At 35.8% G+C, this 72,089-nt stretch overlaps 4 protein-coding genes and 2 pseudogenes across 7 annotated transcripts; 2 read left to right on the top strand and 4 right to left on the bottom strand.

The window, feature by feature from the left end:
• Window positions 1–1,925: 1,925 nt before the first annotated feature.
• LOC122300254 lies at window positions 1,926–4,631 on the bottom strand. Of its 4 annotated transcripts, none has more exons than XM_043110766.1 (4): window positions 4,373–4,631; window positions 3,348–4,124; window positions 2,517–2,678; window positions 1,926–2,298 (listed from the first exon to the last, which is right to left on the bottom strand). In XM_043110766.1, exons 2-4 carry the CDS (start codon window positions 4,108–4,110, stop codon window positions 2,279–2,281), a joined length of 945 nt encoding a protein of 314 aa, XP_042966700.1. In that variant the 5' UTR covers window positions 4,111–4,124; window positions 4,373–4,631; the 3' UTR covers window positions 1,926–2,278. The 4 variants fall into 4 exon arrangements, with proteins under 4 accessions (XP_042966700.1, XP_042966699.1, XP_042966697.1 ...); XM_043110765.1 differs by having other exon boundaries at window positions 1,926–2,392; window positions 3,348–4,019; window positions 4,373–4,628; XM_043110763.1 differs by having other exon boundaries at window positions 1,926–2,392; window positions 4,373–4,627.
• Window positions 4,632–39,768: 35,137 nt separating this feature from the next.
• LOC122300253 lies at window positions 39,769–41,904 on the top strand (annotated as a pseudogene).
• A 6,725-nt stretch (window positions 41,905–48,629) lies between these two features.
• Window positions 48,630–50,794, bottom strand: LOC122301769. Its single transcript, XM_043113151.1, has 4 exons — window positions 50,669–50,794; window positions 49,538–49,654; window positions 48,929–49,132; window positions 48,630–48,728 (listed from the first exon to the last, which is right to left on the bottom strand). The coding sequence occupies exons 1-4, from the start codon at window positions 50,792–50,794 to the stop codon at window positions 48,630–48,632; spliced, it is 546 nt and encodes a 181-aa protein (XP_042969085.1).
• A 429-nt stretch (window positions 50,795–51,223) lies between these two features.
• Window positions 51,224–51,334, bottom strand: LOC122302098 (annotated as a pseudogene).
• A 4,577-nt stretch (window positions 51,335–55,911) lies between these two features.
• LOC122301768 (zinc finger BED domain-containing protein RICESLEEPER 1-like) lies at window positions 55,912–56,919 on the top strand. Its single transcript, XM_043113150.1, has 3 exons — window positions 55,912–56,164; window positions 56,258–56,393; window positions 56,478–56,919. The coding sequence occupies exons 1-3, from the start codon at window positions 55,912–55,914 to the stop codon at window positions 56,917–56,919; spliced, it is 831 nt and encodes a 276-aa protein (XP_042969084.1).
• Window positions 56,920–59,141: 2,222 nt separating this feature from the next.
• LOC122301766 lies at window positions 59,142–62,505 on the bottom strand. The gene is made up of 3 exons (XM_043113149.1): window positions 61,472–62,505; window positions 59,647–61,251; window positions 59,142–59,530 (listed from the first exon to the last, which is right to left on the bottom strand). Exons 2-3 carry the CDS (start codon window positions 61,235–61,237, stop codon window positions 59,142–59,144), a joined length of 1,980 nt encoding a protein of 659 aa, XP_042969083.1. The 5' UTR covers window positions 61,238–61,251; window positions 61,472–62,505.
• Window positions 62,506–72,089: the final 9,584 nt, after the last annotated feature.

Here is a 72,089-nt window from a genome sequence, read left to right as displayed (position 1 = left end):
ATCATGCTTGTTTTCATTCCAATATCATTCCTTTGCATGGCTACAACGGAGATGATAACCCATGTTCCAAACACGAGTTACCGTCATGTCATTGGATCCATTATTTACGTTTCCAGTGTACTAACTTGTGCTTTATTACTATTGATCCTCTTTCCAACCTTCTGGTTGATCATTTTTCTTCCATGTTGTGCATTCCTATTCATAATATCCATATGGGTATTATAGCGCTCATGTCAACAGATTTTTGAGTTCCTTCGTGATGGAATAGACGTTCAATTACACAACACATTTCAACGGATATTCAATCTATTTCATAGCGGTGAAGTAAACCCCAGAGCATTTAATGGAAACACAAAGAGTAGTGCTCCATCAGTGGCAATATGAAACGTCTTATCAACATAAAGAATTTCCATAAATTGTTATATGTGAAAGTGAATCACCTCTCCATGACAAGCATTCTGAGTTCGTACCAAAGTTTTGAAATCCGTTCCGGAGACCATTCCGGTTGAGGCACTGGAACGGAATATTTCGGTACCGGTACGTTTCGGTGTACCGTTTCGGGATTAATTATATATTATATATAAATATTTATATGTATATATAAACTAACAATTAATAAAATAAATACATATATATGTAAGTGTGTGATATGTATATGTGTATATATATAGAAGAATTAAAGATTTATAAAATGAATATATATTGAAAAAAATCACAAACTTGAGTTAAGACACAAAAATAAAAGAAAAAAAATTAAAGAATAGACAAATTATTAAAAATAACAATACTTCTAGTGCACGAAAATGGGTATTTGAATTCTAAAAGTATAATTTTATTCATTATTTTTTAACTTATTTACAAGAGTTTTTTTTTTTTTTTTTTTCCGGACCGGAATTACTATTCCGGCCGGAATACCGGAATTCCGGCCGGAATTGACCGGAACGGCCGGAATTTGACCGGAACGGCCGGAATTTGACCCGGAACGGAATAGGTACCTATCCCGTTCCGGTCACTGTTCCGGCACGAAAAATTCCGGCCATTCCGGCCGGAACGGAACGGTTTTTAAAACCTTGGTTCGTACCCATCCATTTCCATTGCCTAAGTGAGAAAGAAATCACCTCTGCTTGGACATAGAAATGTTGTATTTCTCTTTTTAAATTGCTCAAATGAATAAATTGTCTTTCTTATCACTTGCTTGTAGCGCCACAGGATACATGCACAAAATAAAATGGATTTCACAAAAAAAACCAAGTATTTCTTATTACAACAAAGGTGTAGAAGAATAATAAATGATATTTACAAAAATAGAATGCGTAAGCGCTATGCAATTCTTTTGATAGTGATCTCTACTCTTTTTCGAAACAATTGCACGACACTTACGCACTTTACAATTGTATGTAGTATTACTCTAAAATAATAGAAAGTTGAGCATTATAATAGGAGAAATTTTTTGTATAATAAATCTCGCGTACTCCCTTAAAAATAAGAGCAAATATGAAATCTACATGAAAAATTTCATTTTTAAATAGTGAATTCCATTTTTTAAAAATAATGCATAAAACTTGCACAGTAAGCCTATCATTATCCATCCTAAAACTATGCCTAATATTACTTTTATTATAAAAGTAGCTTCATTAGATGCACTCATTGGCAGTATATTATTGAAAATTAAGAAGAAAGAAGGAACAGGATCACGTATAAGAAGAAAGAAAAAAAATGCATAATAAAAGATGTTATCAATACCACTGAAAAAATATGGCCGTTAATATATAACGGTTGAGAACTATTTCAATTTCAGAAAAAATGTGCTAAAAAATGTGAATGTTTGGGAAAAGGCTCATATAAAAGCTCGAATAACCGTCGACAACATGAGCATTGAAAAAACAATTATTGGAAAAAAATAACAAAGTAGTAGGAAACAATACTAAGAAATTTTGATGACTATGCAGATAAATAAATAAAGAGTCAATTTGAAATTTGAATATACAAATAGCCAATAATTAAACGAAACAATCTAATAACAAATGCTTGATGTTGTTAACGTTATCCCAAAATGAAGGACTCGGATCATTTATCACGCAATCGACTAAAGCATCGTCAGTCAATTTTGATAAAAAATGGAAGTAGTAATATTCTTCATCCAGCTCCATCACATCCTTAAAAGCATCGTGGTCTTCAATAAGTTTATCAAGAATGATTGGCTCTAACTCTAGTAATTTAGAATTTCCGTTTATGATCATTGTATTCACCTTTGTTGTCCAATCTTCACTCAAATCACCTAGCAGCACTTCATAACGCCTACAAAATAAAGTACTACAAGGTTGACTCAATATTCGAATTGCATATTTTCTTAATACCGGTGTATGCTTTCCACAAAAGTCCCACCATGTTCCTACACAATCCAAAAATAATAAACCAAAATATCTTAAGAATTTACTGAAATTATCATATTATATATATATATATATATATATATATATATATATATAAAAGAAAAACATAAACTATTGACTTACGAGGATGGCATGTTTTTAGCATTGTGATCATGGCTTGAGCGGTGAATAACTTTGGCAATTCCTCGCGGTATTGGTCTAGTTCCTTCTCGAAGGCTTCCTTTTCATTTGAATCAATCATATTTTCCAACATATAGTTTGTACCATCTATCATTTCATCATTTTCTGCAAAATTCTTAGTACACATATAAGCTGGATCTAAAAAAGCTGCGGTTGCATGTATTGGATGAATAATCTTCCTTCGCATATGAATGAATTTTTCCCATATACGATCATAAACGAAGTGATCATATTCACGACTTTTTTCAATTCCATCTTTTAGCCTTTCTATCATCTGATATAAGTATCCTATACTTGAGCCCTTGCAATTAACCAGGCATTGAGTTTGAACTACTAAAAACCAAACTTGTTCAACTGCTTTCATTCGACTCCAAAACTGTTTACGGCCAATAATGTAATCAATAAGTTTTGCATATCTAAAATATTTTGCGTTCTCCTTCTCATCAAGAACCTTCACTAGATCACTTGACCTATTATACTAGAAAATGAAACGTCTTGCAGTTCATCTTCAATTTCTAAAACTGATTTGAGCATATATAACAAAAATGAATGCATATCTTTTTTTGGGTCTTTTCGTCCCTCTTTTAGATGACACATTATAATGATGATCAGTGGTAAATATGAATCTCACAAGTGAGATTACATAATGCAGGTCCAATTCCATTTCAAAAAGGAAGTCATCAATCTCTTGAGCAGCACAATTACTTACGCAAATCCGAGTATGGTAATTCTTAATTTTCAAGAATTCACGGTCTATATCATTATGAAATGTACCTTGGGATGGAAGTAGCTGTACAACATGCAGGTTGAGGCGAAGTAATTGATCAATTGTAGAAGATATGACTTCTTGAATACCTCCTAATGTTTGCTCATATTTAAATGATTTAAAGCATGCCGCACCTTTTTTCGAATAAGCAAAGATATCCACACGGTCGACTCGTCCAGAATCATCATAACGCTGCCAATTGTTGACCATCAAGGTACAACCTGCTTGAACTGGATCGTTTATGAAATTTTCAATATATTCATCAGCTTCCTCATCGACTTCTGACGCAAATCCCTTCTCATCAGTAAAAGTACTTGCCAGTTGATAAGTACTGGGCCCATATTCAACAATACTCTTCACAAAGTCCTCAAAGATGGGAGAGACAATGACCTTAGGATGAATGCCAAATGAGAAGAACAACTTGCCCAATTTTTTACCCATCAAAACGTTATCCATACATAGATTCGGGCCACCAGACGATGAAGGAACTGAGCAATTTTCATTTTCAACTTGTCTATCTTTCCTCTTTTTTTTTGATACATTAACTTGTCTTTCTTTCTTATGGGGAGTGTCGAGTACTTGTAACACTGCTAATTGAATATCTCGTGGTACCTTTTTACAGACTTTAACATCGTTGCCCTCAAGGCCAGACAAATGCCATTTAACCCTAGAAATACCTCCTGCAAATTGACCATCACAAAATTTACAGAGAAAACGACTATTTTTCAAATCCTTTGCATGCTCCCAAAACGGATCTTTTGGTCGAACCATGTTAAGTTGTTATCCTATATTAAATAATCACATAAAACTAATAAGAAGTGATCAAGATATATTCAATTAATTCGAACAAGAAAAACAGAAAAGGAAATATTCAATTATCATTAAGAAGATAGAGAACAAATAATCTCTGATACACCTTCGTGACCTCAAATGCTCAAAACGGTCGAGAAAAGAAAACATAAAATTTAAAATCATGAAAATATAGATAGATTCTTGGAGAGAGAGAGGGAGAGAGAGAGAGAGAGAGAGGTACCGAGCTATGGAAAATCTACGTTGCCTTGTGAAGTTCTCTGGCGACAGGAATGGAAGCCGGTGAAGTGGTGGAAGCTAGTAGATCTAATATCTTCTTTCCTCTGATGGAATTGCAAATCTGCCTAAAAAATTAACATTTGTTAGATTTCGTAAGGCGCTGGACAGCTAATCTGCAGGGGTCCTTATAATGACCCTAAAGTCAACACCTGCCCACTTTTCTAAAGGAAAGAAATACCGTCCGTTCTCACAAACGAATGAATGGGAGTAGCCGTTTAATCGCTGTCTCAATGGAATTTCTATCCCATTGCAAATATCGTGAGAAAATGGGTGATTGCTGTCTCTTCTTTGGGTTGATCTGTCTTTTTCTTTATCCCTTCCCACTTGAGTGGAAAAGCCATTTGTCCTTTTTTTTGAAGGATGGCAAGGCCGTCTGGTTATTCAAACATTCGGGAGGAAGCCGTTTAATACGCCCGTCTCTTTGAATATATAGGTTTGTTACGAAAGGAAAAGGCCTTATTATAATATGCAAACTTCAAAGAAAGTGTCTAAAGCATAATACTCCACGCTTCAAATCGAGAAAGTTAACGGTTTAGATATTGATGGGAGATGAACTGATTTTAAATAAAAGTTTAATAAAATATTATTAAAATATTATTTGTTAATATTATAATTATTTTAAAATTTAAAACAGTTAGAAAGTTTATTATATTTTGTATGAAAATTTAAAAAAATTATAATAATAATATGAGTTGGGATCAAATATTTTCACTATCAAAACATGGCCTAAATAGCCAAATAGGAAATAGAATCTCCATATCCCTTTAATTGAATTTGAGACACAACAGAGAGAGTAAATCTAAAAGCAAATGGATAGTAGCAGCATTGCCAAAAATATGAGGTTAGAGTACTAGCATCAGTTTTTCCATCCCATTAGTTAAAATTTGCTTATAAGAATTATCAACAAGCTGTTAGTTGAGGTGCTTCTTAAGCTTCTACAAGTGATGTACTCATCCAATTTTTGGTTGGACATGGATGTTATAATCGTGATTGTTTTCATTCCAATATCATTCCTTTACATGGTTGTAGCGGAAGTGATAACCCATTTTCCAAACACGAGCTACCGTCATGTCATTGGACCCATTATTTAAGTTTCCAATGTCCTAACTTGTGCCTTACTAATATGGATCCTCTTTCCAACATTTTGGTTGATCATTTTTCTTCCATGTTGTGCATTCACATTCATAATATCCAAATAGGTATTAACGTCAACAGATTTTTTGAGTTCCTTCATGATGGAATATACGTCCGATTACATAACACATTTCAACAGATCTTCAATCTATTTCATAGCGGAGAAGCAAACCCCCAAGCATTTAATGGAAACACAATGAGTAGTGCTCCAACAGTAGCAATATGAAAGGTATGATCAACACAAAGCAATTTTCATAAATTGTTGTATGTGAAAGTGAATTACCTCTCCTTGACTAGCATCCTGAGTTCGTACCCATCCATTTCCATTGCCCAAATGAAAAAAAAAATCACCTTTGCTTGGACGTAGAAAGGTTTTATTTCTCTTTTTAAATTCCTCAAATGAATAAATTGTCTTTTGTCTCGCCGCAGCATACATGCACAAAATAAAATGGATTAGAAAAATAAAAAACAAGTATTTCTTATTATAACAAAGGTATAGAAGAATAGGAAGTTGAGCATTATAATAAGGGAAATGTTTTATATAATAAGTCTCGCGTACTCCCATAAAAAGTTGGCAAATTTGGAATCAATGTAAAAAATTCACTTTTAATTAATAGCGAATTACATTTTTAAAAAATAATGCGTAAAATTTGCATATTCTAAAACTATACCTAACATTACTTTTATGATAAAAACAGCTTCATTAATTGCACTCATTCGTGGTATATTATTGAAAATTAAGGATAAAGAAGGAACAAGATCACGTGGATAGTGGAAGATAATCTTCACCTTTGGCCCATATATACATCAGAAAAAATACATAATAAAAGATGTGATCATGAGTACCACTGCAAAAATATAGCCGTTTATAAAGGTTAAGAAAGTATTTCACCATCAGAAAAAATGTGATAAAAAATGTGAATATTTGGGAAAAGGCTCATATAAAAGCTCGAATAACTGTCGACAACATGAGCATTAAAAAAATAATTATTGGAAAAAAATAACAAAATAGTAGGGATGACAAAAATTAAAATAAAGAATGTGACTGTGTAAGATTTAATCAAAATTAAATTAGTACAAAAAAATGAGTATTTGTGATCGATGAATTATTTGCGATGAGAATAAACTCATTTTGACGGAAAAGAATTTTCAGCAAATAAATAGTTTTCTTCTAGTGAATTCAACAAGTCGGTGGAGATTCTATTTAATTAGTAACGAAAGAATATTATAAGCTAGTCAAAGGAAAAACAAAAACTTTATATGTAATTACTCTTATGTATTTATTGCGCACTCTATTAATGTGATTGTGATTGACTGCATCACTTATTTTTAATATAAAATAACTATTTTGACCAGTCACATCAGTATAGTACATAAAGAGATGCAAAAGTAGCTGTATTTAAAAGAATTCAAAGAAAAAATACTTGTCAAAGTGATCCAACCATGAAATACTAAGATCATTTATCACGCAATCAACTAAAGTATTGTTAGTCAATCGTGATATAAAATAGATGTAGCATTCTTTATCTAGCTCTATCATATCCGTAAAAGCATCGTGGTCTTCACTAAGCTTATTAAGAATAAACCAAAATATCATAAGAATTTATTGAAAATATCATATTATATATAAAAAAGAAAAACATAAATTATTGACTTACGAGGATGGCATGTGTTTAGCATTGTTATGGCTTGAGCGATGAATAACTTTGGCATTTTCATGCGGTATCTGTCTAGTTCCTTCTCGAAGGCTTTCTTTTCATCTAAATTAACCATGTTTTTGAAAATATATTAAGTTTATATCATCTGTCATTTCAATACTTTCCTTAAAATTATCAGTACACATAAAAGCTAGATCTAAAAAGGCTGCAGTTGCATGTATTGTAATTTGTAATTTATAACATAAAACTTTAGTCTTATATATGAACATTTGTAATTTTTTGATCATATGTTATTAATATAAAAAAATATATATTAATTACATTTTATGGCATAAGAAATTCTCAACACACTATAACATAAACAACTTTTTATGTCCAATTCTTTTTCTTCATTAGATAAATTGTCGCAATAAATGAGTATTTACGTCTTCATCAGAAATGGTCAGATTAGCCACACGCACAGTGTGAATTTTATCTGCATCGACCTACATTTAGTTGCGTCATATTTTGTTAGTTGCAAAAGAAATTAAACCCATCAAACCGTTAAGCGTCAATTTTTGATAGTCACAATAATCAAGCCAGTCTATTCCTACGTATCTTTAACTTTTAGTGTCCAAATTATTGATGCAAAAGAAAATCTATATATGCAACATGTACACCCTTCTATTTTTTCCCAAATGTTGGTCGCACACTGCCTATTGTCATTGCAGGCGGTTGAGTGAAACTCCAAGAAGGGGATTTCAACTTACCAAGCTGAGAGGAAGCCGTTTTTGTATATTCAAGTTAAGAACACATGAAAATTTCTCTTATTCTGAGCCTCTATTAAATCCCACTTTCACTTACAACTCCATTCAAGGTACGTATTACCAACTTCAATATAACCCACATCAATGCTCACCTACATTACTTGAGTATTTGCATCATCTGTTTTACAATAGTTGGCCTCCTTGAATTGTGTTATTTCTAGTAAAGAGTTAAGATTGCAATTGTACTTAGGCATCTACATAATTTAGTGATTTGGAAAATTGAACTTTCCACTTGCATGCCATTTGTTTGATTAAAGTCCCATATAGACATGAATGGACCATTTGTATATTTTTGAGTTTTTGTTGGTTTTCTGGATGCATCCAAAATGGAACTTAACTCAAGAGGATGTGCTTTGAGATGGGATCAGCCTTTACTTATAGTGGATAAATGTTCATTCACCAAAGTGTGGTCAATTGTCACAAGGTTAGGGTCAAACATTTGCTTAATTAGTTATTTTTCACCAACGTCTTTGTTGGGTGTTATACTAGTTGAAGAACATTTATTGGGTTTTTTATACAATCACTATTTCATTTTTTGGATGATGATAATTCCATTTTGCCGTGCATTGCTAAATTTAGACGGGATATGCTATTTGTCGAGAAGATGGTTTTGCTTTTCCTTTTTTATGTTTGAAGGCCAACGAGATGCCTCACTGATTGAAGCCATTTTTTCCAGTGCCCCAATCCAAACCTTTCATGGAATTTGAGTGTATATAGAGGGCTTTTGTTGAATTTAAAATTTACTTAACATGTTGTTACATAACCACTGCTAAGATTTTCTAGTCTATATTCAACAATTACTATCTTTGTTGTTACTTTGGAATTAAAAACTTCAATTCACATGCTATTATGGTAGTAGAGCTTGTATATGGCCATCGATAGAATTATGCACCAATGATAGATTTCCTTATCTATATTTCATTTTAGAACGGGGCAGGCCCAACAAATAGTTACTCTATCATTGGGGTTGCATATATACTTGACGTTTACTGAAAAGTCTAAATTCGCAATTTCTAATCATTAATATTGCGTATCATGTAGATGGACAAAAGTTGGATGAATGTTAGAGATAGGTTTAGGTCAACAGAATATGCCGAAGGGATTAGACATTTTCTCACAATGGTTGGAGCTCACACTAATAGAAACAACTGAGTGAGGTGTTCGTGTCGAAGATGCCGTAATTTCTTGTTCCTTTCTATCAATGAGGTTGAAGGAGATTTATTCTTTACAGGGATGAATCCAGCTTACACAGAATAGATATTTCATGGGGAGCAAGAATCAATGAATTTTAATGAAAAAAACTCCAGAGGTAGGGAAAAATCTTCACAATGGTGATGATGGTTACATTCATGACATTCATGAGATGTTGGGTGATATTCATGCCGCTACCACCGTGTTGATAAAGACATGGATACACATACTGATTTTCCTAACCAAGGCGCCCAGAACCAACCACTTTGGAAAAACTATCGAAAGATGCTCAGTGTCCATTTTATCCCAGTTGTACAACCTTTTCAAAACTGTCATTAATTGTGAAGTTGTTACACATCAAAACAATAGGTGGCTAGAGTGTAAAGTCATTTGACATGCTTATTAAACTTTTGAAGACTGCTTTTCCTGATGCACTCTTGCCTAACTCATTTAATGAGGCACGGTCCTTAGAGCAGGGCTTGGGGTTTAAATACATCAAAATACATACATATCCAAATGATTGCATACTGTATTGGAAGAAAAATGCCAACAAGCAAGCGTCACCAAAGTGTGGTTCATCCAGGTGGGTGTCTACGTCACGTAGGAACCAACCAGTACCTCAGAAGGTATTGCGGTTTTTCTCACCGAAATCGAGATTGCAGAGATTATTCATGTTCAAGAAAACAACAAAAAGCATGAGGTGGCATCAAACAGAAAGGTCAGGAGATGATAACACTTTGCATTTAGCCGACTTTGAGGTGTGGCAGAAATTTGATAGAGATCATCCTTGGTTTGCTAGGGATCCTCGCAACGTTCTGCTCAGTCTTGCTAGTGATGGCTTCAATCCATTCGACAATTTGGCTAAACCATATAGTATATGGCCTGTGATTCTAGTCCCATATAACTTGCCACCATGGTTATGCATGAAAGATCCGTTCTTCATGTTGTCATTACTCATACCTGGTCCTAAGTCGCCTAGTAATTAAATAGATGTTTATCTCCGCTTGTTGCTTGATGAACTAGAGGATCTATGGAAAAATGGCATTGAGATGTACAATGCAATGGTAGGCCAAGCTTTTCGCTTGCAAGCTGCTTTGTTGTAGACAATTAATTATTTTCCTGCGTACGGGAACCTTTCGGGTTGGAGCACTAAAGGCAAGTTGGCATGTCCAGTCTACAATATGCACACTGAGTCCATGTGGCTTCCCTATGGTAGGAAATATTGTTACATGGGTCATCGCCACTTCCTACCATCAGGTCACATTTGGAGAACAAAAAAGACTATTTTTAATGGGCAAGAAGATCATCGGATTTCACCCCGACAGCTTTTAGGAGAAGATGTTTTGCAGCAACTAGATAACATTGATGTTGTGCATTTTGGAAAATGTGCAAAAAGGCAAAAACATGGCCCTTATGAGTTAAACTAGACCAAAAAAAGTATCTTCTTCAACCTTCCATATTGGTCTTCCCAGGAACTTAGGCATAACCTTGATGTGATGCACATCGAGAAGAATATCTGTGAAAGTGTATTGGGTACATTGATGAATATTCAAGATAAAACAAAAGATAATATCAACACTCAACAGGATTTGGCTGAACTTGGTATCAAGAAAGAGTTGCACTTGAAACAAGATGGAGATTGAGTTACTATCCCTCATGCCTACTTCATGCTATATGGAGATGAAAGGAAAGAGTTCTGTCATTGGTTGAGTAGTGTTAAGTTTCCAGATGGCTTTGCTTCTAATATTTCTAGATGTATTAATGTGAGTGATTGTAAAATCTTTGGAATGAAAAGCCATGATGCCCACATCTTTTTTACAATGGTTACTACCAGTGGCGATCAATAGGAACTTAAGGAGTGATATACATTTGGCATTGATGGAGCTTAGCACGTTTTTCAGAGAATTGTGTGGACGAATGTGTGAGAACTTGGTTATGCATCTTGAGTCCAAGATTGTCCTCATTCATTGCAAGCTTGAGATGATATTTCTACTAAGCTTATTTGACGGAATGGTCCACCTAGCCGTCCATTTGCCTCGGGAATTGTTGGTAGGTGGACCTGTTCAGTCAAGAAGATTGAAACTTTGATATTGGTGTTCAAACGGCCAATGAGATGCGTAACTTTTCAGTTTTCTCGCAGAAGCTACGGCCAATCGGGTCTTCAACACATGTCTAGTTAGAAAAGAAACTATTTAAGACCACAAGATGGTACATCCTTAATAATTGCATAGAGGCCATGCAGTACTTAGAGTAAGATCCTGATAATAGCATTTCTTATGGACAAACTAGCAATAGCAACAAATATCAAATTTTTTGCTGCCATTTCATTATTCATTGTTTCTGCCTTTATTTTTATGCTATAATTTTGTGTTTGTTGTTTGTAGTGAGCATTATAGCATTTTACGTGAATAGAGTATCCCTAACATCGAGAGACTGCATCAAGCTGAATTTCCACAGTGGTTCAAAAGACATGTAAGCCATTTCTAATTAATAACAACATAAATAGACCTAAACCATCAAAGCTTGTCATTTAATCTTTATGTATTGCAAACTTGGGCTTTTTGTAGGTTCAAGCGTTGCTTGCCAGTGATCCTGACCAAGTTTCCGATGATTTTTATGCACTAGCTTGTAGTCCTGACCCTTGGGTCACATCCTATCAAGATTGTATAATGAATGGTATAAGGTTTCATACAAAGTCTCATGAAGAAAACCGTCAAACCCAAAATAGTGGAGTAGTAGTTATGGTCGAATACGAAGCCAACATGGTGGCTTTCTATAGCATACTGAATGACATCTTGGAGTTCCACTACATGGGTTGGCGTGTGGGTATTTAAATGCGATTGATTTGATGTGGGTGATCACGGAGGGATACGTGTGATTGACCATACTAGAAGTGTGAATTTCAGTCGAAAATAGTATAAGGATGAACCATTCTCGTTGGCATGTCAAGCTTCACAAGTTTTTTATCTCAAAGACACAAACTTAGGTGGTTCGTGGCATGTTGTGCAGAAGATAACGTATAGGAATGTGTATGACGTTCCACAAATGCCGCTAGTTAGTGATTAAGATGATTGTAGAGATAGCGAGGCATATCAGAACGAGGAATCAGTTGAACCCTTCTGTGACATTCACTTTGAACATGATGGGCTTCATTCCCCATTGATAAGGCAAGACGTTGAACCAATGATGGTCCCCATGTCTGCATTGAATGTGAGACCTAGTGACAATCATATGATCAATAGATGTTTACCAATGACAGGTCAGATGATTGTGCATCGAATGATCTCTTTGATAGTAATTTTGATTCGACTGATGAAGCCAATGTCCGAGACTCTGCTGAAGACAGTGTCCAATAGATTGATGAAGAGAGTGTCGAGTAGACTAAAACAACCATTATAAAACTGATGTCTAGTAGTTCATTCTAAGGTATCATGCCTATTTTGAGACATTTATTAAATTGCATGTACAGTTTCTATTTTATGATTGTAAATAAATGCTTTTTAAATACTGCAAGTTAGGTGTCATGCCTATTTGGGACATGCTGATTAGACATTCAAACTTGATAATACCATCCAATAATGAGACATGGACATGACACATAGTTCTTATTATTAACCAAGAATTGAGTCTATGGCATTGAACGACGTTAATTTCTAGTATTGAGAATTGTAACTACTAATTTTTTGTTTTTTGGTAATCATTGTTAACTTGGACTTGGATAGATTGTGTAAGTTATTTACATTAGAAATGACCAAGCAGATGTCAAGCATTTGAATGAAATGTTTGCTTAATTTAATAGTGATGTTGTTAAAATAGCAATTGCATAAAATTAAGCCAGGTGGAGACCAAATGGAACCTTCTGTAACCAACTTGGTCCCACTACCCCATCAATGTGAAATGCACATTCTAAGTGAAAAAGCGTGGAAATCATTGAGTCTTTATGACTTACAGTGATAGAGGAGGATGAAAGCAGTGAATGCAAGTGACGAGCCCACGGAATATTGAAGGGATGAAGAGAAATTTGATTGGGATATGGGTGTCTGGGATTGAAACAGCATGAAATGGCCACATTGGGTGCTGGGTTTCTTTTATTTAAGATCGATGCTACGTCCACCTATCCCAGCTCTCGTTAGGATCCACCATTAGTTATGTTAATGTTTTTTTTCCTCTAATTTTTTTACATGTATTTTTTTCACACTTTTAAATATAATTTTTTAAGAAACAAATTCACAACATAATTAAAAAATATGTCCTTAATCAAGCCGTCAAAAAAAAAAAATTAGTGAATTTGTGCCAGCAGGAGTTGGGATCGGTGGGATCGGCTATCATTTTCCTTTCTCTAAGTTTTGAAGAAATACTATTCACTCTTCAAATATTATATTACTCTTTCTTCTCTCTGCTACCCATTAAAATCAACTTTGTATAATTTTCATTTATTTAGTTTTGATACATAATATTTGTATTAAGTTGATAATACAAAGGGGGTGCTAATTGTAACATATATATTAAAAAATTATATTTTACAAAAAATAAAAAAGTAGAAAATAATAATAATATCATGTGTCACTTTGTTCAAATATGCATAATTTAATGTGGGAGTTTTTTTAATATGTAAAATCAATCTACAAACAATATGATTTTAAAGATGCATATAGAACAACTACTACTAGTGCAACGTAGTAGTTATAATAGGCGGGTGGGCTAATTTTGGCGCAACAGCTTATGTGTTGTGACTAAATAGAGACTATCTATCCCATCTCCATCATGTCATAAGTATAGAGGATCACAGAGGTCTAATTAAATTACGAGTCCCCTCTCTCCCGCATCTATTTTCTTTCTCTTCTTCTTCCCTCTCTCTCCAGCGTCTCTTCTGGGTTTCTCTGGTTCTGGTTTGATTTTTATCTTGCTTCTCTTCTTCTTCTAGACCGTGATCTCTTCCTTCCTTCACACCTTCTAGTTTTTTTTTCCTTTCTCTTCTTCTTCCCTCTTTCTCTCGTCACCTCTCTTTCATTCTCTTCTCATTTCCTCTGTTTCTCCCGATTCTCTTCTCTGCATTGCACACCGTGGGTTTTTTTCTCTTCTCTTTCTCTCTCCCACGTCTCTTCCTTCTTTCACATCTTCTAGTTTTTTTCTTTTATTTCTCTTCCATTTCCTCTGTTTCTCCCGTGTCTCTTCTCTACATCGCACACCGTGGATTTTTTCCTCTTCTCCATGTGGCACACCGTGGGTTTTTTCCTCTTCTTTCTCTTCTCCTTCTGTCTCCAGCGTCTCTTCCTTCTGGGTTTCTTCGGGTTTGTTTTCGATTCAAACATCTTATTCTTCCCTCTATTTTTCCCGTGGCTCGATCTTCTTCCCTTTTCACTTTATTTTCTCCAGCACGGCACCGCTTAGGTTATAGCTTCAGCACCGAGTTTGTTGAACACAGTAAAATCTGAAAGTTTTCACTTGATTTTAGTAAGTGAATTTGTTGTTTGGGTTTGATTTTGGTTGGTGTTGTTTAGATTTGTTTGGTTACATTATTCTAGCGATGAGATATTGTTTATTACCACTTCACAAAGCTTAGGAGAAAAGAGAAATTTCATACTCTTGGTTGTTGAGTCTTTGCATGATCGAAAAAGCCATAGGGAGGGATTTTACTAAGGAATGTCTTATTTCTTTTGGGTGTATGTTATACAAATTTCCTTTTTTTTTTCCTTCCCACCTTTTGTAACTGTGGAGAAGAAAAGGGTGTTGAATCTGTGATTTGCATGCTTGATGTTGTCTGTGTTTGCAAAATATTAAAGTTCTTACCATCATAATGAAGTACTCATTACCTGCACTAGTTCAATGAGGGCATTGTGTTCCTTCCTTCATAAATTTAGGAAAATAAAGTTCATTTTCATTTCTTCTGCCAATTCCCCCCCCCCCCCCAGTAACTCAACAGAGTTCTAGTTTCTCCTATTTCCTGTTGAGAGGTGCATGCCATTGATTTATTTTATTCCTTGTTACTTTAATATTGTTAAGTAGTATGTATCAAGATATTGGAATAAGTACAATTAATGTGATTAAAGGAGTTGTAGGATTTGGAGATAGTTACTTTATGATGGATGCACATATAATACCCATATTGAAATGACCCATTACAGACTCAAATTGTCTCCCATGATCAACAAGATCAAAAGCAACGCAAGGAATGTTGTTGAAGTACTTGGTTGGTAGAAAACATAAGTTGGTATGGTAGAGAAGAATTTGGAAATTTCAGGGGGTGTTCTTTCCATGAAATTTTGCTAATTATAATAAGGATTAATGCCAGCCCTAGCCAGTTTGAGTTTGTCAAATATTATGACTAAGCTAGCTAGCTAGCAAGGTAAAAGCTTTGCACTAAAACAACACTTGCTAAGGCATTTCAGTCTGGAATATTTAACAACTAACTACTTCCAAGATTTTTAAAAAAGCATTCACTTTTCTTAATTTTAACAACAACAAATAAGATCATTTTTTTTTTCAGTACAAAGCAAGACCATGGAGATTCTGGCCTGCATGGTTTCTACCCAACCAGCCTTTGGGTTAATGTGGTCCAATGGATCGGTGAAAGGTTGGGCCAAGATGACTATTATGGTTATGGCCAATATATAGGACCATTTTTTTCATTATTTTTTAGAGTAAGAACCTTTTTTTATGGTACTAGTCTTCTAGTTCTAAGTGCTCTACTGGTGATCTTTTCTATTGGTGCCAATGGGTTTCCTTATGTGGATTCAATAGCCCTGAGTATTGTACTCTCTAAGTTTCATTACTGTTCCAAAATTGTAGATTCACACTTTTTTTTTTTTAAACTTCTACTCATAAATTTTCTGCTATACTCTTTGTTGTTCGAAGGTGTTTTTCCAATGGTTTCTCACAAAATGTTAGGATTAGGGCCTATTTTGCATTGGAGATACCCTAAGGCAGATATTTAAATGTTGTTTCCATTCTTAACGGAAGGGACTAAACGCGTTGTTGTTTTTTCCCCAGCTTTATCAAGTATAGATAGACTTGGTATAAGTATGTCATGTGTCAAGTTCCATATTGTGCTAAGATCATAGTTTTGATGCAGTTCAGCCATGATCCAACCAAAGGAAGAGTTTAGTGATGGCAAGAACAATAAGAGGAAGACCAAGTGGAAGGGGCACCTTCATCAGAAGGCAGGTTGGACGGCCATTAACAGGAATAGAAGAATCACAACCAGAACCAGAAGCACAACCGGCCACAACCATAATCACAGTCTATTTTCTAATCACCTCCACCAATTCCACAAGCACTGATCGACAATAGTACCTCTTCATCAAATGACTCAACACAACCACCAGATGTGGTTTACGAGACTGAATTTCCAAATGTTGATGAAGAGACAGGTATAACGATTCTATTAGTAATTGAGTGTGCTCTGGTTGTTTATAAGTAGTATTGACGTACTTGTTGTGGGGTGGAATTTCTTATAACATCCGTACCTCTGAAGCATGGTTGAGGCCGGAAAAGAGCACGAAGTTTGAGAATCTGCAAAAGATTGGCCCAATTCCTTTACTAATCAAGGATGGTGATTGTAAGGTGTCATGCTCACACACGCCAATATTTGCTAGAAGGGTAACATATATAGTCAAGCATCATGCCAACATGAGTTACTTTCATTGGAATGATGTGCTCGAGGAGGAGAAGGAAGAGCTATGTAATCGTGTTCGTGTAAGGAAAAGTCATTACATGATATTAACACAAATTATGGGGTAAATTAGAGCCACTATTCATTCTATTTATCTCTTCTTGTTTTTCATTACAGGCTGATTTTATATTACAATGGAGAAGCCTAATCATCATAGGGCAATCACTCTACAACTACGGAAGCAATTCAATTCATTCCATTATGAGCTCCATAGAATATACAGTAGTTATGAATCTCATAAAGTAGCACTAGCAGGAGGTACTAACAAGGTGGATGAAGATGTTTGGCTGAAGTAATATATAAGATGGGGTAGTAAGGAATTCAAGGTAATGGTGATATGTTGTCGAACTTTTTAATTCCTGGCTAAGCTATTTTGTGCTACTATATAGCTTAGCCATGGTTATGATAGAAGGCCAAATAGTAGGTGGTTAGCATGATTGAATTGTGCTCTAATATAAAGGGTTTTTGTGTTTTGGTATAATTTCCACCAGGCATTGTCATTGTAAAATAAGGCCAACGGGGAGCTATTGCGAACTAACCATATAGTTGTTAGGAAATCTTTTGCAAGACTATTAGAAGAAAAGGTAACAAATGTAATGTTGGTTTTCAAGTTCCGAAAGTTCATTGTGAAAACATGTTTAAGAGTGTACTATCTTTGTGCAAGCTGCATTTCGAAGTGTGCATGTTGAATTATTTGCTTTGCATGCTGTAGCGTGAGAGTGTGCACCACTTGGTTGACTTCTTTAAGGAGTCACGTTGGAGCAAAAAGAAGAACAAGTTTGTAACGAACATGACTGAAGATATGTATGCAAGTAAAGTAATATTAATCCTAACAGCATATTGGTTTGAACAATTGGGTACCTTATGTAGGATAGCTTACTTATTGTTATATTGCTTGACTTCTTAATTCTTTTAAAAATATATTTGTGCATTTTATTGTTGAAGAATAAAATGGTGGAAAGGCTAAATGGAATGGACCTTGTGGATCGAACTTGAAAGGCAGCAGCAGTCATTTTTAAGGAGGTTGTTGGGCATAGGCCAAAATATGCCAGAGGTTTGGGAGAGATGGAGATGCCCGAGTTGAGTAAGAGGTCGCATTGTTGTGCATGTGGTGCTGTTGTTGGGGGGCCTCACAAGATGGTTGTCGTTACAAAGCAGAACTTGAGGAACTAAAGAAACATGCGCGGGACCTATTAGAGAAACAGGCTGAATTTGATAAGTTCATGACCTATAGCACCATGTCACAATAGCAATATACACAGAGAGAGTTTCCAATAAAGACATGGTGTTGAGTAATCCAACAAGCAAGTGATGTTTTTTGTATAAAGCCAACCTTTTGGAGAGGCCATGGTGGGAAATATTTTTTAAACTGATTGGAGATAACATTGGAGATGTATAGTTTAAAGCGATGCATAGATGGTTGGGTGTGGGTCAACCTCAGGATTGGCTGGCGGGTAAGTACATATTTTGGAACTAAGTGTTTGCGCCATTTTGGTGGTGGTTGGATCATTAGGTTCAAACCAAGATTGAGGTCATTTTTGTGTTGCTTAAAAGGTAAACTATTTGTAGATGTGTTTGATGTGTGTGTGGTTGTTGTTGTTGTGTTGGCTCATGCCTATTTTCCAAGTATGTGTATATACTAGTGGTTGTCTGTTCATGTAGTGTTTTAAATGATCTTTTCCATTTAAACTTGGAAAGTAACATTGAATTATTTGTGTTGTATAGCATATGTTTTTTTATGGGAATGCAACTTAGTCATCTGAGGTGAGGCAGATATATTAATTATGTTAATTAAATTGGTAAAGTACTGGGTGTTGATGAGGATAGGCATGAATCACATGTTTTGTATATCAGTTTTACAGCCATTCTTTTAGCAATTTGGGCTTTTGTTCCTTGGATGGGCCATGTTTCTAGTACTTCATGACTTATAGTGGTTTGGGTTACATACTGTTTCACTCTTCAAATGAATGCAGGAAAGATGGAACTTAACATAAATATTCGATCAACAAGAAGATATTGAAGCTGCATGTACAAATGGAGTGAAGGAGCACATGATTTCCATTGCCCAAAGTGTGGTACATGGCTTATGCGCTCTTCACTATGAGTATAAAGGTTGTCTCCCACATATGTATAAGTTTAGAGCTTACATTGATGTAGTTGTCTTAAGAACACTTAGCATTATATGTTGGGTATTTTGTGCTACATGGCTTATGCGCTCTCTCCCCTGTGATTATAAAGGTTGTCTCCTACTATGAGTGAAGGAGCACATGATTTCCATTGCCCAAAGTGTGGTACATGGCTTATGCGCTCTTCACTACATTCCACAGGGACAATGGGTTATCAAAGCGTATAAGAGATTTGTGAGTAACAAATGAATCAAGTATGAGAGATGAAAATAAAATTCAAATGCAATGCAAAAAGATAATCGAAGTTGAAATTAGAGTTTCTAAAAAAAAAAACAAATTAACGAACACTTGGATTGGGTATGAGACTCTCTTTATTTCGGATTCTAGATAATTTTCTCGATTAACAATCCAGTCAAGACATTGATAAACGGAAGATAAAAAGTTATGCTCAAATTTTGCAATATTTTTTTCTAAGGGATTCTCTACTTTACTAGCCAAACACACATTAACAAACAATCGAGAGAAGCCTTGATAATTTTCAAGCTTTTGTTGTGCCTTACATCAACAACAAAACAAAAGCAAGAGCCGCAATCTATTTTCAATTTAAATCCGACTAGTAATATAGTGAAATCAACAATCAATCACAAAATACTGCATTAAACTAGGATCTCAAAATAAATCAAATCTCATTCCACAACCCAAGCTAAAGAAATTAGCTACACATGATAATTTTAACAACAAAGATTAATCTAAGTAGAGTCATATTAAAAATTACAGAAAATACCAGCATAGAATAAATCTTAGAATGCAAAATAGATCGTCTATAAAATATCCAGTAGTTCAAACGGTCAAAGCTCAAAGACATAAAACAAATCAAAACTAAATAAATAAATAAAACTAAAAACTGTCAAATGAAGGAACGCTGCTTCTGCTGCCGAATGAAAGAGATAAAGTGAAAAGAAAATAAACTCAAAGCTCACTCTACGGCTGATCTAAACGGAAAAGTAAGGTAAAAGGAAAACCAAAAGCTTCCGCCCAGCGTCTTCAACAAAAGAAAGAAAAAAAACTACCAGCTTCCGTCCCTAACATTCATAATACAAAACAGAGAAACAACTGTCCGTAAAAGCAAGAATGAACAACTGGTCTGCACTAAGAACAAGTCAAATGAATCCGATTCAACTAAACGAAAAACGTAAAAAAAAAGGAAGAAGAACTCTTGTTCTGCAAACGCCGAACGAAAAAAAAAAAGTAAGCAGAAAAATGAAAGAAAGTCTGTCTTGTGTCTAAAAACTAACAACTCCAAAACTAAGCTACTGAACTCCTATCTTAAACGAAAAAAAAAAAAAAAAAAAAAAAAAACAAGGTATAAGAGAAAAGCCAAAACCAGCCGCCTGCTGTCTTGCCCCCTGCTGCATCCAAACGAAGACAACTCCTCTTCTACTCTGCAGCAAACAAGATGTAAAGAAAAGCCATAAAATCCCAAAACAGCCCCTGACCTAAGTTATGCGTCTCAGACCCCCTCCTCAAACGTAAAACAAAGACCCAATAATAATAAAAAAAAAGAATCCAGCTCCTCCTTTGCTGCATCCGTGCGTGATGCTCTGCTGTGCGTGTGTGATTGGCTGGATTTTTTTATCTTTTGTTGTGCATTTGCCCAAATTATTTCCTGTTATAATAGGAATAAAATTAGAATATTTATTTCATATGAAATAATTGCATTATAAATCTTCAAAAGCACTAAGAATATCAAAATTATCAATTGACTCAAGTATTGTGATCTATTGCATAATTAAGTACTTAAATCATTTTTTTATTAAACAATTTATTCACTTAAGTAACTTAATCATGCAGTTTTAGCGCTTCATCACATGTACAAATGGAGTGAAGGAGCACATGATTTCCATTGCCCAAAGTGTGGTACATGGCTTATGCGCTCTTCACTATGAGTATAAAGGTTGTCTCCCACATATGTATAAGTTTAGAGCTTACATTGATGTAGTTGTCTTAAAAACACTTAGCATTATATGTTGGGTATATTGTGCTACATGGCTTATGCGCTCTCTCCCTTGTGATTATAAAGGTTGTCTCCTACACCTGTATAGGTTTAGAGCTTACGCCATGGTTGTCATAAAATTCACTTAGCGTTCTGGATGTATATTTTGCGACATGGCTTTATGGTTGTACCTGAACTTGGTATGATGTCTACTATTATGGGCATCTCACAATCAATATATGGATGAATATATATGTTTGGCTTATAGATGATATATGATTAAAAGAGCTTCTTTAAATAGTGTTTACTAGCATTAGAAATTTTTGTAAGTGGCTACCTAAGTGTACCCATAAGAATTGAAAATCATTTATCGTCGAGCAAATCAGTTGCGTGATCATGTAAAAATGGAGTTTTGAGTCCATTACACGTCAATTGTGACGCAATTGATGCAAAAATGACTACAAATGTATCGTGTATGGACAAATTCGGCAAGATCGCAATTTTGGAGTATTTGCGACCATACCACTAAGACGCAATTAACTAGATTTTCCAGGATATGACCATATATTTGCAACTATACCATTAAGACGCAAATATAATTAATCTTTTGCTACAATAAACTACCATTTGCGGCAATTGTATAAATTTTCTAAAAAGGGTCAATAATCGGCATTTTTCTCTTATTTATGAGAGTTTGTTATGTGTCCGATAAAACTTGTTCCTGCTAAAAACCAAGATATTTGCGACAAAAATGAGTAAGTCACAAATATAATTAAACATTTGGTTAGACAGAAATAGCTATTGTGAAACACTTAATAAACATTTGTGACAGTGGTAATCGACGCAAGCCATAAATTATTGCGACACGTTTTTTTAACCATAAAATAAGCTCAGAAGTAATATTTTTTCCGACATTTATCTAGGTATTTGCGTCAAGTATAGAATGCCGTAAATGTATTTTTTTTTAACATTAGCAGCTGCTTTTACATCAATGGAAACCAACAATTGCATCATGAATATTTAGACGCAAATTAACATTCGTTTTTTGTGACATTAAAATGTTTCGATACTATAAACCTTTAGAGAGTCATTAATAGCGTCCACTTTGCATCGATTGAGTTTGGATGGGAATTAATATTGGCAACATTTAGTAGATTTTTTGCATTTATTTTTTTTATATGCAAAAACCCATTTCTTTTATTGTGACATATTCCTTTTGATACATACATAATATATTAGTAATTACATTTTAGTAATATTAATATACATTAGTGGTCTGTATATATTAGCTAGGAAAAAGAAAATCGAGCTTTTAGAAGCCAAACAAATAGAAGAAAAATAGATTGCTTGTGTGTTATATTTATCTTTTCAGTTCTTGTTTTTCAAAATGATAATATTACAGCATATATTAACTCAGTACTTGTGGACCTTTTTATTCAAGACTTGACATTTTGATAACTTTGTCAAAAGTTTAAACTCGGTTACATTTTTTTCTTATTAATTTACACTTGATAAAAACTGAAAAACCAGACCAAACCAGACCAGGACTGGTAAAACCAAAAGTATCAGTTTTGGAGAGTAACGGGTGTGAAATCGATTCTTCAAAATGCAAAACCGGTATGTAACCAATTCAATTCCAAAACTTTTATAAAACCGGACCAAACTTGATCGGTTACACCCTTACCTGGCATGAGTGGCCACATTAAATGCCAAATTTGCCGTCTTGGCAAGGAGATTGACGGCCATGATGGGCAAATTTCACAAGGAACGGGGCATAGATAAATGGCAGGTCCATGGCACGAATAGGTAAAACTCATTCTCTCCGTCTTTGGAAATTAAGCTCCCACAACAACTAATTTGGGCATAAGAGGCCACATGATCCCAACCACCCTTTCCTTCCTCCTTATGCATGCATTAAACAATGATCACGATGACGGCTACAAAACATGCCTCAATAGCTGGATAGGATTCAGTTGCTACCAAGGGACCTACTATCTTCATTGCGTCATGTTTACCAAGAGGTTGTTAACCAAGTGGCTAATGCACTCACAAAAAAGGGTGCCACAGGTGACCATGAAGAGTTTGTTAAGTCACGAAAGGAATGTAGGGGTACTTTCCATATTGATAAACTAGGATTCACAGTTTTACTTTGTAAATGATATGGTTTATGATTGATTTTTATTTTTGGTTTGTAAGTAGGTTGATTGTTTTTACTCCTTGGTTTTGGATTTCTATAATGTAACTCCAAGGTGTTGGAATGTAGTTATAGTCTCTCTACTTAAGCATTTCTTTATTAAAATTGGAGTACCGCCCTCTAGAAAAGAGAGAGAGACTACCTACGTAGAAGGCAAACCGATTGAAAGGGACTGATGGATCATAAAGGGAAGAAAAGTCCTAAAGGATGAGGGAATTACTTTATGCTGCCTTAGATTTCTTTTCCTTTATTACTATTAGTCACATAGCCTTGTAACAGTGGGTGGGGAGGATTAATAAAGATTTCACTTTGGCATTCTTTCAAAACATCCAAACAAGATAGATTCCCTTTATTATACTCTCCATTTCATTAATTTCATTTCCAGTCTTTTATGTTACATCCCGGTCTATTCTTCTATAAACTTTCAAATAGAAAGTAAAAAGAATCCTAATTTTGTAAAAAGAATCCTAATTTTGTCAGAGCTTGAATAATTATTTGATTCCCACTTTCATTTCTAAACATCGACCTAACCCATCCAAAAGCATTACTATACCAAAATATCATGTAAAAAATGGCACATGAAAGGTAAACAAATGCTACAATATCCTCATAGGGTTGGTGAAGTGCGGCTTCCACTAGAGCTTTTTGTAAAAAGTCTGTCTCTCTCTAAAGTGCTTAAAAATAGGAAGAGTACGTAGTAATCAAACCACATTTGAAATGGAAACAATGTCTATCTCTGGCATGAAGTCTCTCAAATTTTGCTGCCTTCTTGCCTGGGCCTCCTCCATCTCATCGACGTTGTAGCTTCACAGGCGAGCAGCTATGCTTACACGCCATGCAACGGTTCAATTGCAAAGTGCAACGAAGAAGAAGATCATGAGTTGTTGATGGAGTTAGAGACAACTCGAAGGTTTCTTGCAGAACAGAAAAGGATATCATATGGGGTTCTGAACCCAAACCATCTAGTCTGTAATGGCGGAGGTAGAGGTCAAGCGTATAGTAAAAGTGGAGGCTGTCTACCTCCCCCATCTAATCCTCGTAGTAGAGGTTGCTCTAAATATTATCGTTGTAGGCCTAGCTCCTTATGGAAACCTCATTGATTGTTGGCTCTATGGCATGACCATCGTACGTCAATAATTGTTGGAACTAACTTTTAAATATATGTGATTTGTAAATAAATTATTTATTGTGAAACCCTTTATTGTTTATCCAAAAAAGTTTCAACACAAATAATTTTTTTTATCCTATCCGATATTGTTAGTAGTGTTTTAGTCTTTTTCATGTGTCAATGAACGAAATTATAAATATATTTTTTCTTTAATTTAAGACTATGCAGTTGGCAACCCCTGTATGGCTATACAAGAAGCCGTAAAACCAATCGGGATTGACTCAGACAGGCCGTCGGAGCACAGAACCATCTGAAACCGGCATAGAACTAGTCAGTCGGTAGTAGAATTAAGTCAAAACAAATGTCGGCCGATTCGGTCCGACTTTGATCTTGGATCGGACAGCTGAAATGGCCAAATATATATATTATATTTTTTTAATATATTTTATATAAAACGACTCTATTTCACTCTATTGAAACAGCGTCATCTTAAACTTATTGAGGAGAAGAAAAAAGTTTAAGGCTGAAATGGCGCCGGCATCATTTCAATTTAGGTTTAATCTCCCCCATTCTTCTTCCTCTCGATTCTCTCTCTCCTCTCTCACGCATTCACACTTCACATCACCACAGCTCTCTCTCTCTCTCTCTCTCTCTCTCTCTCTCTCATCGCGATTCACATATCTGATTCTCCATTTCTTAATTCTAGCCACTCGTGACGCCGATGGGACATCGAAGACCAACCAATATCATAAAACCGACGTCACCGATTTCCTCTCCCTTCACCTGCCAATTTCGGCCGGTTGTATCCTTATTTCTTGAATGTCGGTTGAGTTTTGGTTTTTCCCAAAAACTTAATCGAATGAATCAGTTTTCACCCCTAAACCGTTGCTTCTGGCTTTGTAAAACTAAATGTTGATGGAGCTATGTTTTCAAATCAACAATGGGTAGGGGTGGGAGCAAGGTACTACTTGCTGTTAGTAAAAAAGAACAAGATGTTGCAGATCCTAAGGTAGTAGAGCTTCTTGCAATGCTCAGAGGACTACAATTCTACTTGCAACGTGGTGTTACTCAACTTATTTTAGAGAGTGACTGTTTGATTATGATCAAGGCTATTATGAAACAGCAGCATATTTTTCAATTTTATTTCATCTACTGCAGGAAACTAAGAGTTTAATGAGAAGGTTTAATTCATGCATTGTCCAACATGCCCATAGATTAAGTAATGAGACTGCTCATGGGTTGGCTTGTTATGCTTGGCATGTAGATGATGTAGTCATGTGGGAGGATGTTACTCCTATACCTATCTCCCAAGTTGTTTGGGTGGATAAAAATTCTTTGTAATTCTTAGTTTTATAATGAATTTTTCCTACCAAAAAAAAAAAAAAGACTGCAGTATTTTTTCCACTTCTTGGTTTCAAACACCAAACTATATAAACTATTGCTGGAAGTTACTCTTATTTTATTTTTTAGGTTAGATCTTAAGAAGGGATACATTGCAACTTCAATTCCAAAAACATAGGACTACATAACAACTTTGATACTTTGTTGGTTATATTGCAAAAGAAGGGATAGTTTGAGGGAATAAATTGTTGTTTTCACCTTAAATTTGCAATCCATTTATAACAGTGAAGTGATGTATTCTAACGGTGACATAATGTTAACAGACGTAACCATGGATTGGCATGTATTTCAAAAAGAATAATGCTTCATAGTATTAAATAATTGGAGACTACATGTTATGTCTAACTTGTGAGCCAATCATTTGATGCCACGTTGTAGAATATACTAAGAAGATGGTAAAATGGATGATAATTAGAATTGTCCGAGTCTTCATGCTCTTGGGCTGTATAGGTTTCTTGTCCAAGAGATCATTTTTTAATAAAGTAATTGAAAGTGTACAAGACTTATCACTAAGGCAAAGGCTGGTCATGCATTACAGTGGCATGCTGTAAATGTTTTTGCTTCCCTTACCATCGACACGTAGGAGCCTAAGGGAAGGGAGAGAAATGCATGTGAAAATTTTATGTCATATTTCCTTCGGAATATTCTGTGAAAAAACTTTAAGCAGATCTGACTCACCATCTTTCCCCACCAGAGACAGGAACCGCCGTGTTCCCCCACCCACACCAAAATAATACTTCTTTGCCGCCATATAAACAACTCCATGAAGACAGCTTGTGCACTGTGAATTACAACCTTTTAGAGCTCAAGCAACTACTTAATTTCAAAATGCCAAAAATAGGTAGTCTATGACTCCATCAAACGATACCTTCTTTATAAGTTCATAAAGGCTTTGGAGAGTGGAGTTTGAGTAAACTGTCTCTGCCATTAAGATAATATCATAACCAGCAATTTGACCATGCCCTGAGCTATGGTTGAGCTCCTTCTCGTTATCTTGTACATGGGGAAGAAGTTTATGGATTTCACTCCAGTCACCAGCAAAGAATCGAAGCTCACCACCAGAATTGCTCACGTTTGCTACTGAGGGTTGATTCTTTTCCAAAAGATTTGCATTTACATTGGGAATGGTTAGAAAACGTATGACCTCAGCATTGAAGTCCTGAAAATGTACAGCAGCTGCACCCTGATACGGAAAGCAGAGAAGCTTAAGAGACCTGTGTGTGGGTATTTTATAATATCTTATATCACAATTGATGAAGCAAAAAATCACCTCAAGGCATGCAAAGACCCCTGGAACTGAAAATGTTAGAGGAAGCTCAGTGAAAGTGTAGCAAGGAAGGAGAGGGAAGAGATAACAGACATCCGTCTCAATATTCACCATATTCTCAAAACAGGTTAACAGAGCAGATTTCTGGACATGATTTTAGTGATGTACATAAACTACTGCAAATAAACTATCCCTAAGGGTTAAACAAAGTTTACAAAAATTCAAATATTGAATCATGGCACGCCTAAATCTGACATTCAAATTTAAGCTTCATCAAACTACTAAATCCACTATATTGTGAGATGATCAAAAGCAAGTTATTATCATTGGAAAATTTAGAACAACTTAAGAATAATCTACATAAAGGATATCATGTAAACAATATGAGCAGATATATAAAGTACTGAGGGGGTGTATTGTGGGAGATTTGAAAAGCTAGTAAGAACCATGCTTAGCTATGCCTAAAGTGCAAAGCAATGGAGGAAAAGCACTTACGCTGAAGCAAAGCCATACTAATAGAACATAACTAAAGCATGAAGAGTGCACTTTTGGAAAAGTACCAGGTGCTAAAAAGCAGGCTTTTTCATGGTATATTAAAATTATATATAGTTGCACCTCTCTCAAAAGTATTCTAGAGATGAACCTCTGCCATGATCTTTAAATCTCCCCCATTGGAGAGTGTTAATCGGCTTAAGAGAGTGAATATTGCTCTCTTTCATGGTTCTAATCTGAGAAGCTTCCTCAGGATGGAGGCACATCAATTGATTTTCCTCTCCCTCATACTTTTCTCCTTCCTCAACTGTGAGTGGAGGAAAAGGTGGGACTCTTCAAACCAAGGTCGAGTACAATAGATAGCTCTCCTATGGAGTCTCTCTGTAGAAAGGAGCACAGTTTTGTACAAAATAGATCCAGTTCAACAATTTCAGCGGCGGAATCTCTCTTTCCTTTCTCATTGGATCCATGGATTTCATTGCTTTGAAAAGCATATCCCTTTTGTGCGGATTCATGTGTCATTTGTTAGACCTTATGCATGATTCTGATTACCGTACTAAGGAGTTTGGAGGAAAGGCAGGTGAGCGCTCCTCTTTCGATGGAGGACTCTTGCAGGAAATTAGCCATCACTTTGGACCTGGAGAAGATGCTTCTAATGAAGGAAATTTCGTGGAGGCAAAAGTCACGAGCCCTTTGGCTAAAGGAAGGGGACAAATGTACTATCGAGGTGCTTCAGGTTGAGGGACAGGTTTACTTGGATTATGATGCTGTTAAGAACCACATTGTCAATATTTACAAAAAACCTTGCTGAAAAATCTCCTTGGAGACCCCAATGGTATGCCTTTCGAGACTATTCATCAGTTAAGCTCTACGTGGTTGGATAGACCTTTCGAAGCGGAGGAGGTTCTTCGGGTGATTCGTGGGATGGCCAAGGATAGGGTTCAGATGGGTTTTCGACGGCTTTTTTATCACGATTGCTGGGATGTAGTAGGGGAGCGATATTTTTTTTATATAATTAATAAGACTTTTATTATCATAAATAGGCATAGCCCAAGTATACAAGAGTAAATACCTACATACAGCAACTAAAAAGATAGAAAAAACTAGAAAAATTCCAACACGTCATCACCATTCATTACATTAGCCTTAGCCCAAAGACATAAGAGTTTTAAAGAAAAATTCCCTAATTTCATCCAACAATTGTTCTGTCTTCAGAACATCTCCCGTTCCTTTCTAGCCATAGACACCACATCAAGCACGAATGAATCATTTTCCAAATGGCTACAAAGGTAGACTCCACCCAGCATACCTCTAACAAGCTAGTAAATTCACCAGATGCTTTGGCATCACCCAAGAAATACCCATCCTTCCTAAAATGGCACTACACAAATTTTTAGCCACCTCACAATGGAGAAACAAGTGATTAACTGATTCGCCATCTTTCTTGCACATAAAACACCAATCAACAATACAAAGACCATGCTTTCTAAGATTTGCAATGGTCAGAATTTTATCTTGAGCCACCAGCCAACAGAAGAAAGCTACCTTATTCGGGACTTTAACTTTCCAGATACTTTTCCAGGGGTAATTACATACACCTTGGCAGGTTAAAGCATTATAAAAGGAGTGAACTGAGAAGCTGAAATTTCGTTCATGAATCCACAACAATCTTTCTACACTTTCCTTGGACAATTTTTAACTCATATAATCTGCTGAAAAAATCTAAAATTACATTAACTTCCCAATAATTTACATTTCTCACGAAAACAGTCCATTGAATGCTATTATTCAAAACAGAGAATGAATCAAGCAGAGTTGCATCTTGCTGCCTTGCAAACTGAAAAAGTGAAGGAAATTCATCCTTGAGAGTTAACTCTCCACACCAATTATCATGCCAAAAGTAAATTCTTGATCCATCCCCCACCTTAAATTTGACATGTTTAACAAACTCCCCCCAACCCATTAGAATTGACTTCCATAATCCCGTCCCATAAACCCCTTTTACTTCATTTGAACACCAACTACCCCACATATCTCCATATTTAACATCTATCACATTTTTCCATAATGCATCTCTTTCTAAATGATATCTCCATAACCATTTCCCACAACGAGCTTTATTGCAAAGCCTCAAGTTATGCACACCCAAACCACCATTTGAAATCGGTTGACATACCTTATCCCAACTCATCATATGGAATTTATTTTCCTCCCCTTTACCTCCCCACAAGAAATTCCTATAGATCTTTTCAATTTTCATAGAAACCATAACCGGTAGAGGAAAGAGAGAAAGGAAATATGTTGGAAGATTGGACAGCGTAGTCTTGATTAAAGTGATTCTACCCCCTTTACACAAATATAATTTTTTCCAGCTGGCTAACCTCCCCTCAGTCTTCTCAATCACTCCTTCCCAAATCAAAACAGATTTATGCGAGGCACCTAAGAGAAGACCAAGATACATCATAGGCAGCAAAGATATTTTACACCCCAAAATATTAGCCAGATCTGAAATATTTGACACTGAGCCCACCGGAACTATTTCAGACTTGGTTAAGTTAATTCTCAATCCCAACACAGCTTCAAAGCATAGCAAAAGAGCTCTTAAGGACCAAAGTTGTTCTTGATTGGCTACACTGAAAATTAATGTGGCATCAGCGAAAAGTAGATGAGAAACAATCACACTACTCCGAGAATCACAGCCCACTTCAAAACCCGACAAAAAACTACCTCCCATCGCTGCTTCAATCATTCTACTCAATGGATCCATGACAAGAATAAAGAGGAAAGGAGATATCAAATCTCCTAGTCTCAAACCACGTGAACTATTGAAGAACCCACCTAGGTTACCATCCACCAAAATGGAGAATCTCGATGTAGAAATACAATGCTTAATCCATGTACACCACCTCTCACCAAAACCGTATCAACCAAGCAAATACAAAAGAAACTCCCAGCAAACATGATCAAACGCCTTTTCCATATCCAATTTAACCAAAACTCCAGATTCGCCCAATTTAATTCTGTGATCCAAACATTCATTAGTTGTTAAAACTTAATCTAATATTTGTCTTCCTCTCAGAAAAGCATTTTGTGACTAATAGAATTCTTCCCATTACTGCACTCATCCGATTGGCCAGTACCTTAGAAATTATCTTATAAACCCGGTTAACAAAACTAATTGGCCTAAAATCCCGCATAGTTGCTGCCCCCACATTTTTAGGAATCAAAGCTATAAGAGTAACATTGATACTTTTCTCAAATTTCATAAAAGCATGAAATTCCAGAAATACTTTCATAATGTCTTCCTTCACAATGTCCCAACATGCTTGGAAAAAAGCCATAGAAAACCCGTCCGGACCGGAGCCTTGTCTTTAGCCATTCCTTGACAACATCAAGCACTCCTCCTTCAAAAGCTCTCTCTATCCATGCTGCACTGTCTTGATCAATTGCATCAAAAGACAAACCATCTAGCTTTGGTCTCCACGAAAATATTCTTCCTTGAACAGCTTTTCATAAAAATTAACAGCATGTTCCTTGATGGCCTCTTGATCAGAAAGCATGTTTTCACCATCTTGAATAACTTTTATAGCATTGTTCCTCCTATGAGAGTTCGCCATTTGCTGAAAAAATGTTGTGCACTTATTACCTTCTTTCAACCATTGAACCCTAGATTTTTGCCTCCATGAATGTGATCTTTTCCAATTCAGCAACTACCCCTTTTTTCCTATCCAAACCCTCACTTGTTGCATCACCCGACATCTCCCTTACCTCCAAACATTGCACAGTTGTTGAAGCAGAAACTTTGTTTTCTTTTCAACATTCCCAAACTCCTCAGCATTCCATTTTTTCAGATCTTGTTGAAGAGCTTTAAATTTGCTAGCCAATACAAAACTTGGGGTACCAAAGAATGAATACGAAGACCACCATTGCCTCACCCTTTTCACAAAACTCTCATCCTCTAGCCACATGTTTTCAAATTTAAAGTATCTACAGCCTACACTAGTTTGGGGGGGCGGAGGTGGGGGGATATATTTTTTTTGATAAGTAAATAAATTATATTATCAAAGAATAGGCAAAAGCCCAGTACAAAGTATAGTTTCCATAGCTAGGTATGAGCGATGGACATCAGAAAATCATGTAGCTCTAAGCCATTAAAATCAACTGCTATGGTCCAATTACAAAGAGTTCTAAAAAAGAAAACTTTAAGTTCCTCCATTGATCTCTCTTTGTCTTCGAAGGTCCTTGCATTGCGTTCTTACCACAAACATCACATGATACATATGGGTATCATCTTCCACACCTCTTTTATCTGTTGGTTGCCTCTCAAATTTTTCCAACTAGCCACTACCGCTACCACATTCTCAGGCATAACCTAAGCCAAGTCAATTCTACCGAGAACCTCATTCCATAACCCTCTCGCTATCTCGTAATGTATTAAGAGGTGGTCCACCGATTCGCCCCCCTTCCTGCACATATAACACCAATCTGTGATGATCACCCTACGCTTTCTCAAATTATCAGTAGTAAGAATCTTGCCTAGGGATTCTGTTCACACAAAGAACGCAGCTTTGGGAGGCGCCTTATGTCTCCATAACTTTCTCCAAGGGAACTAGATAGGTGTCTCTTGAGTAAGAGACTTATAAAAAGAGCGCACCGAGAAAGTACCTTTAGCTGCAAGTATCCACCATAGACTATCCTGTGAATTACCCGCTTTACAAGAATACAGGAGGCTATAAAAGGCTTCAAAACTGCTCATCTCCCAATCTTGTGCCGCCCTACTGAAGTTGATGTTCCATTGGATTTGCTCCCCTAATCTTACCCTTACATTTGCTACTGAGGCATCAATATCTCTTGCTACTCTAAACAAAGAAGGAAAAGATTCCTTTAGAGCAACATGGTCACACCAAGTGTCATACCAGAACTTAATACGGTTTCCTTCTCCTAGACAGAATCGAGTGTGGCATGAGAACACCTCCCACCCTCTTCTTATATGTTTCCACAAACCCACTCCGTTCGCTCCTCTCACTTCTTTTGTGCACCAACCCCCCCATAGTTCCCCATATTTGCTCTCTATTACCGTCTTCCAAAGGGCTTCAGGTTCCTTATGATACCTCCACAACCATTTACCTAACAACGCCCGATTGAAGGTTTTCATATTTCTAATGCCCAACCCCCCGTTCGAGATAGGTCTGCATACCTTTTCCCACTTAACCAGGTGAAATTTGTGTTCCTCTCCCAGTCCACCCCACAAGAAATCCCTTTGAAGTTTCTCCAATCGGTTTGCCGCTTTTGCTAGAATAGGGAACAATGACAAAAAATATGTAGGTAGATTAGATAAAGTACTTTTGATCAGTGTAATTCTTCCGCCTTTTGACAAGTACAATCTCTTCCAACTGGCTAGACGACTTTCCACTTTCTCAATAACCAAATCCCATATTGGAGTCGCTCTCGATGCCGCCCCCAACGGGAGCCCCAGATATATCATAGGTAACATTGCGGTCGAACATCCCAAAATATTAGCCAACTGTCTGATACGCCGAACTCCTCCGATGGGCACCATCTCTGATTTTTGCAAGTTAACCTTCAGTCCAGAAGCTACTTCAAAGCAAAGGAGAAGGGCCTTCAGAACTCGAATCTGGTAAGGATCTGGTTCACAAAAGAAAAGAGTATCATCTGCAAATAGTAAATGAGATATATTAACAGGTCCCCTATTTGGAGAGCCAATCTTGAAACCAACCACCAAACCATTCGCTACCAAGGCCAAGGACATTCTACTCAACGCCTCCATCACAATAACAAAAAGTAATGGGGATAGTGGATCTCCTTGTCTTAAACCTTGTGTGCTACGAAAAAATCCAGTTGGGCTTCCGTTTATCAAGACAGAAAATTTTACCATTGTTATGCACCACCTAATCCATGAGCACCATCTCTCCCCAAAACCACATTTCCCCAACAGATCAAGAAGGAAGTCCCAATTTACATGATCATACGCCTTCTCCGTATCTAGCTTACACATGATCCCTGCCTCACCAGTTTTCAGACGACTATCAATGCATTCATTAGCAATAAGAACCGCATTTAGGATTTGTCTATCCTTTACAAAAGCATTTTGAGGTTTCGAAATTAGTTTTCCCACTACCTTGCTCAAACGATTCACTAATACCTTAGATAATATCTTGTATACCCCATTTACTAGGCTAATAGGCCAGAACTCCTTAATCTCCTCAACCCCCACCTTCTTTGGTATTAGTGCCAGAAAAGTAGCATTAAGGCTTTTTTCAAACCTCCCCTCTGAGTAGAATTCCTAGAACACTTTCATAAGATCTTCTTTCAATACAGCCCAGCAAGTTTGAGTGGGGGGGATATTACGCAGGTTTTTCAGGAGCTATACACCTTTGGTAAATTCAAAAAAAAGCATTAATACATCTTTTATTGCTCTTATCCCTAAGAAAGTTGGGGCTATGGAAGTGAAAGACTTTCGGCCTATTAGGCTCATAAATGGGGTATATAAGATTATCTCAAAGGTGCTTGCCAATCGCATGAGTATAGTTATGAGTAGTATTATTTCAAAATCTCAAAATGTGTTTGTGAAGGGGAGACAAATTTTGGATTCGGTATTGATAGCCAATGAATGCTTAGATTGTAGAATCAAGGAGGGCATACCCGAGCTCACAAACTAGACATGGAAAAGGCTTATGAACATGTTAATCGGGAGTTTTTGTGCTATTTAATTGGGAGGTGTGGTTTTGGGGATCAATGGATTTCATGGATTAGGCATTGTATAACTACGGTTAACTATTCGGTTTTGGTGAATGGAGCAGCAGAAGGATTCTTTAACAGCTTTACAGGACTAAGACAAGGGGACCCTCTCTCCCCTTCGTTATTTGTCGTTGTTATGGAAGCATTGAGTATTATGTTGAGAGCGGTGATGAATGGAGGCTTTCTTGCTGGATTTTCAGTGGGATGTGTTACTATATCTCACCTTCTCTTTGTTGATGATACACTACTGTTTTATGAGCCGCACAACGATTATATGCAGTACTTGAGTGCTGTATTTCTTTGCTTTGAAGCGGTTTCAGGCTTGAAGTTAAATCTCTCAAAGTCTGAAATGGTTCCCGTGGGTGGAATGCACAACATTCAGGACTTGGCAAATATCTTAGGCTGTAAGGTTGCTTTGCTGCCTTTGAAATACCTCGGTCTTCTAATCGGGGATGCTTTTAAGACAAAATCTATTTGGGCTGGTGTGTTAGAAAGAATTGAAAGAAGATTGGCTGGGTGGAAACGGATATACTTGTACAAGGGTGGTCGATTTTCTTTGGGTAGGCATTGGGGAGGAAACTAAGGCATCGTTTGTTTTCAAAGATGAAATAAGATGAGTTGAGATTAAAGTTAAAAGTTGAATAAAATATTATTAGAATATATTGTTTTAATATTATTTTTGTGTGGGGATTTGAAAAAATTGAATTGTTTATTTTATTTTGTGTAGGAATTTGAAAAAATTGTAATGATTAGATGAGATGAAAAGTTTCGTGAAAGTGAACGAAGCAAATTCCATCTTGCTAGTTCGGATAAAGTTTGCTCACCAATTCCATGTGGTGGGTTGGGGGCGCATAATGTGAGGGTTTTCAATAAAGCACTTTTGGGGAAATGGTTGTGGAGATACCATAGGGAAGGGGAGGGTTTATGAAGAGAAGTCATAGGTGCTAAGTATGGGAGTATGCTGGGGGCTTGGTGTTCAAAGGAAGTTAGAGGGACACATGGCGTGGGATTGTGGAAAAACATTAGAGCGGGATAGGGAGGATTCTCCAAGTTTTTCAGATTTGCAATTGGAAGAGGTAATAGAGTTAATTTTTGGCATGATGTCTGGTGTGGTGAAAGGGCTCTAAAGCAAGTGTTTCCCATGCTCTACCAAATTTCTTGTGACAAAAAGGCTGCCGTGGCTGACTTAGTGGTACTATCTAACGGTGCTGTCCATTGGAATGTAAGTTTCTCAAAAGCGGCTCAAGATTGGGAGTTGGATATGCTTGCTGATTTCTTTGACTCGTTATATGCAAATATCGATTGGCAATGAGATGGAGGATAGGATGATTTGGTATTTGAGTGGAAAAAACAAACTCTCGGTGCACTCCTTCTATAAGGCTCTCTTGGGTGTATCTAATGATCATAGTTTTCCTTATTTGGCAATGCAAAGTACCTTCCAAGATTTCTTTCTTTGTATGGACTGCATCTCTTGGACGGATTCTGATGTCAAATAATCTAAGAAAGTGTGGTCTCATCATAATAGATTGGTGTTTTATGTGCAAGAGAGACGGGGAATTAGTGGATCGTCTATTGTTACACTGTGAGGTGACCAGGTGTTTATGGAATGAGATCCTTAATTGGACAGGGGAGGCTTGGATCATGCCTAGAAGAGCTAGGGATATTCTGGGGTGCTGGACAGGAATTACGGGGAATGCCCAGATAGTTGCTATGTGGAAAATGATCCCTCACTGTATTATGTGGTGCTTGTGGCTAGAGAGAAACAAGAGGTGCTTTGAAGACATGGAGCGTTCTTTGAATAAGTTGAAGCAATTTTTCTACAATACTTTACTTTCGTGCGCTTCGGCCATTATTTGTAATACGGACAATCTTCATGACTAGCTTGTCTCTCTCACTAGTACCTAGATGTAATTAGGCATGCTCAATGTATACTACCGGTGTACTTAAGCAATGCCTTTTATATCAATAAAATTTTACTTTTACCTGAAAAAAAAAACAAAAGTTATGGCCAAAATTTTGCCAAATTCATGATGATTCCCCAATTCAAGGAAGCTTCTACACTTCTTGCAGGTTTACTTTAATCTTCCTTTTCAAGGTATTCTAACACCATTCATGTTGGATCATCAGAAACGTCTGCATCAGCCTTCATAACTATACCAAAAGAAAGACGAGTTAAAGGATTCCCTTGACATAGACCTCACGGACTACCACAAAAGCCTCTAGTGGTGCTGTTAAGAAAAGGGTAAAGCTCCCCGAAACCACATCTTATCATTTTATACAATAGAACACCTACCGACTAAAAGAAAGCTTGCATAGAACACCTGTAACAACTCAGACAAAACAATAGCTATTTCTATGCTGCAACCCCAAAAAGACTAGTTAATTTGAAGCTTTCCTATAGCATCTCATAAAACCCAGTTTGAGAGCCAATGAGGGACTTAGCACCCATGAATGCTTTTATAAGCTACCCACCCTATGTCAGATTTCCAATGTGGGATTGGTGTGTTACAAACCCCCGTCTTAATTCCTGACAACCTTGTCAGGCCATGTCATGAAATGCTCTAGTTTCTAATGGCTGGTCTTACGATCTAAGCTGAATACCGTAAATAATGATCCAAAGATACCACTAGGTACAGCGGGACAATAACCCCAAAAGGACTAGTTAGTTTGAAGCTTCCATAAAATCACTTATAACGCCCAAATTCACCTCGTAAGTAGCCAATATGGGACTTAGCTCCTATAACTACCTTTATAACCTATCCACTCAATGTGAGTTATTCATGTTCCCAATGTAGGACTGGGGTGTTACTTCACTTGACCCACATGAAAGCTTTCTTGAATCAAGACCCTCATTTGCAATGAGGAGTGAATCCAATTTTTTTTGTTCCCCAGTGAAAGTTCTTTGGGGCCTGAATGTTATCTTATCCAACAGCATTTGTAACTCTATATTAGCAAGCATTTTACAACAAAATCTCATATCCATAGCCCCTAGTTTTTCTTCTTTTTTGAATAAAAGCGAGAAAGGTTGACTTGAGGATTCTAATCTATTTACCATTAGCATGGAAAACTTGAAATAGCTTCATAACATCTTTTACAACTTCCCAACAAGTTTGGGAAAAAAAAAAAAAAAACCAAAAGAGAATCCATCAGGCCATGGGGCCTTATCACAATTTAGGGCTTGCACCACAACCTAAGTCACCTCAAATTCTCTTTCCAACCAACTTATCTTGACATCTGGATCATCAAAAGAGAGGTTTTATAACTTTGGCCTACCGCCTACATCTAAACTATTCAGTACACAAGCTCATAAAAATTCAAAATATGATCACTTCGTTGAGTATTATTAGAGAAGAGTATATCATATAGAAACAATAGACTTCTTCCTTCAATAACAACCATCCATACCACTGGAATCATTTAGATGAACAAAATCAACATGAATTTCCTTCCTATGTAACATGAGCACGGGCATTTAGAAGGGAAAATGTAAGTTGTAAATAACAGCAATCAATGATGCAATTGAGCTGCTGCATCAAAAAGTAGTCGTAAAGGCCAATGGGATTGCAGTTCCATTTTCAGTTAAAGATGAAAAGCAATGAGATCTATCATCCCAAGTATCAGCATGTGTAAGCATTTTTGAACAGTACAGAATCAACTGTAAATTAGGAGCCCACCTCTAAAACTCGCTTTCCACAAAATGACAAATTGCCATTTTTGACCTCCGAGCGAAGGGCTTTAACTAGATCTAGTGAACCTTCCCATAACTTCAGTCCACCTGTATCCCAAAAGTGAGCACATGTATCCACAATTACGGCAATATGTGCATCACAATGATGTCAAAATAGTTCAGATATGAATAGGAAAACTACATTTAAATAACAGTTACTACAAAAAATACAAGTTAAAAAGAAGCAAAGAAGGAAGAATTCTTACAAATCTTCATTTATATCCCTGGGACTAAATCAGAGTTGGATAGACAAAAAACCTCTTGCGTATTTACACGGCCCTGAAAGAGAAGCAATACATGTGATGGAATTGAACTTTGAGGGTATTTTACTTGAACAAATCGCTTGTTTTATAAATTGTTGGGAATGATTAGGCTTAATATTATGACTCAAATCCATCCATGAATTATGAATAGAAAAATTGGCACCTTTCATTCTATACCCAATCCATATTGATTCCAAACCCTGGAAACTCTCAAGTTTTAAGAAAGTTCATTATATTCGGCTTTCCATAGTATGTGAAGAATTATAAATGAAATTAAAATTTTAAATTTTTTTAGAAGCTTCCATTATCCAAGACAGGACAGCTAACTCCTCTCTTCCATTATCCAGGCCGTGTTCTGATTAATTTCAGAAATTAAATCTTCAAAAAAGATAAGATTAAAATTGTCCTTCCTCTTACATTGTTGTCCATTCTATTTTCTTAAATCTTAATTTCCTCAATTTTCTTGGCAATCAATAGGCGGAAAACAAGACTTCCCATTACCTGGGACATCAAGCGCAACCTAATAAAGCAATTCAACTTTGCTAGGTGCTGCTTTTATTGATTTTGGAAAGTGAAACTACAATGTAGATAAAATTGAAAGTTTTTACAATCCAAACTTACAGAAACATAAACTATTCACCTTCCCATGAGCAAAAGACAAAAAAAAAAAATATCATTCTTTTCCTTTAATGTTTATTTCCTTTGATTTTTCTTCATTTTTTGGGAAACAAAAACAGAGGGAAAGAGAAAAGTTACCTTGAGCAAAGTAAGTTCCCCCAAGTTCAACGGATCGACGGTATATTTCAGAGATGGAGATATCTATTTCACAGGAAAAAATCTCAATCAGACCCCTAAATTGTTGAGCTCGGTTAGCTAAAAGCAGCAGCAGAAACAACAACAGCAGCAATACCTCGGAGGAAAGTACTTCGACACAAGGAGGTGGAGGTGGAGGTGGGAGAGGTGTTTCTGGAGAATCAAGAAAGCCCAGACCCGCGTTGTCCGAAGATAAGAGAATAAACGAAACGTTTAGAAACCTGGTTTCTGCGCAACATTTATGAGGGGCGTTAGTAACGCATAAAACGGATACAAGTAACAGAACGAGGAAGCCCAAATCAATTATCTCAGAGCGTTTATTGTCCTAAGATATGAGACTGTGGTTTAAAGCTCACCTGAGAGTTTGCCGCCATTGTTACGGCAGCTTCTGCTTCCCACAACGGCACTTCGAAAATGAGCTGCGTTACTTTTCGCCCTTGTTCAGTTTATGTTTATCTTTTCCACCTTTTTCACGAATACTACATTTTCAATTTAGCAAAGGCTGCATTGAAATTGGCTTGATTCCCGTTTGCTTATCTTAAGAACAATTTTTTACTTAGATAAGTTGACTCTAAGCCCAGAAACAGCTTCGAAGCATAATTAAAGACCTCTCAACCATCGAAGATGGTCATGATTAGGGTCGCTGAAAATAAGAGTATCATCAACGAACAGAAGATATGAGACCTTGATACTACTAGGAAATATCAAGGGAGGCAGGATCACCGGTTCCCTCCACATGACCATCCAGACAGCCACCCTCATCGAGACCCTCACCGCCCTCGACGCCGAGGTCCGCTGGTGCTCCTGCAACATCTTCTCCACCCAAGGCGAGACCCTCCAGTACTGGTGGTGCACCGATCGCGCCCTCGACTGGGCCCCGGTAGCGGCCCCGACCTTATCGTTCATGACGGTGGTGACGCCACCCTCTAGATCCATGAGGGTGTCAAGGCCGAGGAGATCTACGAGAAGACCGGGACACTCCCTGATCCTGCCTCAACCGACAATGCCGAGTTCCAGATTGTACTCACCATTATTAGAGATGGACTCAAGACCGATGAGGTACCACAAGATGAAGGACAGACTGGTAGGAGTGTCGGAGGAGGCCACAACCGTGGTTAAGAGGCTCTACCGGATGCAGGCAAATGATACTTTGTTGTTCCCAGCTATTAACGTTAACGACTCTGTTACCAAGAGCAAGGTAAAAATTTACTTGTTTGTCTCACTGCTTGTACTTGTAGATCTACTGTGTGATTTTGTTTGGATCTGTTCCCTTCCCTACTCTAGTTATAGGGATTTTGCTTCAGATTTGTTAGGTTTTTATTCATAATTTGCTTTCATTCATTTAAGCTGATTTATGTACGTATAGATCTTACTGATCTTATGGGTTTTGAACCAGATGTGAAGTATGAAGGCTGTGTTTCTCTATGTTTACTTTGCTCTCTTGTCCTTGTTCAACGAAACACATTCATTTTGATTAGTTGAGGCCTCGTAAAAACTGTGGTCATGAAATGCTTGTGTAATTTCGAATCTTTGCTTTATTATTTTCTGTTCTCTGCAATAAGAAAAAGTGATAATAAAATCATGTGCTTATTCCAGTGGATCATTTGAATATTGTTTCGTAGGATTTCAAATCTAAGATCCAATGTTTTCATTGCTTTGCTTAATGTCTTTGTCGGAATCGAGCCTTTTCGATTTTCTAAGACTGCAAAATACTTGTTGGACGGATTCACCGTTCCTTTTCAACAACTTCTCAACTAACAAACAGATCTTTGTTTGTACCTACCCAATCAAAGTCGAGTTTTTTTTTTTCCAAATTCAAAACTTTTTAACTATCAGATTCCTTTCTCTCGTTTGATCTAATAGTGGCTGTGATCTTTGTTTAAACAGTTCGATAACTTGTACGATTGCCATTACTCTCTCCCCGATGGCTTGATGAGAGCTACTGATGTTATGATTGCTGGCAAGGTTGCTGTGGTCTGTGGATGTGGTGATGTTGGGAAGGGTTGTGCTTCTGCCTTGAAGTAATCTGGTGCCCGTGTAATTGTGACCGAGATTGATCTAATTTGTGCTCTTCAGGCCATAATGGAAGGCATCCCTGTCCTGACCCTTGAGGACATTGTCTGAGAGGTTGATATCTTCATTACCACCACTGGTAACATGGACGTCATCATGGTGAGCAACATGAAGAAGATGAAGAACAATGCCATTGTCTATAACATTGGCCACTTCGACAATGAGATTGACATGCTTGGGCTCGAGAACTACCCGGGCGTGAAGCGCATCACCATCAAGCCTCAAACAGACAGGTGGATATTCCCCGAGGCCAACTCAGGCATCATTGTTTTGGCCGAGGGTCGGCTCATGAACTTGGGTTGTGCCACAGGGCACCCTAGCTTTGTGATGTCCTGTTTCTTCACGAACCAGGTTATTGCACGGCTGGAGTTGTGGAAGGAGAAGACAAGTGGAAAGTACAAGAAGAAGGTATATGTGTTGCCTAAGCACCTTGATGAGAAGGTTGCTGCGCTTCACCTTGGCAAGCTTGGGGCTAAGCTCACCAAGCTCAGCAAGGATCATGCAGATTACATTAGCGTGCCCATCGAGGGTCCTTACAAGCCTGCTCACTACAAGTACTGAGAGATTCAAGAAAGTGAGAGAAATTGAGAGACAAATATATAAAATTTGGATATTTGGACGACTTTAATTGCTTGTGGTAGGATGTTAGGGTTGATTTTTGTAGAGTTTATGATTGGCGGTGGAATGCAATGGGATTATTGGAGGGAAGAAATTGATGGGTCTTCCTTTGAGTTTAGCTGCATTTCTTATCATTTCATTATTATAAAAAGGGAGAAAAGACCTACCACTATTTTTCCTAGGATTATTGTCTTGCTTTGTCCCTCTTGTATCATATTTTCTTAATATTTTTCTATTTCGGTAAGAGAAATTTTGGAATATAAAATAAATAGTTATTTTGTTTCAATTTTCTTACCAAAATGGCATTACTTTTTCCAGATTGCATGTCGTTTTCCTATTCTTTCTTGACTAAGCAGGCGACAAGCCCCCAATTCTATCTCCATATCTAAATATGGAAGAACAAACACTTAGGGCTTCTCGTGTCCTCCTGTCTATATTGCATCACATTACAATCATTTGTGTCAATTGTGAGTACATTATGATAATTAAACTAATAAAACAATTAAATGTTAGCACATTGTCATTGGGTGTCTGACTTTGCTTCCGTAACTAGTTACTTAGATCTCATTTAAAATTTGTTGATTGTACTTTGTCAATCTAGAGGATTCTATATCCAATTTAAACATTCCAATGCAGGCAAAAGAGTTCTACTAGGATAATTTTCCATCCTAACACTTGGAATCATGATAAAGTAAAGACTTATGCATGACTTAGGCGTAACTCAAGACATACTCGTGTAATAGATGACATATCATTCGTAGCATATAACAGATAACATACGTAATAGATGACATATCACTTGTGACATTTGATAGTGATATGGCATTTAGGTATTAGATAAATGTGTAACAAATTATTATGTAATAGTAATATGTGACATGGGATTGTATAACCGATAAATGTGTAACAGATAATTGATAACATGACATAGTATATTATAACAGCTACAATAAGCCTAAAGGACATAAATTATAAACATTCTGAAATTTGTCCTTCTAAAACCCCTCCCATCTGAAATTCTAAAATTGTTTTCTTCTAAAATTCGTTCTCTCATCTTTTGAAGCCCCTTTCTAAATCTCAAACCAGAAGCAAATTCCGTCCAAGCAAATCTTAGCTGCCACAACTCTCTAAATTCAAAACCCCTTCTAAATCCTACTGTCACCAACTAAAGCAAAAAGAGTCTAGTTGTAGAGCAGAGAGTATGGTTTAATAACTCCATCATAAAGCTTCAAGTAATATAGTAACAATAATGTTGATATACATTGGAAATGAACAAGCTACCGGGAGCCCAATAAACCTAGAAAAATAGACCCACAATCTTGCTGAGAAGCATCGCTAGAAAAATAGACCCTTCTTCGTCCCCCACATTCTCAACCAAAGCTCCCAAGGAGATGGAGATGGAATTACAAATAAGACAAGGAAAAAGAGATGTTGTGCTTTGGAGGAATTCTTCTCATCAATAACATGGTCGCCTCTGCTTTTCTCTCTCGTTGTCCTTAAGATTTTGCACAACTATTGGAAGAAGAAGAAGATGATCAAATGAAAAAAAGAAAAAGAAAATGAAAATGGAATGGACCGCACCTGGTTTTGGTAGGTCGGGGACAGAGAGGAGGAGGCAGGCAATTTCAGTCGCAAGAGAAAACTCAGTTTGGTTGGCAGGTGATTTTGAAGGAGAAAGAGAAAACTCGGTTTGGCCGTTCGCTTTGTTTTTTGTTTTAATTATAAATCACTATAAACCAGTGTGGCAGCTAGGTCTATTGTCTATGTCGAGCAGTAAGAAAAAAGGGTACAATAAGGTGGCCCTGTAGAAAGAGGGTTCATACAAAAAAGGAAAATGCTTGGTGTCCTGATGATATTTCTCAACAATGGGTTTCGAAACTTTTTTTTACATTAAGAAAGTATTATTTAATAATGTTGTCAATTTTTTTATTAAAAAAAATTGAAAAAAATCTAAGGATATAAAAATATGTTTGAAAAAAAATTAGAAAAAAAAGGCCAAATTGCCTTGTCGGGACAAATTCTCAATTCTCAATAGAATTTGTCGGTGACTATAACGCCATCCTAAAAAAAAAATAATTCTATTCATCATTTCTAATATCACACATCATACATAATTTTTTATCTTTTTATTTTTTTCTACTTAGCAAGTATGTTGTGTATGAACAATGAGTAGAAAAAATCAATTAGTTTAGCAAAGATAAACAAAAAAAAAAAAGTTAAAACGTGTGTGGTGTGGTGTAAGATGATGTGTAACTAGCAGTGCCCAAAAAGACAATGGCCATCGAGAAAAGTGAACCCTGCATTGTACTAAAAATGTAAAATTGTACTTCTATTTTTTTAATATTTTTTAAATCTATTTAAATATTTTAAAAAAATCACAAATAGATTAAAATATACTTTCTTAACCATTAAATAGAGAAAAAAAAAAGGAGAATCAGTAGATTCGCTTCTCTCAGTGGGAGAAACATTTTCTTAAAAAAAACTTCAGAAAAGAAAAAAAAAATTACACTGTCAATATAAATCTTCAATGAATTTCCTCGATGATGATAGCAACTTTTATATATATTACGTGCATTGGGTAACAGAACAATCGATCAGTAAATTATAGAAGGCAAATAAAACGGTGAGAGCCGAATAGTTCGTGGTGTTATAAAAGGTGCATGCTTTTTATAGCTTTTCTTTCCTTTTATTGTGTTCGCGGGCGCCCGGGGGGGGGGGGGGGGGGGGGTGGGGGCGTTGTGTCCACGTTTGTCTATATGATGCCTACGTGATGTCAACATGGAAGAAAAGAAAAGGTTAATATTCTAAGAGATTTGACAAATAGGTAACTGTCTGTTTATGATCTCACTGAGTCATGATTCCTTCTCACAAATGAATAAATGGGAGTAGCCGTTTAATACGCTCGTCTTAATGGAATTTCTAACCCCTTTGCAAATAACATGAGAAAATGGGTAATTGCTGCCTCTTCTTTGGGCTGATTTGTCTTTTTTTTTTTTTTTCCCCCTTACCACTAGTGGAAAAGCCAAATTGTATTTTTCACTGAAAAGTTAATAAATAAACTGTATTTCTTTCTAAGAAGATTAGGGGACACTACCAAATTTAACTGAGGAGAAAACATCATAATTGTTACCATTAGTTTGTGTGATATAAAAGACAATTGATTGGTGTTGTCTAGGTTTAGCTAAAAAGACAAAAGATGCAAAGCAACTATAACACCCCTTTTCTTGAGGATATGATTGTCACAGTTTTTCATAAAATAAACCCAGCAAAGGATCTGATATTTAATAAAATAAACATGTATTTTATAAAAGAAATATTTACTAAATACTTGTCCTCAAATAACATTAAATGAAACGATTGAATAAAATTTAATGTCATAAAATAGTTTATTTTAAGAGGTCTGGAATTCAATCAACTTACTTATCTAAGCTTGACCTGTCTGCTCATATTCACCATCATCTTGACTTGGGTGGTATAAAAAAAACATGAAATAAACTAAAATGAGTTTAAAACTCCATAAGAAATCCATCACAACGTAAAAGTAATAAATATAAATATTTTTCATAAAATTTTCATGTTGAGAGCTTAAATCATGATTGTTCATGCTCATACTTATGCTATGCATGACTGATTTATCTGACTGATCTGACTTGCCAACACATTTAACATTGTGTGCAAAGTTGTGCACCGGTCCCATGTCCCACTGCAACAAGGGGAGTCGCTGATAGTATTCTGGTATATTATGGTGGACCACGCTTGAGTCTGTGGCTTGCACATCCACCCTGAAACTGCATTGGTACCATGCAATTGAATAGCCATCTGAATTAAATTGTTTTGATCTTATCTTGCACTTGAACTTAAGATAGCTTAAGTGTCTTATGCGATGTGAGATGCATGACATAATACATACATAATTCTAGTTTCCGAATCTGAACATGATGCAGAATGACATGATCGTAGATTCGTATGTTATGTTGGATGACAATATAATTATAAGATGCGAGATACATAAACATTGGCTTTCAAGAATTGTCTTTAATAATACTTTATCTAAGCTGAAATGTGATGATCTTAATTCGTAATCAAATTACTTACCTTGCAATACTAATTCCTAGGTCTCGCATCAAAGATCATTATTTATACAAAGTATCATATGTCACTTAACTTTCTAGAAAGACATGTAATAATGTTTTATTTAATTAAATACCTAACAAGGGAGATAACTTTAATAATTAATCAGTTTTATCTAAACTTAATACATATTAATATTATTTAAATTCTAGCAACATATCTACGCTTTCAAATTATAGCTTAGTAGGAAATCAAATTAAAATTATTAAGGTAAACAGAGGAAAATTTTATATAATAGGCTTAAACAATTTAAAGTGTTCAATAAAATTAATCTCTTATGACTTATTAATGTAATTCTTATTGGAAAACTTTATATAGTTTTATTTCCATAATTACTATCTCTATAATCTAAGTTTCTGAGTTAAAATCGTCTACTTAAAACCAGCTTAATAGAAGTACTAAACTCATAAAAGTAAGTCCAGAGCAAGATAAATATATCAGATTGATTACAATGTCATAGATACAAAAGTAAGGGCAATAACGTAATAATCGCACTTAAAAAGTCTACTTCTAGTATTAGATTTACAGTACAGTTAAGAAATGGCATTTTAACATTAAAAAAAAATAACATAAAAAGTTAGAACATTCTTATTAGATTATACAAATGCAAATATAAAATTTATATAATATGAGATAATTTTTTATTTAACTATTTCACTCAAATTTTATTTTCACATTAGATTATCTATCTTAATCCAACCACCTTTAAATTCCATCACGCACATTTTGAGCATATCTTCTAGGATTTGAATTGTCTTCTCTAGGGCTGCAAACGAACCGAATCGAGTCGAATTCGAGCAGGGGGTCAAGAACTCGTTTAGCATATATATCCGCTCGAACTCGACTCGAGCTCGAAAAATATTGAAAATTTCTGATCGAACTCGGCTCGTATAAAATAAATGATGATCGAACTCGACTCGAACTCGAGTACAAAAAATATACGAGTTTATACGAGCTCGAGTAGCTCGACTCGAGCTCGGTTAAAATCTAATCCACAATTTTATTTTATTTTTAGTTGGCTGAAGCACAAATGAGATTTTTTTTTTTTTTAAATAAATGAGATTATTTCTTTTAATCAATTTTAACTAGATATCAATGTAACATTGATTCATTGTCACTTTCCAATACATATGGCATCAAGAATGCCTAATACATTAAAGTCATTTAAAAAATTACATAATTAAACTACTAATTTAATATTAAATATTCGATTATCATTGATATAATATTAAATATGGCCAAATAATCAAAATATGATTAGTTAAGAAAGTGTCGCAATCAATTAGAGTTGTTTATTTTTATAAAATTTTTATATTTGACTCAATAATTCTTTTATGAACTAGATAAATTATTATTGTAAAATAATAAAACATGTTACTTATACATAAACTTAAAATAACAACATATATTATTTTATATATATATTACTTATACAAAGTATAAAAAATAATATACATAGCATATAAAATATATATAATAAAAGAATACATGTAAGTATATATGTAAATATATATATATATATATATATATATATATATATATTACGAGTATTGTGACGAGTTCAAAACGAGTCGAATCGAGTTTATACGAATATTGTTCACGAGCCTAAACCGAATCGAGTCGAGATTATACGAGTTTTGCTCATTTAATATTCGAACCAATATTAATGTTAACGAACAACTCATTTATTAAATGAACCGAGTCCGAGTCGAGTTTATACGAGTCGATCTCGAATTGTTCACGAGCGGCTCTGTTCATTTGTAGCCCTAGTCCTCTCTAATTGGCCATCTATCTGCGGATGAAATGCCGTGCTATAAATCAGTTGAGTTTCCAACTCCTTCTGTACCTTTCTTCAAAAAGCTGAATGAACTAGGTATCTCTGTCAGAGATGATCTTAGATGGTATCTTGTGTATTCTGACAATCTCCCTAATGTACAACCTTGCCAATCTATCCATGAAGTATGTAATCTGAATAAGAATAAAATGGGCTGATTTTGAGAGTCGATCAATGATCACCCACACTACATCCTGACCTCCTAGCACCTTTAGAAACCCTGAAACAAAGTCCATCCTAATCTCATCCCAAGTCCACACTAGTATAGGAAGTGGCTGAAGTGTACCTAAGGGTCTCTAATGCTCTACTTTGACTTGTTGACATGTCAGACATTGTGCTACATAAGTCACTCGCTTCATCCCATTCCACCAAAAGTGCTGTTTTAAATCCCAATACATTTTGGTGCTCCCCGGATGAATTGTGTACAATGAACGATGGGCTTCTCTCAAAATCAAATCTTTGATTGCTCTATCATTGGGTACACATAATCTTCCCCTAAATCTCAGGTGCCCATCATCTGATACTAGATAATCAGATCTCTTACCTTATGATATTTCTCCTTTAATCCTCAACAATTCTGTATCACTAACTTGGGTGACTTTAATTTGATCTATCAACGTTGAACCTAGGGTCAAACTATTTATCTTGGACTGAGTGCCTGGGATTACCTCAATGCTTGCTCACTCCATGTCTAGTAGTATATGCTTCTGGGGAGTGTACATCATAGCCAAGGTACCAGAGGATCACTTTTGGCTAAGTGTATTTGCTACGACGTTTGCTTTGCCAAGGTGGTAATTAATACTGCAATCATAGTCCTTCAGAATTTCCAACCACCTACGTTGTCTCATATTTAGCTCTTTCTGTGTGAAGAAATATTTCAAGCTCTTATGATCAGTATAAATCTCGCATCTCTCACCATAAAGATATTGTTTTCATATTTTCTAAGCAAATACCACTACTGCAAGTTCCAGATCTTGGGTCAGGTAATTCAGCTCATAATGTTTCAACTGTCGGGAACCATATGCAATAACTTTCCCATTCTGCATTAAAACACAACTTAAACCCTTCAATGAAGCATTGCAATTTGTCTTTTCTTCAATTCTTGGAAGCTCTCCTCACACTCATCTGTACAAAAGAACTTCTCATCCTTTCTTGTCAACTTTGTCATTAGAGCTGCAATACTCGAAAACCCTTTTACGAATCTTCTATAGTAACTAGCAAGGCCTAAGAATCTTCGTACCTCATTAACATTACTAGGCTTGGCCCATTTTACCATTACCTCAACCATCACCGAGTCCACTGAAATTCCTTTTATTGACACCACGTGTCCCAAAAAGGTGATCTCTTGTAACCAGAACTCGCATTTCTTAAATTTTGCATACAACTTCTTTTCTCTTAGTGTCTCAAGGGCAATCCTCAAATGCTCCTCATGCTCTCTACTACTCTGATAATAATGAGAATATTGTCAATAAATACTATCACAAACTGGCTCAAGTAATCCTTAAATACCCTATTCATAAGATCTATGAAAGCTGAGGGGGCATTAGTTAAACCAAAGGGAATAACAAGGAATTCATAATGTCCATACCGTGTCCATTTGTCTCCTTAATCTTAAACTGATGATATCTGGATCGCAAATCTATATTGGAAAAGACTTGTGCTCCCTAAAGCTAATCAAAAAAGTTGTCTATCCGTGGTAGAGGGTATATGTTCTTGATAGTTACCTTATTTAACTCCCTATAGTCAATACACAATCTCATAAACCCATCATTCTTCTTCATGAAAAGTACCGGAGTGCCCCATGGGGATACACTGGGCATATGAAACCTTTTTCTAGTAACTCATGTACCTTGAGTTCCCTTAACTCAATTGGAGACATGTGGTAGGGTGCTTTAGATATAGGCACTATTCCTAGAATGACACCAATCGCAAACACTTCCCTATCCTGTGGTAACCCTGGAAGATCCTAGGGAAACGCATTTCTAAATTCTCTAACTACTTTTATGTCCTCAACCTTGAGTCCATCTACTGGTAGTAAGATCAAACTCGCTAGGAATCCTGTGCACCCTTGTCCAAATAGATGGGATTACACGAGGAGGGGAACTTTCTCGTACTGACTGAAAACTAAACTCCTCTCCATGTGTGTATTTAAAGATTATTTTCTTATTAAAGCAATCTACATAGGCACGGTTCTAGGATAGCTAGTCCATCTCCATAATCACGTCAAACCCATACATATTAAATACGATCAAATCCACAGGTAAAATCCTCCCTTGAATCTCTTTTGGACATCCAATTAGAATGGAATCGCAAACGACATGCTCTCCCGAGGGCGTGGCAACAGAAATACTAGGTTTTAGTGGCTTAGGTGTCTTCTGAGTCAAAGGTGCATAGTGATTGGAAATGAAAGAATGAGTGGCACTAGAATAGAATAAAATGGAGGTATGATGTGAAAATAATGATAATGTAACTATATGAATGTCATAATGACTTAGAGCTATCAATATCATATGATTTATGTATCGTACTATATACATATCTAAACTTAGGATACAGAAAGATACTTGTGACTATATCATTTGACGTTGTAGTGTCATTAGAAGTGAGGGAATATACTATTGGTGTAGCTGTGATCTTTTATCCTTTGCTCCTTCCTAGTTCCTCGGGTCTCTTTATTGGGAAGTCCCAAGCTTGATGGTTCGACTTCCTGCACTTGAAACACACATTCTGGCCATACAAACACTTTCCCATATGTCTTTTCCCACATGTTGGGCACGTGGGGTAAGTTTATCCTGCTGGTGGTTGCCCTTGATGGTTCTCGCTGTGAGGCCTCGTCCTTATGCAATGTTGATTGGAGTTGCTACTGCTGTTGCTGGCACTTCCTTCGGTTGTTGTAGTCAATATTCTCTTAAATATCCTCTTCAGTAATAATAGCTCAGGTGACCAACTACGTGAGACTCCGAATCCTAAGAGTATGTACACGATCCCTGATCATGCGATCTAAGTTGCGCTCGAACTTCTCAGCTTTCTTTGCCTCATCTAGAATTAAGTAACTGGTGAAACAAGACAGCTTCATGAATCTCGTAGCATACTGTGCTATTGTCATTGTTCCTTGGTCTCTTTTTATAAATTGGCAAGCTCGCGATTCTCAAAAGGTTTGTGGGAAAAAGTGGTCTAGAAAGGTTCTCTTGAAATGTTCCCAAGTAATGGAGACTGCTCCCCCTCACTCCAATTGTATCAATGCCTGTGTCGACTTCCACCACTGGTTTGCAAATAAATCGCGTGGTAAGTGGCATATTTCACCTTCTAATCATCTGTGTAGTAGAGCAATTCAAAAAACTGCTCCATACGTTCAATCCAGCTTTCAGCATACATGGAATTCAATATGTTGGTGAAAGTAGGGGGTGTTGGCAGGAAACTGTTCCAAGGTACAACCAGTCTATGGAGCTCTAGGTGCTATTAAGTGGCCGCTAGTCATTGATTGGAAGAATTGGGTTGGAGCCGCGATAAGAGGATCCGAGTTATTATTCTAGCTAGAACCAGAAGATCCCTCTCGATTTGGGTGTTTCATCCTTGTGCAAAGGCCATGATCATCTTCTCTGTAACGTTTTAATTTTATCAGATGTCCTCATGTCCTTTATAAGATTTCAATGGGGCTCCAATTATATCATTAACTAGTCATCTTGAAGTATAAGTTATGTGGTTTGGGTCTTCCATTGAGAGGTTACACCAACAAAGAAGTATTGTTGGGATCGGCCACAAAGATGTGATTCAGCATGTATCTCAGACCATATCCTAGACATTTACCTATAAAAAGCATAAACAAATTATATCCTTGTTGTAGTAATGGGGTCCCCTTTTTCGAAGGATGGAAAGCAATTCAGGAGGAAGCCGTTTAACACGCCTGTCTCATTGGATCAATAGGTTTCGTAGGAAATGAAAGGCCTTATTATAATATGCAAACCGATAAGAGCTCTATAAATAGCCAAATACGAAACAGAATCTCCATTTCACTTTAATTGAGTTAGAGACACAACACAGATAGTGAATCTAGGAGCAAATGGACAGTAGCAGCTACTCCACCAATATGAGGTTAGAGCATTAGAATCAGTTTTTCCATCCCATTACTTAAAATTTGCTTAATATCATACCTTTTACTTTTTATCTATTCTACTCAAAATCTAAACCAACGTTGGATTATCCTTTCCGATGATTTTATATTTAATAATATAACGATTATTTAGTTTGTTTTAATTAAATTATTTCTTTTACTTATATTTTTAATGGTTCAGCTGCATGAAATAATTAATACCTTACAAAACTATATTCAATGAAAAGAGGAAAAAGTAGGGTTGGGTTCAATGAAATAATCATAAAAAAATAAATGATCTTGTTATAGTATTAAGAGCTAATGAAATCTATAGTTGCTTGGTGAAAAAAATAATAATAAATTATTGATTTAGCTGCGTAACAGTGTCTTCCTTACTTAAATAAGCACCATATATATCAGTTAACATTTTGACTAGTCTAATGTTTTTTAAAGTAAATAATGGTATTTAAAGTAAAATAAAGTAAATTTATTTAAAATATAATTTTTACAATGCATGAGCAAGTCATTTAAAGTGTCAAATATGGACAACAACTGTAGCTAGAAGTTCTCTCAGATTATTGCTGTTAATTAGTACTCCAAATTTCTTGTGTCTTGTCCGAAACTTTTGTGAGATCTATATACACATTTTTTAGGTTAAGAGGCAATATTTAATATTTAATATTTAGTTTTTTAATTTTCAAAAATGATTTTCATATCCTAACTTTGGATGTATATAATATCTACGATATTCAAACCAACTTGCTTAAAACTTCTCTCAGTAGTAATATTTTAGTATCCTAATACCCATGTACCTTAGTAAATATCTTAGTATCCTTCGTGACCGAATAGACGTCCAATTACACAACACATTTCAACGGATATTCAGTCTATTTCATAGCGGTGAAGCAAAACCCAGAGCATTTAATGGAAACACAACGAGTAGTGCTCCAGCAGTGGCAATATGAAACGTCTTATCAACGTAAAGAATTTCCATAAATTGTCGTATGTCAAAGTGAATCACCTCTCCATGACAAGCATTCTGAGTTTGTACCCATCCATTTCCATTGCCTAAGTGAGAAAGAAATCACCTCTGCTTGGACGTAGAAATGTTGTATTTCTCTTTTTTAAATTGTTCAGATGAATAAATAGGGCTAGGCAACCGGGCCGGATTTTTTCCGGCCCGTAACCAGAACCCAGTTGCCCAGTCGGATTTTTTTTCCGGCTCGGTCCGGAACCCGGATAATCGGGTTCCGGTTACGGGCACCGGCCCGGAAAACACCCGGGCCGGTACCCGGGTTTTCCCGTGCCGGGTACCTGGATTTTTTTTAAACCCAAACCCAATGCCACAACGACGCCGTTTTGACACTGGGTTATATCCCCTCAGGCATCCCGATTCCCCCCCCCCCCAATCTCTCTCTCTCTCTCTCTCTCTCTCTCTCTCTCTCTCTCTCTCTCTCTCTCTCAACGAATCTTCCCAAAACCCTAGCCTCATCCCGTCGTCGCCGTCATCCAATCATCACCGTCATCCCGTCATCGCTTTCATATGGTCATCCTCAGAGACACTACAAATCAGGTTAGTTTTTGATAAACTCTTCTTCCATTTAGGTTCTTTAGTTTATGGTGTGGTTTGTTTAGTGGGTGTGATTTGTTTGGTGGGGTTTCTGATTTGGGTGTGATTTGTACAAATTTTGCTCCTATTTTATTCATGTCTAGTGTCTACGTACTAGTTAGATGCTCCAGTATAATTTATTTTAACTTCATTTGTATTGAACTGAGGTTCTGTGGAATGTGGATCATTAGTAGTAATTTTCAAGACACTAAGATATTTGAAGTTCCTTAGCATAGATTTCTCTTCCCAAAATTTCAGAGGCACAGAGAATGTTAGAAGAGACCTTAGGTGAAAATATTTTTGAGATGTCGATTAAAATATAAATCCAAAACTTATGGGATCACTTGATCCACCACTGATAGCAACTCTTCAAACTTCACCAATGGGAGCTTCTGTTTCTTCATTGGACTCATGATTAACATTGATGATGTGTAGAAAGTTTTCCAATTTAGCTTTTACCACACAAAAGTCTCGCATAAGATCATGGAGACGACAAGTTTTGATCCCTGCAACTGAACTCTTTGTTCCTACTTGTACCATACACCTTTGAACTAGCTCCTTCAAATATTGTTCTCCAACATCCTCCAGTGTTTCCTTGTTACTTCCAGTTTGAAGTATAAGACCTTCAGCCATCCACATTTGAATTAACTCCTTAGTCCTTATCTCAAAATCCCCTGGGAAATGGCCCAAATATAGGAACATGAGTCTATTTCAAGATCTTGATGGATTGATTCTAGTATGTTATTTATTTATTGTGTGCGGCTATCTATTAGTTCTATTTGATTCATTCCGTTTCATGTTTTTATCATTTTTTGGTTTTCTATCAATAATTTTATAAGTTTCGACCTTTTGGGATATTTAAATGCTGTATGAGTTTATTGTTGCTGTGCATATTTGTTCTTTATTTTTCATTCTAGTTTATTGGGAAAAATAAGTGTATTATTGTATAAGGAGATTGGTCCAGGAGGGACATATTAATTAGTGTTGAATGATTTGAGTGTAGTCCTCTTCTTGATGAGCTTGCTTGTGTTTGCTTTTTTCTGGAGAGAATGGAACATTAGGGACTTGGAGCATCTGTTTTTTCTTTTCAAGCGGATAGTGATCTCTCTGTTTCAGTTAAAATAAATAGATAGTGTTTATTTATGCAAGATATGGGGTGGGCTCCTTTTTAAATTCAGAGATAAAAAAGGCCATATATTTTACACTAAATAGAAGCACTTGGTGGGATTTAATTGATAATAAAAAGGTTTCTGTGATTTATGGTAAAGATATTTTTTCAAGGATAATGACTGAATGTGAATTTGAAAAATGGCAGCAAAGTGGGTGATTTTCGAGTACTAAAAGTAATTTTCAGTTTGATTTTTTTGGATTTAGAATACCAACTTATTTTGGTTACAATTAACCAACTGATTTTTTCAACTAAATAATTAGTTGTTATGCCTTCAAACTCACCTCCTTTTGAGTTTCAAGAGTTTCTTTGTCATACTTGTGTTTTAATTTCCTGTTTTTTATTTTATTTTATTTTGTTGTAACTTTAACAGATGGAAGAAGATTCTGTGAGTTGTAATGTCAGTATAACCCAAGGGATTGGCGACTCCTCTTCTATTCCATTGGATGTAGAGGAGCTTGGGACTCTTCCAACCCCTTCTTCATCCACACATACACAACAACCTACCCATTTCATCCCACCTTTATCCAAGAAATCCAAAAAAAAAAAAAATATAGCAACCAATCTGTGGTATGGGAACACTATATTAGAGTGCAACCTATTGACCACGATAACCCAAAAGCTTAGTGCAATTATTGCGCTAAGCTATACAGTTGCCACTACAAAAATGGCATTTCATCTATGTTACACCACCTCCAGAATGCATGTGAAACTTCCTCTCTTAGAGTTAAAGGAGTTGGAAGAAGTCAATCCTCTAGTGTTAAGAGGGATGCGGAGGGAAGAATATGTAGTTCACAAGGCCTAGTGAAGTATGATGCAGAAAAATTTAGGGTGTCAACCGCTAAGTATTTTATTAGATGCGAATTACCTTTTAGGCTTGTGGAGCATGAAGGTTTTATTGAATATGTAACGGATTTAGAATCTCGATTTACTTTACCACCCCGAGCCACTTTAAAAAGTGATTGTATTAAACTATATAAAGAAAAGAAGATACAGTTAAAAAAATTGTTATATGGTCAAAGAATTTGTCTTACCACCGATACTTGAACGTCGATGCAAAATCTGAACTACATGTGCATTACCGCACATTTTATTGATTGCAATTAGAGATTACACAAAAAAATACTTAAGTTTTGCCAAATTCCTGACCATAGGAGTGAGACTATTGGGAGAGTGTTAAACTCGGGATTGCATGAATGGGGTGTTGATAAAATTTTAAGCATCACAGTTGATAATGCATCCTCAAATGATGCAGCTGTTGAATACATGAGGATAATAAAAGACCATGATCGTACTATACTGGGTGGTGAATTTCTTCACATGTGATGTGCTGCCCATATATTGAATCTGATTGTTATGGACGGCTTGAAGGATGTAATCGATTTTGTGTCAAAGATTAAGGATGTAGTCCGGTATGTGAAATCCTCGCCTTCAAGATTTGCCAAGTTCAAGGCTTGTGCGGTAAAGGAAAAAATTAGTGGGAGGATGATTTGTTCGGATGTTTTTACTAGATGGAACTCCACATATTTGATGTTGAGTACCGCTGAAAAACACAAACAAGCCTTTGAACAATATGCTTTTGTGGATAACCAATTCTTGAACCCCACTAGTAATGATTGGAAAAATGTACAGGTTTTTGTGGAGTTGTTGAAAGTTTTTTATGATGTTACATTGAGCATTTCTGGTTCTTTGTATGTGACAGCTAATGTTTATTTTGAGCAACTTTGCACAATTGAGGATACATTAAATGATATGTGCTTGAGTGATGATATTATCACTAGTACTATAGGCATAAATATGAGAAACAAGTATGAGAAGTATTGTGGTAGCACAAATAGGTTCAACTTGATGATATATATTGCTTTTGTGCTTGATCCACAATATAAAATGATGGCAATGAATTTCTAGTTGCAAAAATGCAGAGGGTGCGAGTTGGCAAATAAGATAGAGGACATGGTTAAACTCCTTTTAGGCCGCTTGATTGAGCAATATAACACATTTCGTGTGGCTAGTGGGAGGAGTTCTAATGTGACTCAAGGAAGGCCAAGCAGCACTGATATAAATATTGGTATTGAGCTAGCACCGGTTCCTACTAAATTTAAGATCATGTTTACCAACTTTCTTAAGGAACGGGGTGTTACGGAGTTTAGATCGGAACTAGAAAGATATTTTTCTGATACGTGTATAGACGACTCGCTCAGTTTTGATATCTTAGATTGGTGGAGAATTAACGCCGTTAACTATCCTGTCCTTGCTAAGGTAGCTCGTGATGTGTTAGCCACCCCATTTCCACTATTGCCTCGGAGTCCGCATTTAGTACTAGAGGACGCATATTGGATCCTTTTAGGAGTTCCTCGTCTCTAGAAACTGTTGAATCTCTTATTTACACCCAAAATTGGTTAAGGACCAAACCATTTAACATTCGGGATTTGGAAGAATACATACAGTCGATGCACCTTGAAGCTAAGTTTGAAACATGAAATATTTTTTTTAATATCTATCTAACTCGGTTTATTATCTATCTAACTCAATTTTTAATTTTTTTTTTAGACGATCATCTAGATTCATCTTCAACCAAGGCTGATGTGAGTCTCCATTCTCATTCATGCTGAAAAGTTTAGATCCTGTTATGAAAGAGAATATGTTAATCTTCAATAGAGGTAAGAGATTTTGCTGAGTTAACCCGAACTTGCTACCTTGGTTGAGTTCCAAAGAGTTTATTGATTTGATTTTGTCATGTAGGTTCTGCATACTTTGTGCTTGTTTGCCGGTTCTAGAGGGTTCCTGTTAACACCATATCTCAGCAACTTGTGCAACCATTTGTTAATGCTTGTTGCCACTAATCATTTTACTTTGTTCACTTATGCTCGATATAGCTAGTCTTCTCTATGCTGTTGTTTATATATTTAACCATGTATGAGCAAGTTTTTTGCTTTTGCAAATGCTGTTGCATGTGCCTTCCCTGTACTGTCCTTGCTGTTTGTTTTATTTTTATGTCGTCCAGGCCCAAGTTCTGCAAATTACTACTACTTGTTCTTATATGATTCGGTATGGCTATGTCTACGGATCAAGATCTGGAAGTGGACTTCTTAAGTAATTATCACTAAATTTTCTTTCTTTTTTGGGTTTGCTTTGCTCTTTATATTTCTTTTTTAATTTTTTTTCCTCCTTTTTTTAAAGCGTTTTTGGGAAGTTTCAAAGAAGAAGATTGGGCTGAAAATTTGAGGTTGATAGAAGATTATAAAAGGGATTAAGATTGAGTTCTTTTAGTAAAGTTTTCATTTTAAATTTTTTGGAAGTTTGATGCTGTCAGCCTGTCAGCAATTCTGGAATTCAATAGTTATCAACTCCATCATGATTTCAATTCTTCTTAAATGGTAGCTCTATGACTCTGTTTATTTCCTTACATCGCTAGTTTTCATTTTGTTTGTAATCGGTCTTGAAAAGGGATAATTCGAGAGATGTTTTAATGAGTTTTAATTTTAGAAATGTTGTATTCTGATTTATCTTCTCACTTTCACTTTGTGTATATTTTTGCACGAATTGGGATGAGTTTGTAATGAGTATAGGAAAGAGAGCTTGCATGGCTAGTTTTCATTTTGTTTATAATCTGTCTTGAAAAGGGATAATTTCATAAATGTTTTAATGAGCAGAATTTCTGCATTATTTAATTTCAGAAATGTTGTAATCTAATTTATATTCTCATTTTCACTTTGTATATGTTTTTGCACGAATTGGAATGAGTTTGTAATGAGCAAAGGGAAGAGAGCTTGCATGGCTGGTTTTCATTTTGTTTCTAATCTATCTTGAAAAGGGATAATTTCAAAAATGTTTTAATGAGCAGAATTGCTATATATTTTAATTTCAGAAATGTTGTAATTTGATTTATCTTCTCATTTTCACTTTGTGTATATTTTCCCACAAATAGGGATGAGTTTGTAATGAACAAAGGGAAGAGAGCAACCGACAGGAAAAACATGACAAGAAATTTTGAAGAAACATTATGTGCAAAGATCTGAAAATGAAAAAGGGTGCCACAAATTTATTTTTTTTTTTAAATTTAATAACATAGGATTTGTTAAAAAAAGGGAAAAAAAAATATAGGCCGAAATTTGAATTTACAGATTGTAAAAACCAGGATCAATCCGAGTTCTAGTCCGGATCATAACCCGAGTATAACCGGACCGAATCCAGCCCGGATTTAGAATCCAGATTCCGGGCCGGGAATACCTGATCTAGTACCTGGTTGCTCAACCCTAAGAATAAACAGTCTTTCTTATCACTTGTATCGCGGATCTCCACTGCATACATGCACAAAATAAAATGGATTTGAAAAAATAAAAAATAAAAACCAAATAGTTCTTATTCCAACAAGGTATAGAAGATATGAACAGTTGAGAAAGTATTTCACTGTCAGAAAAAATGTGCTAAAAAATATGAATGTTTGGTAAAAGGTTCATATAAAAAAGCTCGAAGAACAGTCAACAACATGAGCATTGAAAAAACAATTATTTTAAATTTAGATGACTATGTAGATAAATAAATGAAGAGTCAATTTGAAATCTGAATATAAAAATATGCAATAATTACAAGCGAAGCAACGGATCAAAAAGCCAAAAAATCTTGTCATCCCAAAGCATAGGACTCGGATAATTTATCATACAATCCACTTCGGCATCGCTAGGTAAATGTGATAAAAATTCATTGATAAAGCTTTCTTGATCTAGTTCCATCACATCTTTAAAAGCATCGTGGTCTTCAACAAGTTTATCAAAAATAATTGGCTCTAACTCTAATAATTTAGAATTTCTGCTGATGATAATTGCATTTACCTTCGTTGTCCAATCTTCACACAAATTACCAAGCGGCATTTCATAACGCTTACAAAATAAAGTACTACAAGGTTGACTCAATATTCGAATTGCATATTTCCTCAATACCGGTATATGCTTTCCACAAAAGTCCCACCATGTTCCTACACAATCAAAAAATGATAATCAAAAATATCTTAAGAATTTACTGAAAATATCATAATATAAAAAAATAATAATAATAAAAATAAAATAAAACAAACATAAATTATTGACTTACGTGGATGACATGTTTTTAGCATTGTGATCATGGCTTGAGCAGCAAATAACCTTGGCAATTCCTCACGGTATTGGTCTAGTTCCTTCTCAAAGGCTTCCTTTTCATTTGAATCAACCATGTTTTCCAACATATAGCTTATACCATTAATCATTTCATCATTCTCCACAAAATTCTTAGTACACATATAAGCTGGATCTAAAAAGGCTGCAACTGCATGTATTGGATGAAAAATCTTGCTTCGCATACGAATGAATCTTTCCCATATATGATCATAAACGAAGTTATCATATTTACGACTTCCTTCAATTCCATCTTTTAGCCTTTCTATCATCTGATATAAGTATCCTATACTTGAATCCTCACAACTAACCAGGCATTGAGTTTGAAATAGCAAAAACCACACTTGTCCAACTGCTTTCAGTCGACTCCGAAACTCTTTACAGCCCATAATATAATCAATAAGTTTTGCACATGTAAAATATTTTGCTTTCTCTTTCTTATCAAGCAACTTCACTCGATCGCTTGACTCTATTATTCTTGAAAATGGATCGTCTTGCAGTTCTTCTTCAATTTCTAAAATTGATTTGAGCATAACAAAAATGAATGCATAATCTTCTTTCGGTCTCTTCGTCACTCTCTTAGATGTCACATTATAATGATGATAAGTAATAAATACAAACCTCAAAAGTGACATTACTCCAGACATTTCCTCTTCCAAATACATAAAGAAGTCATCGATCTGACGAGCAGCACAATCACTTACGCAAATCCTAGTATAGTAATTCTTAATTTTCAAGAATTCATGGTCAAAATCATGTTCAAATTTACCTTGGGATAGGAGTAACTGTACAACATGGAGGTTGGGCCGAAGTAATACACGATCAATCTTAGAAGATATGAAATCAAACATACCTCCTAATGTTTGCCGATATTGAAATGATTTAAAGCATGCCGCACCTTTTTTCGAATAAAAAAAGATATCCACACGAACTACTTCAAAAGAATTATAAGGCTTCCAAATGTTGACCATTAAGGAATAACCTTCTTGAACTGGATCGTTTAAGAAATTTTTAAGATATTCATTACCTTCCTTTCCGACATATATTTTAAAATCAATCACACTAGGAAAAGTACTTCCCAGTTGATAAGTACTGGGCCCATATTCAACAATACTCCTCACAAAATTCTCGAAGATGGGAGACAAAATGACCCTAGGATGAATGCCAAATGAGTAGAACAACTCGCCCAATTTTTTTCCCATCAAAACGTTATTGGTACATAGATTCGGACCTCCAGACGAAGAAGGAACTGAGTAATTTTCATTCTCAACTTGCCTATTTTTCCTTTTTTTTCTTGATACATTAACTTGTCTTTCTTTCTTATTGGGAGTGTCGAGAACTTGTAACACTACTAACTGAATGTCTTGTGGCACTTTCTCACAAATTTTAATATCGTTGCCCTTACGGCCAGACAAATGATTTTTAATCCTAGTAATACCTCCCGCAAATTGACCACCACAAAATTTACAGAGAAAACGACCATTTCCCAATTTATCAACATGCTTCCATAACGGATCTTTGGGTCGAACCATGTTAAGTTATTATCCTATATTAAAGAATCACATAAAGCTAATAAGAAGTTATCGAGATATATTCAATTAATTCAAATAATAAAAAAAAATCGATATTCATGAATAAAATAGAGAAGAACAAATAATCTCTAATAAACCTTCTTGACCTTAAGCGCTCATAATGGTCAAGAAAAGAAAATATAAAAATTATAATCATGAATATATAGATAAAGTCTTGGGAAGAGAGAGGGGTACCAAGCTATGGTATATCTACGTTGCCTTGTGAAGTTCTATGGCGACAGGAATGGAAGCCCGTGAAGTGGTGGAAGCTAGTAGATCTAATATCTTCTATCCTCTGATGGAATTGCAAATCTACCTAAAAAGTTAACATTTGATAGATTTCGTACGGCGCTGCACAGCTAATCTTATAATGACCCTAAAGTCAACACTTGCCCACTTTTTTAAAGGACAGAAATACCGTCCGTTCTCATAAACGAATGAATGGGAGTAGCCGTTAAATACGCTGTCTCAGTGGAATTTCCATCCCATTGCAAATATCGTGTGAAAATGGGTGATTGCTGTCTCTTCTTTGGGTTGATCTGTGCTTTTCTATTTCGCTTCCCACTTGAGTGGAAAAGCTATTTTGTATTATTCACTGTAAAGTTAAAAAATTAACTGTATTTCTTTCAATGAAGATTAGGGGATACTACCAAATTTAATTGAGGAATAACACTATAATAGTTACCATTAGTTTGTGTGATATAAAAGACAATTGATTGATACTGTCTAGGGGTCTAGGTTTGGCTAAAGACACAAATATGCAAACCAACGAAGACTTCGACCTCAGGGATGTGACTCAGAGATGTGGAAGGTCGTAATTACGGTTGGGATCGGATACAGAGATGTGATGCAGACCACATCCAACACTTTGACCTCCATTTTTTTTTAACACGGCAAGGCCGTCTGGTTTTTCAAACATTCGGGAGGAAGCAGTTTAATACGCCCGTCCCTTTGAATATATAGGTTTGTTATGAAAGGAAAAGGCCTTATTATAATGGAAAATTTTAGTAGCAAGTATAATTTTATAATAATATATATATCAATCTAATATAATTAATTAAAAAATTAATTTTATTAAAAACAGTTCTAATTTAAATTTTAAATATAAAGAAATCAGTATTAATACGCATATTAGTACTCGACCTTGCTTATAGGTAGCAAAACACTATTATAATATGCCAACTTAGAAGAAAGTGTCTAAAGCATAATTCTCCCCTCCTCAAACAAAGAAGGTTTTTTATTTAGATATTGAGGTGATATTAATTGATTTTAAATAAAAATTTATTCAAATATTATTTTTTAAAATTATTATTATTTTAAAATTTAAAACAGTTAGTATATTTATTATATTTTGTATAAAATTAAAAAATTATAATAATAATATAAAAGACAATAAAATATTTTCACAGTGAAAACATGGCCTAAATAGCCAAATAGGTAATAGAATCTCCATATCCCTTTAATTGAATTTGAGACACAACAGAGAGAGTATATCTAATAGCAAATGGATAGTAGCAGCATTGCCAAAAATATGAGGTTAGAGTACTGGCATCAGTTTTTCCATCCCATTATTTAAAATTTGCTTAATATTACATCTTTTACTTTTTGCCTCCACTCAAAACTTAATCTAATGGATTCTCCATCTAAACCCTACTTGATAATAAAATATTATTAACTTTTGGATTCTTTTTTTTTTATTATTGTTTGTTAGTTTTTTCTCTTCAAATATTGCATATTTATCAATGATAGTTTTTAGTTTTTGTATTAATTTTTATAATTTATGACATGCACCTTTTTGCTGGTTTTATATTTAATAATATAACGGTTATTTTGTTTGTTTTAATTAAATTATTGTTTTTTCTTATACTTTTAATGGTTCAGCTGCATGAAATAATTAAAATACTTTACATAACTATTTTCAATGAAAAGAGTAAAAAGTAAATTATGATATTTAAAAAAAGTAAAGTTTTTTAAAATATAATTTTTACAATTCATTGCTTAGCGAGTCATTTAAAGTGTCTAATATGGGCATGTAACAACCCGACCCAGTATTCCAAAGACATTTTTAGTGGACAAAAGTTTCAGTGATGGACTTTGTTGGAAACCAATTTGAAAGTATTAGGTAACTACGTATTCAAGATTTATTTTTTTGGTGGTTAATAATTTTGTAATCCAATAAATAATTTTTAGCCTTATATTTATATATGCTTATTTTATTAGACCATTGGAATTGATTCTTTATCTTCACATGAAAATTACATGTTTTGAATATTAATTTTGCATATGAAGAAAAATTTTTATATTAGATTATGTATTTTTCGACCAAATAATAATAAAATATTATTATTTTTTATTTCCTAAAATTCCTAAGCTGAGGGTGGTACGTTCCTCGTTTACTCTCTTTTCCCATGTTTCCATTTTTCTTATGTTATTTATGCCTATATGTGAGTTTTCCTTACACAAGCTGAATTTTCCTTCCCATGTTTGTATAAGATCAGGGGAATCAAAAAGTCTACTCTAAACGCATGTACAAAATCAGGAAAAAAAAAAAAAAAAAAAAAAAAAAAAAAAAAAAAAAAAAACGAAGAACCTACCCAGTTTTCTCTTATGTATCTCTATCCTCAATTCAATATTAGGGGCCATCATATAAAAAAAAATCCTAAAAAATTCTAATCAGGGCAAATAACACAGAAAAAAATTCTCCAACCAAAATCTACAAATGGGTTGCACGAAATCACCTTTTGGGCAAGAGAAGAGGCCGCCGTTGATGAAGAAACCACCAGAAAATTGTGGGCGTCCAAGAGAGAAAACAGAACAATGAGAGAGCGGTGAAATGGGTGTCGAAGAGAAGAAGAGAGAGAGTTCGGGGATGGAGAGATATCAAATCAAATCAGTAAAATAAATCAGTTCAATAAGAATCAATTCAATCAGACATATCAGAACAGTTAGTTAATTCAAATAATCAAGACCATTCATGCACAATATAAGCATCAGCATGATCACTCATATTTTAAATATTCTTAGCATCAATAAAATGATTTATGAAAAACCCTTCAGATATTATTCCTTATAATGAGTTTTTTATTGAGTTTTTCGACTTATTTCAGTTTATCCTTGTTTTTCTAAAACTCCACCGAAATTAGAATGATGATTAGTTCGAACAAACGGGACAAGTATAGAGGGAACAGACCATAAACTTAGGCGGCGTTTGGTTATCAAGCCTAGCCCAATTCAACTAAACTTAACTTATCTTATTTAATTATTACAATTTTTTCAATTTTTAATATAAAATATAATAAACAATTCAACTTTTTTAAATTTCAATTCAATTTTTTAAAATATTAAAATAATAATAATATTAAAAAATAATATTTTAAATTTTTATCTTTATTCATCTCAACTCAATTCATTGTACAAACTTTTCAATTCAATTAGTTGAGAAATTGAGTTATATTTTATTTTATAAACTCCTTCGGGAATGAAAAATATTTTTCTACAAATTATGCAAGTCTGGCTTTGTGTAAGTATGAAAGTGACACTCGGATAGAGGTGTAACAGGATAACTGTAGTTAGATTTGAACCATAAAATGACATGAAATTATTTCAAGTGAAAATTAAAATTGATAAAATATTATTTTTTTAAAATTATTTAATAATTTTAAAAAATAAATTATTTATTATATTTTATATAATAATTTCATATAAAAATTATAATAGTAAAATGAAATTAAATAATATCTAAAATATTTGAACGATGGAGTGCCGATGGCCGCTGGGGCTACGGATGTGGAGGCCATGCCAAAGAAAATCAACTGTTGATTTTGTAATAGGGAGTGCGTGGCAAAAGTTACAAGGTCTCATGTCTACAGTATGGTGGAAGGATTGGGAAAAGTTGAAAGGGGACGTCACCTACTGGACACAACTTAATGACAATGATTGACACAAAACTTTCGTTATTTTTGTTTATTTTATTGTTCGGTGCTCTCCCGTTGGCGTGTGGATTTGGTTTTCACACTCCGAGCACATGATCAGGGACACTTTGTTTAACCCGAAACAGCACGCAAAGCATCTTTTCGTGGGACCCTTTCTGCAGATGACTTTTGACCTGGAGAAGTCCTGGGGACCATTCACCTCTGGCTACAGCCGCACGTCTTATCTTCTAAGATTACGATTGCATGTTCTACTCACACCGAGGGACTGAGTCAAAATCTTCTCCTATTTTTTATTTTTTAACAATATTGGTTAGCTGATATATATAGAAGAGATGAAATAATTTTACGTAAAAGAAAAAAATTAAATAAAATATTATTATTATTTTAAAATTTTAATAAATTAAATTAAATTTAAAAAATTTTAATAATAAGATAAAATGAAATAATATGAATTGAGATAAGATAATATCACTTTTCAATCCAAACAAAATGTACCGCAATTTGGATAATAAGTTTAGATAAAATAAATTTAAATAAAAATTTAAATTTAAATAAAATATTATTATAATATTATTTTTTAGTATTATTATTACTTTAAAATTTAAAAATTTTGAATTACTTTTTATATTTTACGTGAAAATTTAAAAAATTTATAATTATTAAATGAGATGAATAGAAATTAAATTTAAAATTAAATTGAACCTAAAAACACAGATATATATTTTTTTTAAAGGAAAAATCTTGATATTGAATTAGCCAAATATCAATATAGTTCTTTACTTAGCTAATGAGTTCATAGATTAGAACATTGGATTAGCCAACTTAAGGCCATCAAGCTTATTAGCTACTGGGCAAGTTGTGCATCTCATATTGAAAAATAATGGAATCACGAGTATCTCATATCCACTTAATTTTTTTCAAAATGAATGTGTTATATTTATACATTTTAATTTTTTAATAAGATAAATAATTTTTATGAGCAATTAATATTTAAATTATATATAAATTATTATTTAATACTGGAATTCACTTTCTTACAAATAGTTTGAATGTGATTTATCTATTTAAAACTACTCTCTGCAGTAATATCGCACGCCGGGTTGGATGCATGGATCATCCCAGTTATACGGCTGTGTTCATCCGTGTATCCAAACGGAAGCTTTAGTTTTTAAAATTCCATCCCATCTGGCATCTATGCACTGTATTTGGATGGTTAACTTTTCAGACATAAAGTAGCTTCTGACACTCCTGTCCATATATATTCAAATTCAAAATTTGAATTAAAAATTAAAAATTCACCCATTTATCAATAATTCGAATTAAAAATTTATAAATAGACAAAATAGATGTGAAGTAATTCAAATTAAAAATATTGGAAGAAAAAAATATTCAAAATTTTCAATAAATATAATTTTTTATTACAATATTCAATTTTATTGAAATACTTATTTAATAATTATAATATTTATTTAATAATATTATTAAATAAATATTATACTATACTAGCTATCTCAATGGGACATCACAACCCGATGCCCTCCTTAGGCCACACTACATTAAATAGGCCCTAGTAGGGGCCACTCTAGAGAGGCAGGGCATGGGGCTTCCTACTTTGAAGACAGGTATAAGTACGTCCCTTGAACGCCAGACAGGGGTAAGAATAAACTCTCTAATTGAGAACACAAATGAGACTGACTTAAGCATCGGAGGCTCCATCCAGTGACCCACTGGGTTGTTGAAACTGAGAGTGAGTTTGTGTGTGCAGTTAAGAGAGAAGGCCCGAGCCCTCGAGGAGTCTGGCCGAAAGGCGTACGAAACACGGCGTTAATATTTGGCACCGTCTATGGGATTTGACTAATTTTACAGTTGAACGTGTCCTTTGCACGCCGGCTGGAGCCCACTCTCGGAGGGCCCAGAGGTTTGACCGAACCGGGAAGGGAGGTGACGATCAAGGCACTGCAAGTAGGGGTGAAAACGATCCGGTCCGGTCGGGTTCGGTCCGGTCCGATTCGGTCCATCATTTTTTTGGTCTATCATTTTTTCGGACCGGACTGGACCAAACATCTAGTTGGTCCGTTCGGTCCGGTCCCATTCGGTCGGTCCATTCGGTCCGATCCAATTATTCTTTTTTATTCTTTTTTTTCTAAATAAATCAATTAAACATTTTATTTAAATTACTAAATTAAAATTAAGTAAATTATTAATGTAGATTATGCAACTAACTCATTAAAAAGAAATTTTATATGGTCAATGATACATATTATAAATTATATATATATACATAATACATATTCTAAATTATAAATTATATTTATATATAAATCATAATATATATATATACTATATACATATATACATAACGGGGAATTCGTATTAGGTTAGTTAATTTATAATTTACCAATTGTTTTATATTTACTTACAATTTAGGTATTTTACAAAACATTTATCTAATAACTTTAATTAGATATAAATGTAGATGTTAGTAATTAGTTAATGGTGAATTGGTTATAATTAATTGATAATATACACTACTTAATTAATAGAATATTATTTTGTAATTACATATTTAAAATTTTATATTATAAATGGGAATAGGTTAGATGAAAATTACATAATTAATTATATAAAATAATATATATATATATATAAAATAAAAATATATATTTTTAATTCGGTCGGTCCGGTCCACTTCGGTCCGTGGAATCATGGACCATGGACCGGACCGAACTAGTTCGGTCCAAGGAATCATGGACCGAACCCTAACCCTATATTTTTCGGTCCGGTCTGGACCGGACCAAATCGATCGGTCCGGTCGATTTTTTCGGTCCGGACCGACCGTTTTACAGCCCTAACTGCAAGGGGAAGAAGCCGACAGAGAACCGGGATGACCACCTTGCAGAATGAAGTGGGCACCGGGTTGGGAGGTGCTGGAGGGGGAGTCAGGGCCACTTGGTGAAGTAAGGCGCCGGCTGGAGCCCACTCTCGGAGGGCCCAGAGGTTTGACCGAACCGGGAAGGGAGGTGACGATCAAGGCACTGCAAGGGGAAGAAGCCGACAGAGAACCGGGATGACCACCTTGCAGAATGAAGTGGGCACCGGGTTGGGAGGTGCTGGAGGGGGAGTCAGGGCCACTTGGTGAAGTAAGGCGGTGTTCCTGACCCTACCGCCGGCCCCCGAGTGTTCCCTCCCCCCCCCCCCCCCCCCGAGGGCAACATGAGAGACGACTCCACGTTGAGAAAGGTGGAGGTGAACGAGCCTTTGGAACTAATTATACTTTACTTGAATCGGGTCGACTGACAGTCAGGGTCGGGACAGGGATTGATGTTGAGATAATAGAGGCACTACAGCGATTGCTCATTGAACATCGGGACATCTTCGCATGGACTCATGAAAACATGCCGAGAATCGATCCAGCCATCATGCAACATCATCTGAGTGTGGACCCTAGAGCAAGAGGGGTGAGGCAGAAGCGTAGAAGCTTCAACGCGGAGAAGAACGCTGCCATTGTGCTCAAAGTAGATCGCTTGTTGACAGTGGGATTTATACGAGAGGCACGCTACCCGGACTGGCTATCCAACGTAGTACTCATTAAAAAGCACAATGGTCAATGAAGAATGTGTATGGACTTCATGGATCTGAGCAATGCATGTCCTAAGGATAGCTTCTCACCTACCTGCATCGACCTCATCATAGACTCGACGGCCGGCCACCGCCTCCTAAGCTTTATAGATGCTTACTTGAGGTACAACAAGATCCGCATGTACCCTGGCTAGGAGGAAAAGACATCGTTCATCACCGACAGAGGATTATACTGCTACACTGCCGTGCCATTCGACTTGAAAAATGCGGGGGCTACCTACTAGTGGCTGGTCAATCAAATATTTAAAGCCCAGATTGAAAGGAATATGGAAGTATACGTGGACGACCTGTTAGTAAAAAGCAAGACCCCGGCTCAACACCTGGAGGACCTTCGAAAAGCCTTTGCAGTGCTATGGTGGTACAAAATGAAACTGAACCCCGGTGGTAGTTAGCCATGACAATAGCAAGATCCTTGGGCGCAAAGGAAGCAAAATTTAGAGCAGACTCCTAAGTGGTAGTAAGCTAGGTGAGAGGAGAATTCGTGGCGAAGAGTGAGAAATTGAGAAATTACCGGGCAGTGATGTAGGCTGAGCGTGCCTGTTTCCAATATTTCTAGATTCAGCAAATCCCTAGAGCGGAAAACGATAAGGTAGACAAGTTGGCAAAAATTGCATCCGGGCAGGAGACTGCCCCGGTGTCGGAGTTGGCTGTCTTGCGGACCGAGAAGGTGCCCTCTATAGGGATTGAACTGCTGGAGGTAGGACCGGGTGTGCCTGAGTGGGCGTAGGACATTTGGCGATACCTAAACGACAACGAGGTGCTCGACAGCATAGAAAGGGCGATGAAGATGAGATATCAGGCAGCGCGGTTCACCATAGTCGATGGGGTACTGTACCGGTACAGTGCCCCCTGCTAAGATGCATCTTACGTGAGCAAGCCCAACAGGTGTTGGCAGAGACATATGAGGGAATCTGTGAGGACCATGCCGGAGGAAGGATAATAGCGGAAAAGGCAATGCGGGTTAGGTATTACTAGCTGCGTGCCCTAAAGGATGCCGAGGAATATGTACCAACGTGCAAGAAGTGCCAAGAGTATGCAGGGATCATCCATTGCCCTTCAACGAAATTGGCGCCAATAGTCTCTCATTGGCCATTCGTGCAATGGGAATCAACTTGGTGGGACCCCTTCCCTCGGGGAAAGGAGGAGTGAAATTAGTGGCGGTGGCGGTGGACTACTTCACCAAATGGGTTGAGACGGAAGCACTAGCAACGATCACGACCAATAACATTACTCGCTTCCTGTGGAAGAGCGTCGTTTGCCTGTCAAGGGTGCCTCATTGCATCGTGTCCGATGATGGAAGGCAGTTTGACTCGAACCATTACCATGAGTGGTGTTGAGACTTGGGGATCAAGTTTCGGTACTCGTCCCCGAGACATCCTGATGGGCCCCAAGGTGGACCAAGTCTTAAGGATCAATTACAAGATTTAGAGCCATGAAGATCAAGGGAGTAATGTAAGAATTGGTGCAATCCAATTGGGATGAAGTTAACAAGAGCCCAACACTCACGATGGGTTTGGAAGAAGGAGACCCAGTTTTGATCCACTTGATCTAAGCTATGGAAGACACGACTTGAGTCTATTGTTATTGAAGGCAATGGACTTATTTATTTCATTAAAATGTCTTATTTTATTAGTCATAGAAATTAATCTAGAATAATTGAGTTTGGGGGACGTCCAGCCCACACGTCTTATTTCTTATGAATTAGGATTTTTGGGAAGACCATGTATTTTGCTAAGGGCTTATTTGGAAAGTATTATATTATTTGAACTAAGGTTTTATAAGTTACTGTAGCGCGGCACTGTTCACGCTACAGTACCACGGCTCACTTAGGGTTTTGGGAAATTGTTTATTTAAATCAATGGTAGCCTCATTTGAGCAGGTGAGACAGTATTGAAATTGATGAATTTTATTCATTGTGAGTTGAGTTTATCTCATCTTGTTCTTTATTAAACGTTTGAACTTATCAAAGGTAAATCACAACTTTTGTGGCGTTTCTCCTTTGTAATCTAGGTTCTTGAGACGAGTTTTTCAACGGGTCTAGATTTTTATATAATCTAGATTCTCGAAATGATTTCTCATTGGGTCTAGATTCTCCATCCATTGACTTGAGTTTGACTTTTTTGGGTTTGTTTTTTCAATATTATTGTTGGGTTTCAAAGCGAGTCGATTGAGATTCACATCATTTGGTATTCAGAGCTAGGTTTCAATCAGGTCTGATTCTATGTTTTATTATTGTATCGTTAATTGTAGGGTTTCAATGTTCTAGGGTTGCAAAAAAAAAAAAAAAAGTGCAGAAATTCGTTTTTCCTAGTGTTGCCAAAATTTGCACCATCTAGGGTTTGAAATTTGTAGGGTTTCATTGGTTCCATTTTATTTTCTTGTCAATTTTTATGTATTTGAGTTCAATTGTTTGATTATCACAATTGAATATTTCTGTTTGTGGTTGAATTGTTGAGAAAAGAAGAGAAAAGAAAGGAAAAGAAAAAAAAAATTCGAAAAAAAAAGAGAGAGAAGGAAAGTAAAGATAGTATATTCAATGGTTGATATATAGTTACAATAAAAGAGAAATAAAGAAATTTGTTGATTGGGTCTTGTCCTTAAAGGGGCTGAATTACCTATTGTTACCTCATTCTAGTTGTTATCTTGTTTTGTAATTACTCTTTCTGTCATATAAATACCTTGAGTCTCTTGTCATTTTGTTCCCTTCGTGTTTCTCTTGTTCTTGTTTTCTTGGACCTAATTACTAGTTGGAATAAAACAAGGTTGTATTGTCTTGATTTAGTTCAATTAGTTCTTCAAAAACTTGATTGGGAAAACTCTTGAGATAAAAGGCAAGAGAGTGTGAGATCATGATCGGGAAAAGTCAATTAAGAGTGAAACACGAGTGGAGTGCCATTATTCGAGTGTAAACATGTAAGGGAGCGTGCGATGCCTTTTTTCCTCTAACATTCTTTTTTGTGCAGAGCATATGATGTCTCATAAAAATGACTCATCACCAAAGGGGATGGTAGATAACTCATTCTTTGTATTGCAGTCCATGCAACAAAAGTTTGAAAGGTTAAATTTGAAGTTGAGGGAAGTGAGGGATAAGATAGAACAACGGGGTGCATTGATTAGAAATTTACAAAGTGGGGGACATAGGAGGAGCGTGAGCCTAGTATTGAGAATATGTACGATAAGAATGAAGAGTATGGTGAGTCTCTTATTATTAGGCATGCTCCCAATACAGAATTTAAGATGAA

This window comes from Carya illinoinensis, chromosome 2 (genome assembly GCF_018687715.1).
Source record: "Carya illinoinensis cultivar Pawnee chromosome 2, C.illinoinensisPawnee_v1, whole genome shotgun sequence".
Taxonomy (NCBI): Eukaryota; Viridiplantae; Streptophyta; class Magnoliopsida; order Fagales; family Juglandaceae; genus Carya; species Carya illinoinensis.
This window is presented reverse-complemented; position numbering and strand designations above follow the sequence as displayed.

Bases quoted from the DNA above. Each gene is read 5' to 3' on its own strand.
- LOC122300254 (XM_043110764.1), bottom strand. From the start codon at position 4,110: ATGGTTCGACCAAAAGATCCGTTTTGGGAGCATGCAAAGGATTTGAAA. The intron at 2,679-3,347 runs GTACATTTCATA...AGAATTTTGCAG, and splicing joins ACAGCTACTTCCATCCCAAG to AAAATGATGAAATGATAGAT. The intron at 2,393-2,516 runs GTAAGTCAATAG...TGGATTGTGTAG, and splicing joins GCTAAAAACATGCCATCCTC to GAACATGGTGGGACTTTTGT.
- LOC122301769 (XM_043113151.1), bottom strand. From the start codon at position 50,794: ATGACAATAGCACAGTATGCTACGAGATTCATGAAGCTGTCTTGTTTC. The intron at 49,655-50,668 runs GTACATACTCTT...GCGTTTCCCTAG, and splicing joins ATCGCATGATCAGGGATCGT to GATCTTCCAGGGTTACCACA. The intron at 48,729-48,928 runs GTACGAAGATTC...GTTTTAATGCAG, and splicing joins AGCCTAGTAATGTTAATGAG to AATGGGAAAGTTATTGCATA.
- LOC122301768 (XM_043113150.1), top strand. From the start codon at position 55,912: ATGGACGGCTTGAAGGATGTAATCGATTTTGTGTCAAAGATTAAGGAT. The intron at 56,165-56,257 runs GTAATGATTGGA...TGTATGTGACAG, and splicing joins CCAATTCTTGAACCCCACTA to CTAATGTTTATTTTGAGCAA. The intron at 56,394-56,477 runs GTTCAACTTGAT...GCAAAAATGCAG, and splicing joins TATTGTGGTAGCACAAATAG to AGGGTGCGAGTTGGCAAATA.
- LOC122301766 (XM_043113149.1), bottom strand. From the start codon at position 61,237: ATGGTTCGACCCAAAGATCCGTTATGGAAGCATGTTGATAAATTGGGA. The intron at 59,531-59,646 runs GTAAGTCAATAA...TTGATTGTGTAG, and splicing joins GCTAAAAACATGTCATCCAC to GAACATGGTGGGACTTTTGT.